General features: G+C 39.6%; 4 protein-coding genes across 8 annotated transcripts in view; 1 reads left to right on the top strand and 3 right to left on the bottom strand.

The window, feature by feature from the left end:
• LOC112043777 (sodium-independent sulfate anion transporter-like) overlaps positions 1-7,340 on the bottom strand; it is an 11,584-nt gene extending 4,244 nt beyond the window's left edge. Inside the window, exons 1-4 of the mRNA XM_024079352.2 lie at positions 6,561-7,340; positions 5,268-5,438; positions 2,946-3,166; positions 1,439-1,592 (exon numbers count right to left, since the gene is read on the bottom strand). Of these exons, the coding sequence (XP_023935120.2) occupies positions 1,439-1,592; positions 2,946-3,166; positions 5,268-5,438; positions 6,561-6,795 (781 nt within the window). The 5' untranslated portion in view covers positions 6,796-7,340. The remainder of the gene's footprint in view (positions 1-1,438; positions 1,593-2,945; positions 3,167-5,267; positions 5,439-6,560) is intronic.
• A 5,526-nt stretch (positions 7,341-12,866) lies between these two features.
• LOC112043776 (uncharacterized) lies at positions 12,867-44,079 on the bottom strand. The gene is made up of 13 exons (XM_024079350.2): positions 43,861-44,079; positions 42,449-42,559; positions 38,241-38,332; positions 35,317-35,426; positions 34,477-34,657; positions 33,904-33,983; positions 31,958-32,088; positions 27,806-27,957; positions 26,270-26,417; positions 25,462-25,652; positions 24,636-24,740; positions 23,686-23,781; positions 12,867-13,194 (listed from the first exon to the last, which is right to left on the bottom strand). The coding sequence occupies exons 1-13, from the start codon at positions 43,868-43,870 to the stop codon at positions 13,018-13,020; spliced, it is 1,584 nt and encodes a 527-aa protein (XP_023935118.2). The 5' UTR covers positions 43,871-44,079; the 3' UTR covers positions 12,867-13,017.
• A 590-nt stretch (positions 44,080-44,669) lies between these two features.
• On the top strand, positions 44,670-53,676 carry LOC112043775 (nuclear protein localization protein 4 homolog). Its single transcript, XM_024079342.2, has 11 exons — positions 44,670-44,766; positions 45,695-45,961; positions 46,345-46,502; positions 47,141-47,313; positions 47,664-47,879; positions 48,751-48,943; positions 49,150-49,283; positions 49,615-49,775; positions 51,042-51,245; positions 52,251-52,573; positions 53,092-53,676. Exons 1-11 carry the CDS (start codon positions 44,746-44,748, stop codon positions 53,102-53,104), a joined length of 1,863 nt encoding a protein of 620 aa, XP_023935110.2. The 5' UTR covers positions 44,670-44,745; the 3' UTR covers positions 53,105-53,676.
• Positions 53,677-63,508: 9,832 nt separating this feature from the next.
• Positions 63,509-72,089, bottom strand: part of LOC112043773 (WD repeat domain phosphoinositide-interacting protein 2) — a 10,042-nt gene continuing 1,461 nt past the window's right edge. Inside the window, exons 2-5 of one of the 5 annotated variants that reach the window (XM_024079338.2) lie at positions 71,640-71,801; positions 66,649-67,523; positions 65,671-65,730; positions 63,509-63,898 (exon numbers count right to left, since the gene is read on the bottom strand). In XM_024079338.2, the coding sequence (XP_023935106.1) occupies positions 63,732-63,898; positions 65,671-65,730; positions 66,649-67,523; positions 71,640-71,801 (1,264 nt within the window). In that variant the 3' untranslated portion in view covers positions 63,509-63,731. Of the gene's footprint in view, positions 63,899-65,367; positions 65,418-65,670; positions 65,731-66,648; positions 67,524-71,639; positions 71,802-72,089 lie in introns of all 5 variants that reach the window. The other 4 variants (XM_024079339.2, XM_052884386.1, XM_024079340.2 and 1 more) reach the window with 4 other exon arrangements.

Genomic DNA, 72,089 nt, shown 5'->3' with positions numbered 1-72,089 from the left:
TTTTTTATTCTTTACAAGTTAGCCCTTGACTACAATCTCACCTTATGGTAAGTGATGATGCAGTCTAAGATGGAAGTGGAAGGGATGTGGATTTTCATCCTCCTACCAAGTTAGGAGGATGAAAATCCACATCCCTTTCGGTTTCTACACGGCATCGTACCGGAACGCTAAATCGCTTGGCGGTACGTCTTTGCCGGTAGGGTGGTAACTAGCCACGGCCGAAGCCTCCCACCAGCCAGACCTGGAGAAATTAAGAAAATCTCAATCTGCCCAGCCGGGAATCGAACCCAGGACCTCCGTCTTGTATATCCACCGCGCATACCACTGCGCCACGGAGGCCGTAAAAGAATTTATAAAATTGGTTCAGTAGATCCAGATCCTCACAACATCCTTGAGGATCTGGATCTACTGAACCGATTTCTTAAATTCTTTTACTAGTAGAAAGCCATATTATTGAATGAATGAATGAAATATACTTTATTGTACACCAAAAATAATAATAACAGGCAAGAAATTTACTTAAAAACTAATGTACAATTGGCGGCCTTATCGCTAATGAGCTGTATTATTTGTCACTGTCATAGGCATATATAACATAAAGCCACGATCAATAGGATCGGAGAACTAATGAAAAGTGTAGCAGAAACGAGAAACTTTCCTTTTGAGAGTTTTTCGTTGCGTGCGCTGCGAAATCGGTTAAAGTTACGTTAAGCCGTCCAAGAATTATGAGGCATGTTTTCTAATAAAATAATTTTCATAAAAAGCTAAAGAAATAAAAGCCTCCGAAGATGTGCTAAGTATTTCGCTGTATATGTCAAGTGTAAAGATTCATGTTCTTGATATCTATAATCCATATTTTTCTCCTCCACAATACAACTTGTCCCCTAAAAAATAAATTGGAGTACTTGTTTGCTAGAAATTAAACACCAAGTGTCTCAAACGGTGAAGGAAACACATCGTGAGCAAATCTGCATACCAACCTGAGAATTGTCATAATTCTCTACGTCTGACAATCCAAATAGGGCTAGAGGAGTATAAACATAACCCCTCTCGTTCTGAGAGGAAACTCGTGTTCAACCGTGGACATGGGTTGTTAACTCAGACCAATTATAGAAGGACCAGTATCGTACCCAAAGTCACGAAGAAAATTGTCTGCCATTTTCTGAGGAAAACGATCTTACTTTTGGTATATATCATAAACTAAACTAGAAGTTTTTGCCCGCTTTTAACACCATTCTACTACAAAAAATGTGCTTTTACGGAGCTCTTTAACCGACGAACACGATAACAACTATGAAACATCGATACTACCTATATCGACAGTCTTTATAATCGCATTAGATTATTGATCATATACTTTGACAAAAAAGTAATGTCTAGCGAGGCATGTCCTATACTACAATTGGTCTGAGTTTGTTAATCATGAGGACTTGCGTACCGGAGAGTTTGAAGAGCGGTCGCAGCGGGTCGTACGTGCAGTAGGCAACCGCCGACGCCCCCAGCACCACCAGCGCGTTGCGCGAGATGGACACCAGCCACAGCAGCTTCTTGAGCCCCGCGCGCTTGTCGCTCACTGGCACGTCCTTCAGTTTCTGCACAGAGAAATACGCATATTCACCCACATCAAAGGTTCCCAAAATTTTTCTCATAGACCAGTTTATTATTTAACTGGTTCCGGTGGACCACCTGCTATTATATTCAAAGATCGACAAAAATGTGATTAGATTCACCTGTGGAAATTTTCGTTGCAGTTGAATGAACCCGCGAAATAACAGTTTTTTTAAATAGTGAGAATTGATTACTTTGTTAATTAATTGTTTGTGCTGTGAGTGAATGACAAAAAGTTAAATTGTCCAGGGAAAAGTTATTTCAGCTAACTTTAACTTTTGGTATCCACTCACAGCACATGGAAACAATCAATTCACAAATTATTTTATTTAGAAAATTAAAAGGAGAAGAGCAGACAATCTAATAAATATAATGCTGGAATGCAGTGAGAAATGGAATGTAGCTAAGAACTTTCTAGATATATAATGAAGATCAGGAGAATGATGAAAGACAGAATGGGACGTAAATAAGACTCGCGACGTTGATAGTAAGCTTTATGACAGGGACACCAGCGTTTAGAAGGTAGGAGGGGCTTTAGCCGAAAAAAGGGCTTGATTTACAAGTAACAATAAAGAAATCTAAATAGCTCACTACTCTAGAGGGGCAGACCTTACCTCCTTATAGGAGAGGAAATATTAGATCAATCATGCTTCAATGGTTACGGAAATAACCTAATAAATACCAGATGCTATTGATATCTGGCCATTGCCGGCAGTTTAATATCTGAGGCACAAAGTGTAAAACCATCAACTTCGCAACTTAGGACTGTTATTGAGAATTTCTGAGAAAAAAAGCTAAATATTTTATAGGTACACTAAACAGTGACACTGTGATAGAAGGATTAAATAATACATCAACAAACTACCCACGTGTTTTCCTGCTTCACACGTAACGACTAAACAAACATACTAACATTACGAGTAGGTACATTAGCTCACAGTTCTGAGACCTGCCGCGCAAACAAACACTTCATAAAACATCATCTTATCGCTGACTTTTTTGATTAATTTATTACTTTTGCCTTTTTAGGATTCCGTAATGAAACTAACTCGCCTGTATGACGTTTATAATACGTACTATTATCGTGAACCGGGGCAAACTTAACTGTCACCCTCACTATTCTACATGAAACGAATATTTTAAGGTGCATCTTAAATAATAACAACTAGCCCTTGTCTGAGGGCGGACGAAGTCGCGGGCATCCGTATTCCTTAAACTAGCCCTGTCTCAAAATCTGATTTTAGAGGACGTTTGCTAACTTTGAACTACCTCCCTGCCAAATTCCACCAACAAGGCGACTCCGCCACGCTGCTCAGCTCATCCAGGTGTATACTCACTCGCAGCGCCAGCAGCACGGTGCAGCAGACAGCGCCGAGCGCGCAGTCGGGCAGCCTCACGTCGGCCCAGTGCTGCGCGATGAGGCGCGCGTTGTCGAACGGCGACTCCGCCACGAAGCTCAGCCCCAGCAGCCCCTTGAGCTGCGCCACCACGATGATCACCGCCGTCGCCGACGTGAACCCGCTCGTCACCGCCGGCGACATGAGGTCCACCAGGAAACCTGCGACCGACCAACTTATTTAACAGGACATTAACAATGAAGTCATTTCCAACGGTTACAATATTAACATTGATTGCGAAACAGTAATATACCTACGTAAGACTTGAGTCTGCTTTTGGACGCGAGATCGATAAGCACCACTAATTCTAACTTAAACTACATCTCGGATTTATTTGCATTTTAAGTAATTATTTTGTCACATGTTGTAACGATAGAAACACTCTGAGGGAACCTGAAAGGTTACAAATCAATTGTTCTCAAAGGCTTGAATACTTTACGATTCCATTTATAGATTTACCTATGCACGGACAAGGGTTGCTAAGATTAGCGTGACAGACAAGGGTACCCATGAACTTGATAGTGGGTGAGAGAGTACCTAACTGAGAGCCTAAAGATGAACAGTGCAGACTAAAGCTGAGATGTTTAAAGTGTAACAGGAGGTATGATAATTAGTATTTGTAAAGATGAGTAGGTAAATCAGTACCTATTTGGGCTTCTACTTTCTACTTTCTACTTCTACTAGAACGCACCAATAGGTAGTGGATACGCCATTGTAGTCACCGTCCATTTAAATAGATAAGTAATTAGATAAGTAGGCAAATATGAATAGGGACCTTATTACGTGTAGACCTCGTGTCAACATGCTGTCAACTATCTCAAGGTTTGTGAGATGTGACGCGGTAAACTCATTAAAACTTTAATTAAACATCTCCCAAATTAAGCAGGCAAATATTATTAGATGCTTCTGTTACGGTTCTTATGTACTTATATGTTGAAATAATGATAAGCATATTTGTCACATTTTAAACAGTCCATAAGAATAAAATAAGGCAACAAAAACTAGTTTACCAAAATGTTTATAGAGGAATACAATTTAATTTATTACTCTCTTAGCTTAAATATAGAAATGAATAGGTATTATTCAGGCAAGGTGGTAAATGTCAAAGGTGAAACTGGATATTTACGCAGGAGATAATAAAGAGCACAATTGTGTCCCACAGTAACACAGGTGCAATATCTAATCCTTCACTCTGATTCTTAATCCGATGACGGATACGATCGGCGTGATCACCCTTACGACCTACGGTTTTCAACACAGGCCTTAGGTTGCCTGTCCACCAAAGCGGAGCGAGTGAGCGTAGCGGAGAAACGAATGAGTTGCGTACTGTCCACCGGAGCGAAGCGAGGCTTCGGAGTGAAGTGACTTCCCGAAGAAACTTCGTCGCTCCGCTTCCCCGCACGTGATTCCCTGCTCCGCTTACCGGTTTTATATAAATTTTTAAACTAGCTCGCAAGTCCCTGTCCACATATGAAGAGCGGAGATTTTGTGCAATCCTATTGGTTAATATTTCTCCGTTTCTCGGCTCCGCTGCCTCGCTCCGCTTCGTGGGACTGGCAGCCTTACAGAGGCACAGGGGTGTTAAAAACCCAAGTATACTAGACGATTTGTCTCGATAATTTTCATTAACACCTGTTGTGTTATTCTGTAATGATTTATAACTCGTCTCTACCTAACTCTATTTACAGGATCATGTTAGACAGAAAGTTATATAAAAGAATTCGAAGCTCATAATGTCGACTTATAAAAAAGTCTTTAGTCTTTACAGAATGCAGCGACTGGTAGTGTTGTTTCAGAGCCAAAGATTATCACCCTAAGCCCGGCAGCGTAAGTAGTGCGTCTCCGTTAGATCTCCTCTCCTGTAACGAGGGCGGCCTGTAAGCCTAACATGTGACCCACAACATAAAGTAAAAAAAAAAGATACAGTCGACCAATGACGGCCAATCCGGAAATATTATTCTCTGTTTCATCCTATAGCAACTAAAGGGATAGGTAGGTATTACCGGTTCGCATTTATTGGTAAAAATTATGTCATTTTGTTTTCACGAGGTATGTCGTTAATCGCGTGTTAGGGCTACTGGCTCTATAGTGAGCTGATGATGAAGGTAATATATTAATAAACGGTAGATTGTGATTTGTGACTCACCAACTTGAAGCAAGCCCACTGGTTCTACGTTCCATATTAAGTGATGCTCCATATCTCCTCTCCTATAAGGAGGGCCTGGTCCTGTAGTGGGCTGATAATGAAGGTGTATTGCTCACCAAGCCGCAGCAGGCCCATGAGCAGCACGAGGCAGCCGGAGAGGAAGGTGAGCAGCACCACGAAGTCGACGGGCAGGTCGCGGCACGTGTGCAGCGTGAGCAGCGCCATCAGACTGGTGGGCCCGATCGACACCTCCTTCACCGTGCCCAGCACCACGTACAGCATGGTGCCTGGTCATACACGCAACGTTAACTCCTGGTCTAAGACCCTGTGATAGCCAGAACTTAGCCATAAAGTTTGTCGGCCTATGCTCCAACAACAGGTCCTATATAAGATCATCATCATTATTAATAGTCGATGGACGTTCACTGATGGACGATTGAACTTCCTAACACCACGATCTTGAGCCGCGATAAGTATGATAGGTAGGTACCTAACTATAATGTTTGGAGCTTGTTGGTTTTCGGAGGCAGCAGTTGTTCCCAGTTGCTAGACACTATTAGCTTCACCAGAAGGGCAACGTGCACCAGAAGTGTGACAGACAAGGGTACCCATGAACTTGAGAGTAGGTAAGAGAGTGAGTAAAGGCCTAAAGAAAATGAAGAGTGAAGACTAAAGGTGAAAAGTTTGAAGTATAACACGAGGTATGATAAGTATTTGTAAAGATGAGTAGGTAAATCAGTACCTATTTGGGCTTCTACTTTCTACTTCTTCTAGAACGTACCATTAGGTAGTGGATACGCCATTGTAGTCACCGTCCATTTAAATATTAGCTTCACCAGAAGGGCAACCCTTCGCCATAGACACTATCCCGAAGAAAATTCATAAAGTAGGCTGTATATCCACTTTATTTGAGGCTTTAGACTTTAGACCCTTGTAACCTGCTACGTCTCAAGTCCACCATTAATATCTTTTTAGTTCTACTTATTGTAACTATGAGTAGATAAGCCTACTTACATATACCTAGTCGTAGTTATAATAAGAAGAAGAATGGGATGACCAATCTTGATGTTCAGCTTTTATCCCTTAATTTATTCTCGCTATGACAACGTCAGTTGATAGAACAGAAAAAAAAGATTAATTTATTTCTTCTCTTTTTCTAATAACGACACAGTTCTACTTTCGACTATAAATAATTAAATAAATAACAAAATGCTGTGAACAGTGGTCTGTTTGAATGCTAACTAGAGTTTATGCAGTGACAGCTATAGGAAGGATTACCCTGCTGGAGCTCCGATTTGTATAATTTAAGCAGTTTCCGAGCAAAAGTGAATAAGCGTATCTTAGACGTTCGAGTATAATCACGTCCATCCGATGTTCTATATTAAGTGTTAACATCTCGAAAAACTCACCTACAAACGCAGAGTATAATCCATACTGCACTGGCAAATTGGCGAGCGATGCGTACGCTATGCTCTGCGGCACCAGCGTCAGGCCGAGTGTGACTCCAGCCACAGCATCTGCCACGGCAGTCTCGCGGTCGTACTGCGGCGCCCAGCGCAGGATGGGCAGCCGTCTGGTCAATACACCCCGCCACCCTCGCTGCTCCAAAGACTTTGGAAAAGGAACCTCTTCCTCTGACTCCATTCTTTACATCCGCGGATCTTTATCAAGTGCAAACTATCCACTAAATCTCAGTAATTTAATTTGGGAAACTGTTCAGAGATTCTGCCCCAATACGAAGACGGAATGAAGCCAGCCAGAGTTTTCGACACAGAGAAAACCCAGTGGACAAAATAGGTTAGAAACAGCAGTCTACTTTTCTCTATTCCGAATTATGATAATCTCAGTGTAAACTCCTCCGAAAGACAATCAAGTCGGATATCCAAAGACATTTAGTATCGAACACTACTGTTGTTGACAGTGTTTGCTTCAACCGAATGTGTGCTGAGCGTTCGCGCGGAGTGCCGATCGGCTCAGGACTACGGAGATGCGAGTCGCTCATTATCTTTATGTCGGAGGAAACCCGTCTTCAGCCGTTAAGTAAACTAAACGACTGATAGGATTCTGATAAAGTCGTCTTGGCGTAACCTTTAATCCTGTTTGCAAATCCAAGTTAACTATAGTAGCGGAGCCGAAGAGGGAATTTTTGGATTTACTCGAGCGCGGCAGTATACCTTGCACGTTGATGAGTACCTCCACCAAGTATAAGCACTTAATGGATACGTTCAGGGCAACCAAAAAAAAAAACTAACTTCAGAAATACTCAACCAGCACGTAAGATAAGGATAAAGTAGGTTAGTTATTGGCTAAAAGGTGTGCATTTTGAAAATCTAATAAGGGAATGGAAGAGTTCCAAAGTTACAAAATAAAACCCATAATATGTATGTTTATATTGTGTAAAAAAGATTTATGTAGGTATCTCATCCATACAAAACGAAAGCGTCTCTTCCATTAGTGTTTTATTTGCGTTTTTTTTTATTTTGTTGAACATAGGTACCGTACGATCTAGAAAATTACACAAAACTGGAAAACAGGCGCCATATAATTGGTCTGAGCATATAAGGATATTTTATTTTATGTTTTATCGATTACGATACCTATTATGTAAATTAAATGATTATATCCTCCAAGGTTCATTTTATTTAGTGCATAGATATACAATATAGAATTATACCAATGATTTAGTGAGTGTCGTGATCTATGTTATCAACACCATATCATGTAAGTAAATCAGAACCAGTTTTAGTGACACAAAATTATTTGTTTTACATGTATGTATTTAAACAACACGTTCCTATATTTACTATTAATTTATGATAATTTTTAATGGTTTTATAGATATCCACATAATATATTATACTAGCGGATTTATATGATTTTCCTTGAGTGGAAATTAATTTTCGGATATCCTACCTAATTTGGCTATAATCATAGAGACCAATAGGTACATATTATGACGAAGAGAATTAACGCGTGTCTTATAAGGGCTTCATAAAGATTCGCTTAAGTCACAAGTCTCGTGTTATGCTCAGAGTTATTCTACCATCCGCTCCGTAGAATTTTATATTTTGTAGAAACCGAAAGGGAATGTGGAATTTTCACCCTTCTAACAAGTTAGGCCGCTTCTATCTTAGATTGCATCATACCATCAGATCAGATGATATTGTAGTCAAGGGCTAACTTGTAAGGAATAAAAAAAAATATTCGTCTCTTTCTAATCTTAAAGCTCCAAGCGTATAGGCATGTCACATAGCAGAGTCTTCTTCTGCGAGGTACAGCAATGTGGGGATTGTCGACAGGGAGTGGGAGAGACGAGAAGGCAGTAGGCGTCTTTACTTTTCTTCATTCTACAATTGAAGCGTCTAGTCGCGTTGCTGTTATTAATTCATTGTAAATTATACAAACTGGAATTTTTCTTTTTTTTTTTAATTTTCTTGCAATGTATTTTTGCATGTATGAAGTGCACACAACTTTTACCTAGTTTATTTTGCCTACGAAAACCGCTATATATTGCTCCATTACTTTAGGAGTCTTCTCGAGCTGATGGACGTTGGGATCCCAAGGTGCAGGAATGGAGACTCCGCACTAGAAAGCACAGTGTTGGTCGATCCCCCACCAGGTGGACTGACGACATCAAGCGAAAAGCCAAGTGGCACGTCGATTCTCTTTCTACGATTGCAAACGCTTCGAAAACTAAAAAAATGTATGCCATTCCCATAGTCTAGTTTTCGAAGAGTTAGCGATCGTAGAAAGAGAATCGACGTGCTACTTGGCTACAGGGGCAGAATAGTGATGTTTGAAAGTCCTTCCAAAAGGCCGACGTTCTGCAGTGGACGTCCATTAGCTGACATGATGATGGTGAATGTTTGATTATAACTATAATCCATGTTTTGATCGATCACAATTAATCCAGTCAATTTAAATATATATTTCTTGCCTTTAAAGATTATCATTATAATTTCAAAATTAAAATTCATCAAAAATTAGACATGCTTGGGATGACGAAATAAAAACATAAATAATGTAAACATTTACAGATTTATTCATACCCAATAATACTTTCTACAGTGTCCGATAAATTATACATATATCACGTTAAATGCGCCGCCGCGGCCGGTACGAGTCGTGTTTAAGTATACAATTACATATATAATTATATATACATATATCTAGTAGATATATAGTGTATAAATGTTGTATATAACAAATAATATATACTAAGTATATTACATACTTCATACGCGATACGCAGTCATGATATACTCGTATACCTAGTTTGTGACAATTTTAAGGCAACATCATAAACTAGCACTTAGTTTTTAAATACTTGATTTTAAGAAATATTATCACCATTACCATCGCAGTGTGTATTTACACGAAGTATGTACGAACTTTTTTAAAGGTGCCCTACGAAATAATCTTAGTATATTATTGCTATTTTCCACAAAAATCATGCCCAAAAATAGTTAGTAAGATTATCGCAGAAAATGGCAAAATAAATTAACACATTGTGTTCATTTCTTATAATATAAATCTACAATATTCCGTTTTTTGTGTAGGTAGGTACAATACAGTGTTTTTAATTCAGGATAATATTATTTCTTAATGTAGCGTGGTTATAAAAATGATGAGATGATAAAAAAAAGAATTTTAATAAGCAAATTACTAATACTAATATTTAGTGTAAGCAGTGCTTTTATGCTGCGCACACCACGGGCATGACACTTATACAACTTTTGACTTTGACTTCGATAGTTTTCAACCTTTATAAGCTCAGGTACATACAACTACACAATATGCTACATTTTTTATCCTGCGTGGGTTTCAGTCACCATAAAGAATTATATAGTCTAAAATAAATGAATGACTTTTTCGTTTTATTCATATTTCTATCTTTATCGAGTTTTAGAGAATGATTAATGCAACTAAAACTTTGTTAAACAAACTAATTTCAGTCATGTTTTATACGTCATTTAATTATGACATCAATCACTAGTTATCCTAAATATGAAGCTGATTTAAAAAAAAATAGCTTTATACAATTTCGTATATCAAGACATTGAAATAGGCATCCAGGTGAACAAATACAAAGCCATGGTTATTATTTACACAAACAAAAATTTCATGTCAATTCTATATAATATGATAGTAGTATTATAATGATTTTATATAATAATTATTATCTAATAATTAGTTAACGTCCAACGAATTACTCGCAGTTCAAACTGACCTCCCAACACGCGAATTTACCAAGTAACATGAGCAAACCATTTTCCTAAACCGAGAAATATAAAACTGTTGATGAAAAATACGAATAAAATTACAAAACATATAGATCTAAGCAAGAAGAAAGAGAATATTACACGTATGCTGAGTCATAAAGCACAGAGCAATTACAGATTTACGCACAGATACAAATTTTGCTCTACTTCCCTTAGAAAAGAAAATCTGTGCCCGCACTTTACCGCGTCACCGGATAGAAATTGCGTGCGCGACCGTACAGTACTAAGTTAAGTACGCATAAGTGCGTACTAAATTTGACATGACGATGAGAATGTGATTATAATGCGACCAATTGCAAACATATCAATTAAATACAGGAATATATACTCGTACTCTTTATTTTTGTCGTCTATTACTAATAAAATAATAAGTTTAGAAATTAATGCATTTTTGAGTTCTTTCAAAAGCAATCTTGAGGGTACAACCAAACCATGTTTGAACAAAGAAATACGAGTATGCATTTTATTAGTCAATTAAGGCAGAAAGCTTAAAACCTAACATCTATTTTTCTATATTTTGAAATAGTTTATCGGTAACCAGAATATTCTCAGCATACGCTTAACTAATTAAATGGTATTTTATTATACATTTCACCGTTCAATGCCATCTGGTTCCTTAACATCTATTCGCACGGAGAGTGGAAAGTTTGCAGACATATTTTAGCATAATTTATTTAATTCATTAAATATGTTTAATTTATTTAATTCAATGATTTACATATATGCACCGACTTGCATCTGTAAACGCAATAGTGACTAGGACACAGGTTGGAGAGACGACATCGTAAAGTATTCCTCCCAGTGGCGAAGGAATTTTGAGGAAGGTAATTCCATCCCAAAGAAAAGGAAATTCATACACTTTATACAAACTCTGGTTTCTCATACACCCATTCATCATTACAATAATGAATATGACGTATGTATAGATTTTTAATAGGTAACCCGTCGGGAATCGGCCTATGGGGCTCTTACCCGGTGATCCCTCCCAGTGTTAAATCCCAACAAAATTACATCAGAATATCAGAAGATAAAATAAATTAACGTTTTAAGTATAGCTGCTGTCATTACTATTAAATATTTATTGCCTCTTCACCAGCGATACTATTTTAATTTATTGTAAATTTAAATACTATCGTCATTTCGTCTCTCCACTGCGAATAGGGTTTTAGTAAGACCTTTATATTATAAAGTTAACGTAAATATATTAACAATAATAAAGTAACAAATAATAAACGAAACATTCTCGTGAACAGTGAATAATTAAATTACTTTGCTGCTATCTGCGAAACCCGATGAAACTATGCGACAATTGCACCCTGACAAAAAATCCCCTAGAGCAGTGTTTCTCAAGTTCGTTTGACGGGAGAGGTATGCTGCAAGATAAATATCCTTTGATGAATCTCTTTTTTTTCTGATTTTTGGGCAGTGAGATCCGGAATGTCTCGAATCCTCACACATTTTCTTTTTACCCTCTGTCACAACATACTTAAGTTAGAGTGGGGTTTTACACCTATAGGGTTGTGATTAGTACGCTTATGGATTCACTGTCATCTGAAAACTTTAATGGGGGTAGGTACGCGAAGCCATAAGTTTGAGAAACCCTTCCCTGGAGAATAGGATCATCCTACCGGAGGATGCTCCGGTTTCGGAGCGAAATGTATGTAAAGAATTTTATCGGATTTCCTCTGAAAATAGATAAATTATTCACTGTTCACGATAAACTTGCGCGAAATAACGCCAGCTTGTATTCACCAGTCTCGTGTCACGCTCTAGCTCGGCGCGGCGCTCTTCACCTTGCTCATGATGAGGTCTATCTGCTCGTCCACACGCGCGCTCGTGCCTCTGCAACAAGCCGCCGAGTTACACCACCATACAACACATCATACATTTAACCTATCGCCTTTGCAGTCTGTCAAAATTTTCGGCACACGCCGTGCTGACGACAACGATCCTCAGTCTTAAGGGATCGACTGAAGAGAATGATGTTGTTTATTGATAAAAATTAAACCTACTTGAATGCAGCTTTTTTCTCAAGACTACTAGTTTTCTGGTTATAGCTGAAACTGCACTAAAGAGCGCCTCCTCGTCCAACTCAGATGGTGAGGATTTCTAGTTAAAGGTGAAACTGCAACGATTTTCAGCCACAGCGTCTCCTCACACGTCTCTAACAGCGAGGACACCTCGTCACTCACCTGAAGGCGGACGGGTCGGGGCCCACCATCGCCACGAGCTGCGGCACCTCGGCGGAGTGCGCGCCGAGACGCGCCAGCGCGGCCAGCGCGCGCCACAGCGTCTCCTCGCCCGGCGCCCACGCCACCAGCTGCAGCACGGCCATGCACAGCTCCACGCACACCTCGTCGAGCACCAGCAAGTGGTCGCTCGTCACTCACCTGAAGGCGGACGGGTCGGGGTCCACCATCGCCACGAGCTGCGGCACCTCGGCGGAGTGCGCGCCGAGACGCGCCAGCGCAGCCAGCGCGCGCCACAGCGTCTCCTCGCCCGGCGCCCACGCCATCAGCTGCAGCACGGCCATGCACAGCTCCACGCACACCTCGTCGAGCACCAGCAAGTGGTCGCTCGTCACTCACCTGAAGGCGGACGGGTCGGGGCCCACCATCGCCACGAGCTGCGGCACCTCGGCGGAGTGCGCACCGAGACGCGCCAGCGCGGCCAGCGCGCGCCACAGCGTCTCCTCGCCCGGCGCCCACGCCACCAGCTGCAGCACGGCCATGCACAGCTCCACGCACACCTCGTCGAACACCTGCGCACCACGCCACCCCTAGACTAACCGCACCACCGCACGTCGGCCCGAAAGACGTCATATGACGGTGCGATCGAGATTCATTGGGGATGGGATTTCGTTTTATTATATATGATAGTTTCAACTGTGAATTCACTCAAACCATTTACCTAATTGACTGAACAGACCCACTGTTCTCAAAACAATGTCGATGTTAAATGGTCCCTAATGTCTTGCTTCAGAGCCAAGCCAAGAAATCGTAGCGCGTCGTAGACGTACATACACGTTATTGTAATCCATTTCCATAGTCCAAAGTCCGAACACATAATAAATGTGGTTGGTGGTTGGTTTGGAATAATTATTATTTTTTAATCTTTATAACTATGCTTATAAAATTAAAATACGAGACCTACCATAATATTATAATTAGTACCTATTTAAATTACTTAAATCTGCAACAAACTCGATTTTGAACCGAAATAATCGAACGTGTAACTATAACAGCAGAGTCGTTCTCGACTCGAGTCGCAAGCGATCACGTGGTCAAAATACAGTTCAATAATATGCATCGCTAAATTCTTTGGAATTTACAGTTTTTAAAATATTCGAACTTCTGGGGAAATTATTTTTACAATCAGGGGCAATAATATCATAATTTGGAAACCATTTATTTCCTGAACACTGACGAAAACTAAAAGGTTGATGCATAATTATCCGGTGTTTATAACCGCACGTTTTTCACCAGTGAAAGTAGTGTTTTGATTATTATTTTTGTATAAAAATAACCTTCTCTGTTCTATTGTTTTGGAAAAATGCGTATCGAAAATCATAGGCATATTATGCTCTACCACGTCGAGAAAAGATTAAAAGCAGGATAGTCATTTCGCGATCTCGACGAACTTTTGGCAAAGGAACAATCAGTAAAAGACAGTTTTGAGATTGGTTTGCCAGTTTCAAATCAGGTTATACTAGCTTGGAGGATAAGCCAGGAAGAGGTGGGCTCTCGGAATTCAAATTTTGCAAATTAATGAGATTTACGACAATTTAGATTTAATGGCCGATATCGTGGATCGTCTTTGAGAATCTTGTCTTCCTAGCTCATTGAATCGACCGTCTACCGAGCAAATGGGAAAGTAGACGGTGATTACGCTCTAGAATAATCGTTTAAACATGTTTTTGTCAAATATTGTAATTGATTTTGTTAAACATAATTTGTTGAAAAAACACCAGATCACTTTATGCATCAATTTAATACATATTGTTTTTATTTCAAACAACTTGAGTGGTCCCTTAAGCCATTATTGTCGTAATTATTGAAAATGATCATTACAGTTTTATGTTACTGGAGATTGATATTAGGTATATGGTGATTATAAACCTTGTGATAATCTATCTATTCTAGTAACAGTAATTGTATTGTAAATAGTAATAGTATTGTAGTAATAATATGTAGATGAGATAAGAACATCTTGCGTGAACGAATCTATACTAATATTTAATTTTATACCTATTACATTATATTTGATATTTAATAGCTATAGCTCCAAAGTTGAAGAGTCAGACTCTCATTCAATGTTTAAGGTTCGATCTCCATCACCACCACCACCATCGCTGTAATATATGGCCATTATAGAGAAAAACCACCATAGAGAAAAAGTATATAAGACAATTAGTTATCTATACTAATCTATACTAATATTATAAAGAGGTAAAGTTTGTAAGTTTGTAAGTTTGTCACATTTTTTAAATGGGGTAATCTTCGGAACTACTGGTCCGATTTTAAAAATTCTTTCACCAGTAGAATGCTACATTATCGGGGAGTGCTATAGGCTATATATTTTATATTGGTATCATATATATTCGCCGAGTTATCACAGTTTTTGTCATACAGGTCGGACTGAACTCCTCTTAAACAGACTTATTCGCATGCGCTGCCTTAACTATTGTGTAAAATTGAAATTAATGTATGGAGGCTTTATGTATCTTTAAAAGTTCTACAAAAAAGTCCGCGACACCATATATCTATCTCCTATATATTAGCAGATATAGTACCAGTTGTGTTTTAAAAATTATTAATTTTATATACTTAGGTTTACGTCATTATTTATACAACTAAACTTTAATCCTTATTAAAATAAATTATTTAATAATCACAAGGATATTATGGAGATAAGATTTGCCCTTTACAGTATGTTAATTACTTAAATAGTTTCGGAAATAATAGAAAATTTCTAAAAGACGACGAAATTCCGCTATATGACGCCCGGCGCTTTCATTATCGTAGTTCCCGTTCCCGTGTGAATATGGGGATCAAACATAGCCTATGACACTCGCAAATAACGTAGCTTTCTATTGGTAAAACAATTTTCCAAATCGGTCCAGTAGATCCAGAGATTACCTCCTACAACCACACGAACTTTACCTCTTTATATTATTAGCATAGAAGTCTCTATTTCTCTTGGTCATACCATCACTCTCGAATGACTGGACCGATTTTGCTAAGGGTAAGAGTAAGATAGAGAAGTTACAGGGTAGGGTAGGGTACGGGTAGGGAAGCGTAGGAGTAGTGTAGGGGTAGGGTAGGTTTAGGGCCGGGTTTATGGTAGTGGTAGGGTAGGGGTAGAGGTAGGGTAGTGGTAGGGTAGAGGTACGGGTAGGATAGGGAAGTGGTAGGGTAGGGGTAGGATAGGCGTGAGATAGGGGTACGGGTTGGATAGGGGTAGGAAAGGGATAGGGTACGGGGAGGGTAGGGGTAGGATGGGGGTAGGGTGTAGGTAAGGTAGGTGTAGGGTAGGGGTAGGTTTGGGGTAGGGTAGGGGTAGGGTGGGCTTAGGGTAGGGTAGGGTAGGGTAGGGGTAGGGGTAGGGTAGATGTAGGGGTTGGGTAGGGTAGGGTTGGGGTAGTGGTAGGGTAGGGGTAGGGTAGGGTAGGGGTAGCAGTAAAGTTGACATCGAAATTTACGCGGACGAAGTCGCGGGCGTCCGCTAGTGTTTTAATAAATTAACAAATCTCGATCATTTTGTTTATTTGATAGCACTAATCTCTGGAACTACAAACTCGGTGGAAAAGAATGAAGATCATTATTAATTTGTCAGTGTATAGGAGAAGGGCTATTTAAAACATTTTTTGTAGCAGTCGAAAACGTTTGGCAAAACCATTAAAATATAAATATGCCAAAGACAGAAGATCAAGTACTGGTACCTATATGAATTCCAAATGCCGGTTCCGCTGGTTATGCAAAATATTCTAATTATATATATGTAGTTTAAATACATGATAGGTATTTCTGTATGGAATCCATTACTATTCCGCCATAATCAAGTGTTTTACCATTTAAAATACCATTTTTAGGGAAATACATTAAGCAGTAAATATGATTTACATATTATATCATTATGAAACTTGTTACCAAACCATTTGCACGACCGACCAGTTTGCAATGTAAATAACAACAAATCCTCAAACCAGTTTGAATTCAATGACCGGTGTGAGAATACGGTATTCATATAAAATTAAACTAAAAAGAATGTACGTACTGATGTACGCATTGTATACAAGTATGCGTACACAGATAAAAACTCGTAAGTATAAAGTAAAAAAAGAAATCGGGTATATTTTTTCACCGGACAGCTGAAGGAGTGTTATTCCGATGTATGTTTGTCTCTTTTTACCACAATGTACAAAATAAAGCGTCTTATTAAAGCGCGGAAGCCTTTTCGTATTATAGGCTAATTCTATGTGAAAGCCTCCGATAGTCCAGCTGCACGTAATTTTCATTTATATTTTGGACGGCTACTTCCAGAGATTGGTGCGTTTAAACATACCAACAAACAAACTCTTCCGCTTTATAAATTTGGTATTTAGTATAGCTGACGCCGCGCGGTTTCACCCGCGTGGTTCCCGTTCCCGTAGGGATATGGGGATAATATTTAGCCTATAGTTTTCCTCGATAAATGGGCTATCTAACACTGAAAGAATTTTTCAAATCAGATCAGTAGTTCCTGAGATTAGCGCGTTCAATCAAACAAACTCTTCAGCTTTATAATATTTATAGTATAGATAATGTGATATAAGGACTAATTCACTTATATTTTTTTTTCTTAAAACTTGACTTTCGTCATTACTGATTGTGCATCTAAATGTTTGCATATAATTTTATCATAAACTAAAGAGGAGCTCGTAAATTCAAACGTCGTCTGGCGCCATTGCTGACTTCAACAGTGTAGTGAACTTTTCAATATTGTAACTTATAAGGCAACGGGTCAATTCCCCGGACAGCATGCGCAAACGTTATAAACGCAAAAGTTTGTATGGATGTATGTTTGGATGTTTGTTACTCTTTTACGCCGCAACTATTGAACCGATTTGGGATGGAAATAGATTTTACTCTCGATTAACACATAGGCTACTTTTTATTCCGAATAAATCCATGGATCCCGAGAGATTTGTGAAAAAGTAAATTCCACGCGGACTAAGTCGCGGGCGTCTACTAGTAATCAATAATTTGATAAATCAAATTCTTACTCAGTTTTTAATTATTGAAAATCTTGTACGATGTGAATCAGGACCGTTGAATAAAATATTATAGCGAAATTTGGAGTAGTGTGTGGAGGTGGGCGCCGGAAGTTTGCCCACACATACACATCTCGTGAATGAAATAGACAAAATGACGACCAATGGCGGCGAAGCTGTTCCATCTCTTTCGTCCCAACGCAATGAAAGAGATAGCGCTACTTCCGGTTCCGGTCCGATTCTCTTCACGAAATGTGTCATTGGTGGCATATTAGGCTTACAGTGAAGGGTTGCTGCTTAGTAACATACCCATGACATCACGCTATATAGTGAAATTAAGGCCCATGAGGCGCTAATGTCTCAGAATCCAGTTTAAGCCGGAATGCGCATTGCAAAGTTACGATTTTATGTAAGTGATGATTTTTATTTCAAAGCAGGTGTGCTATCTGCTACTATTCCGATAACTATTAATATTAATATAAAACTTTGAACTGGAAAAGTAGTTTATTATTACAAGATTGTGTCAGTTTTGCTATTATTTTTAAATATTAGTCATTCACTACGAATACCATTACAACAGAAACCTCTTTTCGTCCGTAACCAATGAGGTAAAATAATTATTATCTATCAGGTATTCAAATTACAAACTTATCTATATAATTATGTTAAGGATGAAGTAATTGTTAAATGCAAACACAGTGAACGTGTCAAGTTATTAATAGAAGTTAATTTATCTGACTACAAGAGTAGATTAGGAACACAATAGTTACCTAATTGCTTTAGTAGTTAACATGTTCAACTATTATCATAAGGGACCTAAGGTTGAGTCCTAAATCAAGCTTTGATAATATTGGGGTTGTCTTTTGCCAAGAAATTCTCAAAAGCAATGCAGGGTTGGAACGTTTGTGATGTTATTCAGCATACACTGAGTAAAATAAGCTACTTATATAAGCTACGATGAGTGTGTAAGGAGCTTGCAATTTACTAATTACAACGGGTGCAGCACAAGTAATAGATGCCGTATACGTCTTAGATAGATAGATAGATATACTTAATTAGCACACTACAAAGACAAATACAAGTGAAATAAAAACGTCTTAGTAATGGTGTAGCTTACTGTGCCGTTTAAAAACAACAGTGTGTTACATAAGGAGCTTGTATACAACATTTTACGGTCACAAGCGTTAGTGTCTGGTTTGCTACGTATTTTAAGCATGGCGGTCCAGGATTTCTTTCTGGCCTTTTTATTTATGCCTTATCTGTCTTCGGGTGTCAGAGTGCCTTTATATGTTAGTCTCGAGAGTGCACCTGTTTCATTTTTATCATAATTTTTAGCTTTTGTCGATTTGTTGTGATGTCGATTGCTGAACCTTTTGTAAGGACTACGTGTTTTTTCGCATATATTTTTGCAGTAAAGCAGTAGAAGGCCAGTGTTTATTATATAAGATTAGTCATCATAATATCAAGGTTTAAAAGGCAGATGCTCTTTTAAAATATAATTTAGGCGAGCTGATCCAAATACCTCCAGGCATCCTTGTCATAGACAAAATCATCAATGGTATTATTATTTAAAGCAAGCCTGACTTAATAAAAGCATTGGCAGATCTAAAACTTTCCGAGAATCGTCTTAAAGAAGATTATACCCGATCATACAAAGGAATTCTGTCCTTTTTAGGAAACTGTAAGCTGATGTCACCACCTCATGTCTACGGAGGCGATTATTTACATTCTTATTTGGTTTTGTCGTGACCTAAATTTGATCAAAAGGATGTTATTATTGTAACAGAAAACGATTAAATACTATCATAATCAGAAAGTGCGTAACAGAATAGTCGAAGCGGGTCTCTGCGCAAGCGCTGTGTACACAATCAAACGAACACTGCGCATCGAGGTGGAACAAATATTGATATCTTTTTACTGAGAAATTAGATCGTCACAACTCCAATGTAAGTTTTCCTGGATTTGTTTTTGATTTGTTGTTTTGGCTCAATCATCTACTTCATAACGCGCAATATGGTTATCTAGGTCATTATTTATTTAATATATCTCGTGACAAAAGTTTGTTTTCAACAAAAGCAGCAAAATTGAAAATACCGCGCACTTTCACACGGTGGTACGAATGAAGTAACGATAAGACAAACGTAGACAATTATCTAGAACGGGTTCCCCTCAGTTTATAGTATTGAAAGAAAAATGTAAGTTTTGTTCAGTTAATCACGTTGTCACAAACATGCATACATACAGTTTCTTTCAATCACTGTAGCGTTGAACATCAGGGATAAAGGAACTAGTGTGGAATGGCAGAGAATCCGTATGTGAAGCAGGTAACTAGGAAAAGCGATAAGGAATTTTAAGGAGTGGCAGGAGCTTAGAAAAACAGCAGGAACTCTAAGAAACAGCTTCTAGGAATGACAGTGAGCTTATAGAAACGGGCGGAACTTCTGATAAATGATGGAGAGCTCGTAAGAACGGCAGGGACTTGAAAAAACAGCCGAAAGTTTTCAGGAGTGGCGTAGAGTTCTGAGAAGTAACGGGAAGTTTTGAAAAGTGGCGGGAACTCGGTATAAGGGAGCGGAGCTCGTTGGAGCGGCGGCGGTGGTGGAGTGACGCCGCGCACCTTGAACTTGGCTGTGGAGGGAAGCGGCCGACGCAGCGCAGCCCCGAGCCCGAGGCGCTGCAACAACCATACTGCACAATACCCTGTCCCGACATCTTCCGAGATGTGTCCTTATCATCATCACATTGTATATCTACTGCTGGACTTGTATAGACTTCCACGGTCTTGAGCCTACATCCAGAGAATCCTTGCGACTTGCTTCGATGCTCGAGCTTCGAACTGCGATTTCAACAAAATTACTTGCTCGAATTGTGATTTTCAATCAAAGATGAATCACAGAATAGATGGAGCCGAATGGTTTAATCTGAGTTCGCAAAGCTTCTCTGAAGTATTTTTTTCGTTTTGTTAGTCAGATTATTCGGATTCTTAGAATCATGAAGTCTTGGGAGTAAGTCTCAGTTGAGTCAAGTAAAAAACGTTGTCGTGTTTTCTTCCTATTTGAGAAATTGTCGGGCGCAGGGCAACGATGGCAGTTAAGCGGCATGTGCTTGTAATTTAACCGACAACCATTACCCTTATAGACCGAACCACAGCAATGCATAATTAAACAGTACTTCACCGGAATAGCTCTGTCACTAAGAGCTTTTGTTACGAAGAAAACGTATTTTTTTCGAATGTAATTTGAAAATCAACGCTTGTATTTGACTAAGTATTACAGGTGTAGCAAGATAGCAAACAAGTATATTAGCATAATCGTTTATGAATGAGCACAGATAAGGCGTGAGGCGATCACACAACAGTTGCTGTTTGAACAAGTCTTGAGCGTTGTTCGCCGCGGAGTCAATGTCAAGGGATATGAATTTTTCCACTTCATTCAGAGCAAGGGTATTTGATTAGCACAGCTACTTAATTTGATGTTGTTAGTCAACAATGCAGATAAAAAATAGGTAAAGAGCGAGATGGTTAAAAAAAATGTTATGTACAGCTTTTGAGAGAGAAAATGATAATTATTTTTAAAACATGGCCAAATATCCGCTTTCCCCATAGCGCAACGCAACGAAACAAAGCGCAAAGCCTAGGATTGGGTACGTTTATATTTCAACGAGTGAGGACCGTATACTAGGACCCTAAACAGTTTTCTATCTATCTGTTAGGATATAGACAATCATATCGTATTTTTTTAGCAACCAGAAAAAGCTTATGTCCCTTCCAATGGGTAACCTTTGTCTATAGCAGAGCATCTCATCACTATACTCCACGAATACTCGGTTGAAAAGTAGGAAGACTTATCTTTCCAATTCATTTATAAATGACAAAGATGCTTAGAGGCAATTGGATTGGCTCACTTAGGTTTCATGGTTAATAACATTTAGTGTTATTTGTAGTTTCATTTCGAAAATACGGAGATAAATTCCAACGTTTACAACTGCTTGCTGATAGAAATAAACATGTCTGTTACATCCGCGGAAATTCCTAAAGCATTTCTGTGTCTATTGTACAAGGCAGTAATTGATATTTGTGTTATAAATCTGTATTTCATCATAATATGTTGATTATGTGTGTGCATTAATTTTATTTATCTGTCTAAATAAATAAAATTAAAAATAATTCTTAAACACTAAACAATGACATAATAATATGTAAGAGTATATGGTACCCTTTCTTTCGGTATTCTTTCTTGTAGTTGTTTTAAACTAAAATTTTGGGATATTTTATAAGTCAAAGTGTAAACTTTGTCTAGCAACGTCAAGTAATGTTATCAAATATTGGTGATAATTATTCGATAACTCAAAATTAAAGGTACAGAGGGTTCCAAACGCGCCTTGGTCCGCGAAGAACCCATAACAAATTCAGCCAGGATTTTTAATACGCAACACATTTCTGCGAAGTTTTATTAATACGTCAAGTAAACACGTTAGCAAAACAGATTCAATTTATTTTGGTGCGCATTCAACTCGGTTTGTAAAGTAAACAATCCACAGGAAGACATCAACCTTTGAGATGAGTAACTGATTGTAAATCGTATATCTTGTTATTTTAACCGAGACGTTATTGCTTGACTGCGATTTCACGTGACGATGTCTTAACAGCCGCATCAGTTCAGTCTTAAGTCTATGTTGCTTCGAATCCTAAGGTCGTGGGTTTAATTATAGGATGGAGCTTTAGTATATCGAGTTTTTATATTATAAAAAAAATCATCAGAATCTCAGTTACAACTTAGAGTTGTAATGTTGGTGGAGCTACACCAACATGCTGTTAGGTTTCCGAATTTCTAGAATTCTCCAAAAAATTTTAACTAATGAGTGTTATGTAAAAAGTGTTTTTGTTTCTCGTAAATTTTATGAATATAAGTTTAGGGACAACGGATATATAGAGATGAATACAATAACGCACTCAATTACAGATAAAAACTTGACAACAAATATTTGAGGTAGAGTAGCCACTAGACGCAAGACAAGATCTGAGTAAATAGAACATTTTCTTGTATATAGGCGGCTAGATTCTGTTTGTCGCCGATAGTTTGAACCTTATTGGTTGCTTGCATAAATGTACCCAATGGAATGAAATTGTCAAGTTGAATTGTCAAAGCGAAGCTTGACTGGGTCCTATAGTGAATTCATAATGGGCTAAGCGGTCGTCAATTTTTATTTAAACAAGACATTCTGTATTACATCAAAAAGGTTGAAAACATTGATAAATTAAACATGAAGATTCAATGGCGGATTCATATCGTTCTCGCACTATTATAGCGTAATTTTTTTTAGAGAGTCTCCGTTAATATGTGTGTGTACGTTCCCCAAAATTCAACAAGACCAAACGTTTGGAAAATAAACAAGGATCTTGAATCCGCCATTTTGTAACTCAGCAGCGACTGAGTAGGTAATGAGGACAGTGGCAGCGATAGACCAATAGTAGACGTCGGCAACGTTACAAGGAACCTTTAAGGAACACATTTCACCAATCGCCTTGGACATGGGTCGCCTACGTAACGCTTCACCGGCGACGAAGCCCTTACGACTAGCCGGCCGCTCGCTTTCGTCACTACCTATTGTTCGAGAGCGGTCATTTTTAGATAGGTATTTGAGTCAAGTTGATAATTCACCACTTCTATGTTACCCTAACACAGAACCTGGAGGCAGAAAACAGGAATCTGGCTGGGGAGTAGTAGTACTTTTTTTTTTTGCAAAAAATATCCTTCGCCTCTTGGCGACGTGAGCGCTCGCCGTAAGCTTGTTCGGAGGAGTTTCATTTGCGTATCCTATTAGTGTACACTAAAGTATGGAGTTTCATATAAAGAATACTCCATAGTCCGTATTCGAGGCGTTATAATGAGTTTTAAGCTTCGGTAAGAAATCGCATACGTCACCGTCGACTACTGCCACTGAGGGAAGAGATAGAGAGTGAGGGGAGTGAGTAAGAGTAATGCAAAGCACGATACCGACCACAGTCTTTACCTCCTTGGTGGCCACATTGTACAGCAGCGCCGTGCCCGCGTCGCGCAGCTCGCCCGCCTCGCTCAGCACGCAGTGCACGCACACCTGTCGGGACCGACACCATCATCATCATCATCATCATCATCATCCATCATCATCATCATCATCATTATCAACAACCCATATACGGCTCACTGTTGATAACGAGACTTCTCTCAGAATGAGACCGGTAAGGCCTAGGTCAAGGTCCACCACACGGTCCCAATGCGGATTGACAGACTTCACACACGCAGAGAATTAAGATAATTTTCAGGTATGCGGGTTTCCTCACGATGTTTCTACTTCACCGTTTGAGACACGTGATATTTAATTTTTTAACACCTATATATTAAAGTCAAACTCGATGTGGAATTAACAAAAAAAAAGTTCAAAGCTTATTATTCTAATTTATTTTCATTAAATTAAGAACAAGATAATTATAATTAGGTGTCAAATGACTAGAAATTTATATCCTCATTTGTTTCATCAATTTTTCTCAAATTTCCTCATTCAAATGTACATCGAGTATGGCTTAAGTATATGAGTAGTTCCATCTTTATATTTTACTAGCCGCTAGCTAGGATTCCGCCGTGATAAACTGAATTCCACACAGATGATACTGTGTGTATTCAGTTTATCACAACACCCTGTATTTTTCCGGAAACAATAGACTACGAGTATATGTTGCTCTATGACCTTCTCTATATTTCTGTGAAACTCCTATTAAAGTCGGAGGAGGAGAAGGAGGAGAAGGAGGAGGAGGGGTATAAACAATCAGTTCCCACAGGAGGAGGGGTATAAACAATCAGTTCCCACATTCTGTAAGACACCTTCTTGACACACTCATATGTGTGGAAAAGATATCATTATGTGAGGAAAGGCACAAAGAATCAGTTTCCCCATAGTGCCGCAGTGCTCACCTTAGTGGTGACGCGGATGTTGGAGAGCGTCTGCCCGTTGGCCTCCCACTCGCTGATGTACAGCAGCCACTCCGATGACGACGTGTTCTCGAATAGGTTGCAGATCTGTTACATGAACAACGAATTGTATAAGGACTCTTAGTAAAGGAATTCGTCCGAAGAAAAGTGACTTGAGAATGGAGTAATGCACGAGATGGTCATGCACATTCACAGAATCAAGAGCAAGGAATCCTAGAGGGGAGTAATTTTACCATCGAACATCTATTTAGTCTACGTGAGTGAGAATCTATGGATATGAACTATGAGCTAATCTCAGGAACTACTGGTCCGATTTAAAAAATTCTTATAGTGTTAGCTAGCCCATTTATCGTGGAAGGCTATAGGCTAAATATTATCCCCGTATTCCTACGGTTACTTGTACGTACGTGTCAACTAGAGATGATATAACAAAGAGTGAGACTATATGTGCAACGTTTTGACGGCCTCCGTGGCGCAGTGGTAGGTACGCGCGGTGGATTTATAAGACGGAGGTCCTGGGTTAGATCCCCGGCTGGGCCGATTGAGCATTTCTTAATTAGTCCAGGTCTGGCTGGTGGCAGACTTCGGCCGTGGCTAGTTACCACCCTACCGGCAAAGACGTTCCGCCAAGCGATTTGATGAGATGCCGTGTATAAACCGAAAGGAATGTGGATTTTCATGCTCCTCCTAACAAGTTAGCCCGCTTCCATCTTAGATTGCATCATCACTTATCAGGTGAGATTGTAGTCAAGGGCTAACTTGTAAAGAATAAAAAAAAAAAAACAAAGCGGCAAGGTCGACGACTCACAAAGACGGCGAGCGCGAGCTGCTCCGGCGGCGGGTGCGCGTCGACGCGGTGCGCGTAGGCGAGCAGCGCGTGGTGGCGCCGGTCCTGGTGCAGCAGCAGCGACACGTCGTCGCGCAGCGCCGCCGCCGCCAGGCAGCGCAGCGCGCCCACGCGGCACTCCGACTTTAGCCCGTCATCTGACAGCACACGACCTGGGACAATGCCATGTATTTTAATCTTAGACTAAAAAGAAAAAAAAAGCAAAAAAGGAAAAAAAAAACTTAGACTAATAAAAGATGAGAAGATCATTCACAAGATAATGCTCCGATTGTTTAAGATGCCATAAAATTAATTCAAACCAATATGAGATAGCACTAGTGTGGTCACGTTGTTTTATATTTTACGACATTCAATACAGCAGAATGGTAAGCCAGGTTTACCAGGTGACCAGGTGGACTGACGACATCAAGCGAATCGCAGGGATTCGCTGGATGCAGGTGACTCAAGATCGTGATGTTTGGAAGTCCCTACAAAAGGGCTATGTCCTGCAGTGGACTCCATCGGCTGATATGGTGACGACGATGAATACAGCAGAAGGGTTTATATAGAGATGAAATACGCCAATCATATCTGTAATTTAAATTTTCATAGTTTTATGATCCGTAGTACCTAATGGGTCTAAAAGTGCTGTGGGATTTTCACCGACTTCCTTCAGAAGCAAAAGCTTTTGGCTTTGTAACTCCAATTCCTATTTTGGTTTCTGAGAACTGCTTTCTGGGTTTAGTTTTAGATCAGCTCCACGCCCCCATTACCACATAGCCCAGCTCACCGATGAAGCTCAGGAACTCGTCGCCCAGCACCCAGCTGCCCTCGCCCTGCACCAGGTACTGCTGCAGCTCGTCCAGGCTCTGCTGCTCGTCGGCATTCAACTCCGCGCCCTCCAACGCCTTTGAGAACGCCTCGAATTCTTGCGCGCCCTGTACCAACAATACATTAATATTATGAAATCGAAAGATCGTGTGAGTGTTTGTTACTCCTTCACATTCCCTTTCTTTTATGATTTATTCTACATACATTCATCATTTGACAGGAGACGCTAAATGTAGATGCCTCAATAGTCCAACATTTGGAGATCGAACCAAAAACTTGTTGAATTCGAGACCGGACCCTTAACGATGCAACTAAAGAGGCTTAGAAGATTAGCAATCTAAAATCACAGCTCAAATCGTCAGGCTTTACTTTATTTATTTAGGTAGCTAAATATTTTTTTTGATTGTGTAAGTGCCTTAAACCTATTAATGGGACCCCAGCGGCAGCGACAAACGACATCGGTTTGGCAGTAGCAGAAGATGTGGGCGGGACGACCAAAACGCCCTTCCAGAACGTCCCTTAAGCCAAGATGAGGCGCCCTTTACCTCCTATGAGATTAGGTTAGGCCATTATTGGACGGATGCAGGTCTTATAGAGAGTGTTCTTGGAACGGAGGGAGCTAAATTTTGGTAAATAACAATCGTGAGTTTCAAATGAATTATTTATACTTCCTTATTCACACTACATGAGTCACACTCTCAAGTAAACTCATTACCCGAACTAGTATTTGGTTCTTGAAATGTTTCCGCCCTCGCCTGGCGTGCTACCAAACACACACAAACACACACAACACGTGTCGCCTGGACACTTCTGGAAGTGACCCTTGCACTCGACAATAACACGCTGTGAACGCATATGGGTGATGCTGCCATTTGTTGCACCACATGTTGTGTCATAAATATGTTTAAAATAGAACATTACGATAATTTCACGACACATACATTGTAACATGTTTGTACTGCGAAGTTTTATCTTAAATATTAAGTGTTAAACATAACTTTTAATTTCCTTCTAATTACTTAGTACTAAGAAAGGAAGATAGTGTGTTTATTCCGTCTTTCGAAAATCAAGTTATATAAGCGATGTTACAAATGCTTTGAATTCAAAACTAGCGGGGAGTTGTAAGGACATATGTGGGATTAATGCAAACAATTCTTCTGAACACCTAACACGTTTTAGTCTTAGATGTTTTCTGTGTCTTAGATAACATCCAAAAGGAGCTGTCGTTCTTTCGTCACTTTCTAGATGTAGAGACTCCAAGTTACAACTTAATTGGGGATTATCAACAAGACAAAGGTAAGTAGTTTTTGTAAATGAATGACTTTTTATTTTCTTGTGTTAAATGCAACTCCTGTTTTTCTTTTCTTTCTTCGAGCCTATATAAACATAGGCTCGCGCTTGACTAAATTAAGCCTAATGTTAAACATTAATGCGGTCTAAGTCGGAGCACGCTTACTTAGAAGATGCCTATTCACAGCAAAAATTATATACTCACATCGATGTCCCGGTAGATGATGGGCGGGTCGCGCGCGCGGCGCCGCTGCTCCTCGGCGAGGCGCTCGTCCGCCTCGGCGTCGAGGTCGCGCGAGCTGGGCCCGGCCAGTGCTGCCCGCTGCTCTGTCACCACCTCTACTGCCTCCGCCATGTCTGACCATGAAATACAGTAAATCCTTTATTTTTTAAAAAAACTGCTTGTGATTTATGTGGAACAACCCTCATTATTGCGTGTAGTCAGGTGACTCGAACTAGTCCTCGTGATGAACCAAACCACCCGAGATTCCCATAGTGTAGGGACACTACACTATGGATCTGATAAATGCATGCTGTGAGTTTTGAATTGAAAACAATGCAAAATTCACAGCTTTACAATTATTGATATCAAAGTAGACGAAACAAGCTGATAGACCACCAGCACTTGAGTGTAAAACCGTAGCCATTAAGAGAACATCTCTCGCATCATGCAAAACAAAGTTATATTCATCATCATCGAAGCAGAAGTAGTATTTGATATTTCTACTTTTCACTTCAGAAAGATTGTTGGCTTTTGGATGTGTATAATGTATATTATGTACTATTATGATGTAGACAAGCGTTTGACAAATGCGCTGGTGAAGAGCATCACTAATGCAAAACATACTACGAGTACTACTAAAACATCATCTGCCTGTAAATAATTTGCTAAGCAAATAAGTATTTTGATACACAGTTTTCGATGTCATAATATATCTCGTCTTTATGTCCCTCTGAATCATCTAAAAAATTAACGAATGTCTGCTGTGTTAACGCTTCATTTTACATACAAAAGCGTTAGTGAAATTTACTACTACATCTTATTACAAATCAACTTCCAGGAATTCATCAAGAACTGATAGGTGTGCGAGTAGGTATGTTAATCAAGTATGTTTCGGTATTTAACCTAACTCCCGAATTTAGTTAGTTACTAGATGTGTTGATGTTGATGAATGTTACTAGAGATATTATGAACATACACATTTCGATGTGTCTGATCGAAGGTGCCAGTATTTTATGGTTGCACAGTCAATATGGAAAATACCCCAATTTATAATATGTTATATATTTACCAATTTTTAATTGTGTTGTACACAACTACTATTTACCTTTCTCCTTCAACTAAACGTAAAAACAGTAAACATCAAATAAATACGAGGATTTAAAGTGATTAAATTATTAGATAAGATAAAGTATATTTACTCAGTTAACAGAATGATATCATAAAAGTTACGGAATCTATCGGTTTCTTAATATTTGGTTCACAATATCATTGAAAATTATAAAATATGTTTTTCTATTCATCCGATTATTAAGAAAAACTTTCGTGTGAATTGTTGTGATTTTGATGATTTTTTTTAAATGTTGTCTTTGCACTTTTAGATTGTAGATTTTTTGTCTAGAAAAACTTGGTTATTAAATAACGAAGTTATGAGGTAACAAACATGAAGAATAAAAAAACATACGCATCGAAATAAGAACGCAGAAAACAAACTTTTTGAACAAAACACTTTTTGCATCACTGAATTGGCACAGCCTTCAAAGTGATCAAAAGGTAGCACATACGATGTTATTTTTCGCTTTTTAGTTTATTTTTGTGATTTTGAAGTCGGTTATATTTTTTTTGTTAACAATATTTTGTTTTGTACGGGAAATTTTGTAATTTTCATTTTAACACAAAAGTACTGAACCGATTTTCATGAAAATTAAATGGGACCAATCTGGAAGTATACTCTTTCAAACTAAAAAGAATTTAAAAAATTGCTTAAGAAACGACAAACATTAAAAAATAAATAAATAAAAAAAAATGTAAGTTCGCTGTAAGCTTTCATAAAAATAGAAAATAAGTTCTCTAATCTCCTGTGAACAACTTTTTCAATGAACCGTAAATTTAACGAACTATAAAAATATTTGCCGCGTTACAGTCGCCGACAGGATCTTTTAATACACATGCTCCACACTCCAGTAGCAGAGCGCGATCATCGCTCGATAGCGCCGGCCGCGTTTATTTTCAGATACTTCGTAGGGTCACAGTTCTAGGGACACCATAATTTTAAACTGCGAGTTTTCATTCACACAAAACACCACACAACTGCCAGAAATACAGTATAAATTTCAAGATTGAATCGAAAAAAATTAAAACACATACCTAACAAATCACAGATTATTTATAACGAACTATTTCCAGAGGCTGCCGAGAAAACACCGGCGCGTAAACAAACGGGCAACGATCACAAGGCACAGACGAAGTTACTGTCGCGATGGACTTGAAGATCACGAGCAGTTCAGACGTTAAGTGTCCACGTTCAGCTGCTGGGAAAGCGAGCGGCATAGAGCGTTCCTGAAGCAAGAACAGTTCGCACTGACCAACGCCGCCGCAGCCTGGCAGCGAGCCAGCGCCCGCGCGCCCCGACCATGCCTCATCACAGACGCTATTAAACTCCATAACCACCGTATCTTTCCCCAACCATCAAATTGTGGACTAACCTGTGACTTTCGTAGTTGTAACTACAATATAATTGTTCAAATAACCATTGTTTTTCGAAGGTTGCATATAACCACGTGGAATGGGCTGCGCGGGAGAGCGACCTATTTGAGGATCGTTCAACCGACGGGAATAAATAGACGATAGGTCGATCACACTGTCTAGTGTTACAAAAGTTCGCTAGCTATTTGCACCTTGTTAAACACGCGATTCGAACAAATATATACTTATTTCGTATATACGATAATTGTTTATATATAATGAATTGTTTTCTAACTTCCTTTGCTTTAACGTCAAAATTGGAGACTTTCTAAGCAACAAGTTTAGAAGGCTAAACGTTATTAGTGTTTGTGGAACTCATAACAACTCCATCTTTCACCTCTCGCCTGTACTATTAGTTGCGGGTTATTCGTTTTGCTTTTAAAAAATATACATACGACCTGAAACTAGGAAGTAATGTTGATCTGCTTATGAATTTCAGCAGTTTTTAAAATCTTTTATCTTGAAAACTGCATTTTTTATCCCTAGGTACTATGCAACTGTCAGCAGACATTTGACCTCATGCTGAAAACAAAGGTAAAAAAACTATCTGAACATAATGTTCAGATTTTAACGACACAGCATCTACAATACGGTTTCTTTGTATTTTTAAATCATCTTTTACCTAACCCAGTATTAATAAAACTGATCATCAAAAATTCTCAAATCGGTCGAATCGTTTTGAGTTGTAACTAATCAAAGAACAGCAATTATGATATCCATAATATTGAAGTGTGAGTACTATTCTGCAAGAACGAAGGCTCGAGCTCACAGTGGGCCGTTAAAATATGCTGATAGTGATAATGTTTCAGATTCTGTCAGGTCACAGAGGAATCGCCAAACATTCACTCATCATTTGCTCCAAAATATGAGGGTTTGTAATACATTACACTAGCGCAAAGTAACGCCTCCCGTTTTAAAATGTTTAAGACGTTCGCGTCAATTACTTGTACAAATGAAAGTGTAGAGCAATAACCGTAATTTATAAGTATACAATAATTGCTCTTAATAGTTTCAAAGGCGTTCTAAAATTTCAACTCCATTTACAATATTTTACTCTAACCGTTTCTGAATGAAATCATGTTAAATAGGATTGTTTTTTAGAGTAATTCTCGACTTCGCCACTTTTGTCTACTGCACTCTCGTATATCTCTCTCGTCTTGATGCCCTACGCGATATTCTACTGTGCGCCGCCCTATCCTTAAATTAACATCAATAATAAAAAAAAAATACCTACGTACCGTAGAATATGTTTTATCTAAATCGATGTCAATTTAAAACGTGCGGATTTTGAAATTCGATATGACAAAAATTTTATTTGGTGTTAACGTAAAAGAAAAAGTGAGTGATATTCGTACTTCACATAGTAGGTACATAGTTTTCTAGCAACAAGTTTAAACTGATTTTTAAGTTTCGATGTGAACACAGACACAGACAAACAGCGTAAAATAGTTAGGCCGGGATCCGCTGACACTTTCAACAGGAAGTTTGTAACACTATGAAGCATTCGACGACCTGAGCGGCCTATAAAGCTTCTGGAGCGACCCCAGCCAGGACCAGCATCGGAGGACTCATCAAAGGCCCAAGAAAAAGATCAAGCACTGCGTGACTCACCATCGTCAAGGTCTGCCACGTCACCGTCCTGCCCGCGCTGCTTCTTCCTCTTCTTCTCCTTGCGGCGCTCCTTGCGCGCCAGCTTCTCCGCCAGCGTGCTGCGGCGCGCGCCCAGCTCCTGCGACGCCACCCTGCGGACAGCCGCACACCACGACTACGTTACGCTAAACTACGGTATCATGCCTATTTTCATTAGCCCACCGCAGATATACCTGAGAATTTGCCCAATTCTCTACGTGTGTGAAGTATACCAATCCGCATTGGTCCAGCGTGGTGGACTAACCTAACCCCTCTCTTTCTGAGAAATCTCGTGCTCAGCAATGAGCCGAATATGGGTTGATAATTATGTCAAATAAAAAAAATACAAGTTTTTACAAATTTCATTGTTGAAACCTTCTTTTGGGCATGATGGTGCCTGTGACAGAAGGTCTCTGGCATTTTTAATATTCATATCACGTTACGAGCGTATTTAGATATTCACAAATTAAATAATTAAGGGCCGTATTCACCACCTTCTGATAAGCATCGGATAGTCTAACAGAAATATAGCAGAAATAGTCTAGAAGAGAAGAAAATGAGAAAACTTACCCAAGCTACAGATCTGCAGTTTTAACTGAACAGTTGACGAACTGTTCATAAGACTGACATGTCTAATATTTACACACATCGAGATTTTTAATTGCGATATCTTTTTGTTTGAAGTAAAACGACTAAGGTCACGTAAACGCTCGGGAACGGATCGGCACCGTAACACCTCGAGCCGTCCGTTATTTCAATATTCTTTGTATGAGACCTTATACTGCAAAGCACACTAATAGGAAACGTAACGTAATTGCCTCGCCTCAGGACAAGCTTACAGTTGAACCTCACCGTCGCCACGATTACTACTGCTGCATTACGTTTATACTATCGGACACTTATCATAAGGTGGTGAAACCGGATTTGAGTTTCAAAAATTTAATAATTTTCACATCTTTATAATTTTAACAAGTTTTCGACAGCAATATGATAACATTTTGATTTAGAATAGAATCAAACCTTAAACACTATCATGCAAACCTAAAGACGAAAAAAATAATCTTAAAAAAATACAATTTAATCGAAATAAGTTCATAACTTAATAGTTTTACCATTTTTATTTGAATTTTTAAGTCAATAAAAGAAATACAAATGTATACAAATATATTGATGCGATTTGTCGTGTCGTGATCGTGTCGTGTCTAAAAAGGCCGCTGTAGTGGCGAGTAGCAGATCGCGCGGCACATCGACGCGGCACGCTGCAGCGTGCGCAGCACGGCGGCACACACGCGCCCGGCGTGCCCGCGCGATGCATCCTCGTCGACTCTGCGTACCAGATCACGTGCCAGCGCATACCACTCCGCACTACACTAGACACTACACGCAGTACACTAGACACTACGCACAATACACTAGACACTACACACAATACACTAGACACTACGCACAATACACTAGACACTGCACACAATGGCCTACACATTAACGCACTCACCTAATGCTACTGCTACGGCTACTGTTCTGCTAAGGTTTAAAGTACAAGAGGAATTTAAGGAGATTTAATGGGGTAATTAAATTTTCAAGGCATGGGAGAACAGAAATGTTCGAAGTGGAAGGCCAAGGCGATCGTTCTTTGATCTAGGATATTCGTTTTGAGTTGAATGTGGATATTATTTTGGGCTTGATGGATGTATATTCAACTGTTGAAACGCTCTACAGGCTAAACGGTTTATCTTGATAGAGCGCGATTGTCCAGACTTAACCACAGTTTAGATCAATTCTTGCGAATCATTTGAATCAATAGTTGATTTAATAAATCTTGTTTAACATTAATTCAATAACTGGGACAAGTTTTAAATATAACTGAATGAATAAAGAGGACTAAACCGATTGGTTAGCAGAATAAAACAAGTACATGCAGGACTCACCTCGCCTCTTCGATTTGGTTGTTGAGCGTGAGGAAGTCGGGGCTGTCCCGGCGGCTGTGGCGCACTCCATTGGCGTATACCTGCGCAGACCATATAGGTAAATAAATAGATAGTCGTGGAAACCACTACACGCACTGGGCCAGCGTGGTGGACTATTGGCCTAACCCCTCTGCCAAGTTTTGAGAGCCGTGAGCTGAATATGGGTTGATAATGATGGACACCACTAGAACTATCCCAAACAAATATTTTGGATGTCCATACGCGTGTTATAGACTCCGCACAACAAAATGGGCTTGGTGGGGAAAACAATCTTTGAGGTTTTTTTGTCTGATGCAGTTCTAAAATCAGGATTGTTTCTTGTCACACTGTAGAATCGTTATATTTGCATTTGAAGTTTAGAAGGGACGGTTATTATTGATGGATTGACAGACACACAAGGCTTGACATCCAATAAGCTTTTGGTTTATTCATAAAGCGAATGCTTTCTTTAACGTTCTGCCACTTTATTATTTCGATCAGTTGATGCTTTGATGTTTAGATGCTCATCGCTGAACTGTGAGCCGTCGAGCTGACCTGGTCTCCGTCGGGCACCAGCTTGTACAGCACGGCCTCGAGCGCCAGGCGCAGCGCGGGCGGCAGGTCGCGCTCGGGCTGCGCCACGATGTGCTTGGGCACGCGCGCGCCGCACAAGAACTGCGCCACCTCGTCGCTGAAGTGGTTGCAGTTGTGCTCCAGCAGCCGGTACGCCGAGCCGCTGTACACACAACATTCATTACATTAATGGCTAAATTATATAGATATGATCTTGTCTATCACAGAATAACGAAATACGATCAACGATAAACTCAGACTAATTACATAGGGACCTGACTTGCTAGACGTTACCCCTGTGTCAAAGTATAAGATTAACGATCTAACGCGTTTATAAAAGTCTCTATAGAATCTATGTTTCATAGTTCTAATCGTTTTCATTGATTAAAGAGCTCCGTAATTAAAATTTTAATAAAAAAAATACAACCGACTTCAAAACCTAAAAACGTACCCACTAAACTAAAAAGCGAAAAATAACATCATAATATGTTCTACCTGCTGATCAGTATGAAGGCGATGCTAAGCCGGTGATGTATTAATTCAAGCCATGTGAGCATATCTTATAGATTTAGATTTTGCAGACAATGTTGTTTCATGTGGTCCTGTCAGAAATGGCTTAAATTAAGACCACACCGGCTAAGCACCGACTTCATACTGATCAGCAGGTAGAACATACTGATCAGCAGGTAGAATATATATACAACGTATCGACCCAATATGTACAAAAAAGTTACACCGTCAAAAAGATGCCCATTTTGGGCAAATTGTTTATGGCAAAAGATGCAAGCACAACATGGCAATGTAAACTAGTGATGTACTGACGTGTAGGTAGTGGTGGCGAGCCCCTGTATGTACTCGTTGAAGACGGGGAAGGGCACGAACGTGGTGCCGAGCCGCTCCACCTTGTACGGCGCGCCCAGCTGCGTGCCACCCTGCAACAATGACGCACATTCGTAATGGACTTGTTTAAAATTAAAAAAAAATATTTAAATAGTTTGTGTTTCAAGGGGAACTTAAGTATTGTATACGTTACGCGTTCCTGCGATGCTAGGTAAAATTCTGTTATAGGATAAAGTTTTTGTCTTACAATTATAAATTAATTCAAATTATAGGTGTTGAGCCTCTCTTTCAATTATTAATTTTAGGTGGAGTTTGTAACTTCACTAACAACCTTCTTACCTACTTTATACTTAAAGGTCCCTTCGCTACATATCGCTGCTGGTCGACAGTAGGAAAAGCATGAGGCTGGTAATTTCCGGATGAGTTATAATAAAGGTTCCAATACCATTTATTAACACGTGATTCAAACATACATACATCAACAACTCAAGCTAGACTCTCTAGCTCTAGACCTCAGAATTAGATACTTCCTATGATAAAACTAAATTAATAAATCGCCCGGTATTTCTATCCGCTGGAATAGTTCTGCATAAAAATAAAGGTACGCCCACGGCAGCTTTCTATGATACGGTAGTGACGGCAAAAAACAAGATGAAGTCACCTCAACGATTTGAGAGCATTCCTGTTGGAAATTATCGTTTTAGCGGCCGGTAACTGCGAGTGGGTCGCGGCGCGGGGGAGGGAGACGGCGAGACGCAAGCGGCCACTGGAGCGAGGGAGACTACGAGCGATCTATTCCCGGAGGATATTGGGGACGCCAAGGAAGACACGGCTGCACTGATGCACTTTCATAGTAATTATAGCTTTTAAGTAAACTCCAGCGCATTGCTTCCGTAATTGTCTGTCACCCAGGATATTTCTTTAATTACCATCCCACGACATTCTGTTGCATAGATTGGGATTATTATTTTATTTAGAGACTATCTTAGCATTCCATGGATTCGCCATGCGGGTGTAACATAGAGAAAGCTCCGAGCAGAACTCGGGTGTAAGGCTATAGTTCCTTCATGAAATGCCAACAAATACAATACATCAGTTTAAGAAAAGCGCGTTTTCCATACAAAATTTTTCGTTTTAAGCTTTAATTTTGTACGTAATAGATAAAAGTTATTAGAATTTTTGGAATAAATTTGGGAGTTCTACGTGAATTTACAGGAAAGCTAGACTTGCAGTGTCTGTCAGGTCCAATTAAGTTTGGGTTAAATTTGGGTTGGAATTTTTGAAAAATCTCTCTTCCTGCATCGCTGTATTATAATAAGTATTAGCGTACCAGACTTCAACCTAGTCCATCAAAAGGATAAACCTGTATGTTGACAAATCAGTAGGTTGCCTTATTATATACCCTTTTATGTACATGTACAATGGACACGCCTTTTTAAGTACTTGGAATTTTATGTACAGAATATTAATACGCAACTTGTGACGTGCGATGTTTGCATGCGAATAGCGCGGGAGACGTCCTCACGCTGCGACTGATATGATTTATATGATCACGACTGCGGATATAAGCAAAACTGCGCGGGAAGGAGCTATTTATTACTCGTAATGTGCAGAGAATCGCGGGTTCACGCGTACAGAGTTTGCGACAGGTGGATGCAATTGATTACTTTTGTAAGCTACTCTACATGACTTTGTAATTTGCTAGTTACTTATTGTACGTCCTAATTTAGCATTTGCTTACTATGTTTTTGTATACTAAAAAACACGTTGTTGAATATAAACAAAAATCTTGATAGGTGTTTTTTTAGTAAATCATTCATTTCATTCAATCATTTCTATTTTAATATTTTGTAACAACATATCGCAGAGTTTAGAGCCTATTACTTATTATTCATATTGCGTGAAATTCTGATTTCAGAAATCCCACATAAGCCCTGGATTTGTTTCTATGTACCGAAATTCATTTGAATCGGTTCAGCGATTTAACTGTGAAATGTAACAGAAAAATGGACTTTCGCATTTATTATGCACTGTGGAATCAAAATCATGAGTTACGAGATAGTAACTTTGTATTGGAACTTGTCCTATTATAAAGTTCACTAGTTTAGTTCGGATTAAATAATAATAAAGTTCTAAGAATAAGTAAGTAATATGGCATTTCTGGAATGGCGACTATGCACTAGAACGCGCAGTGTTGGTCGACCCCCCACCAGGTAGACTGACGACGTCAAACTAGTCGCAGGGATTCGTTGGATGCTGCCGGCTCAGGATCGTGATGTTTGGAAGTCCCTATGTCCTGCAGTGGACGTCCATCGGCTGATATGACGATGATGATGAATGTTCTAAGAAGACCAATCAGATCGCTTCAAGATAACGTGATAATTTTAGTATGTCGTACATTCGTATTTCCGTCTATGCGCTCATAACGTGCATCTACGTGTTTAGGATGTTATTATTGTTTGAGACAAATGCCTTGCGGTGTCCACCGGCAGATATAAATAGTACATTCCGTCCATCGCGGTGAAAGTTCGCCTTGGATTGCGGTTTATGGGAGCCTGGATATATGGGAGGAGTACCGGGATAGTTGCCCCATCGTGATTTATTGGAACGAAGTTCTTTTACAGTAGCAACTAGCAAAAATCGTCACGTAACGCTGCATCGAACAAAGTACCAGGCTAGAGGTTATGAGGCGTTAACATTGTTGTGAGAGCCATGATAGCCCAGTGGATATGACCTCTGCCGATTCTGGAGGGTGTAGGTTCCAATCTGGTTCAGAACTAAAATTATTAGAACGCCCTCCGAATCGAAGGTAGAGGTCATAGCCACTAGGACATCATAACTCTCAATATATTGGTAATATTTAAAAGATATTCTATTTTTAGAAAGAAATAAATCTTGTCACATACCGGCGCGCAGCTCGAGACGCCGGTGCCGCCGTAGAAGTACTCCCGCTCGTACACCACCACTCCCGTGTGCCACACGCCCTCCACATGCCTTCCTGCAATAGATTATCACCATTTCATTTGCCAAAAATCGAGACGAACAATAATATTCGTATAATCGACATCGTCCGTTATCAACCCATATTCGGCTCACTGCTGAGCTCTCAGAATGAGAGGGGTTAGGTCAATAGTCCACCACGCTGGCCCAATGCGGATTGGCAGACTTCACACACGCAGAGAATTAAGAAAATTCTCTGGTGAAGGATAAACATCGTGAGGAAACCTGCATAAGGTTTCAGGCACACAACTGAAACCAGAATCAAGAATTTTCGTAAATAAAAAAGTTGATCGTCACATCGAGATGAAGCTACTCACGAAAAATTAACTTGATAGTAATCAGTTGTAAAAAATGTTCTACGGATCCCTAACTATGACCGTTATTTTGACAGTACATCCATCTTACGTCATAGACTCGTATAATATCATGGACTCCGTACTGAAAGTTTCAATGCCCTTCTAAGGAAACTGAAATGAACGTCATGTACTAATCAACACCTATTAATAACACATAAAACATGTTTAATAATATTCGAGTATAGACACCTACTCATTCTGAATACATTAATATCGCTTGTCTATTTTTAAACCGCAGTTCGTTGCACAGCGTGATCGATGACAACAAAATATGATTGGATTCTGTGCACATGGTTGTTACGTATTAGCGAACCACTGCCAGCCTTTGTCCGATACCTAACGTCATCACGAGATGTTTTAGGGTTCCGAACGTCAGAGTACTAAACAGGAACCCTTATAGGATTACTAGTGTATATGAGCATATGTATATTCTCTGGTATAAGTGTATGTTTGTCTGTCTGTAACAGTCAATTTTCTCTGGATCTTACTGGATCGAGTTAAGAACTAGTCTCCTCTCAGAATGAGAGGGGTTAGGCCAATAGTGCACCGCGCTGGCCCAATGGGGATTGACAGACTTAACACATATAGTGTATTAAGACAATTCTCAGGTATGCAGGTATCCTCACGACGTTTTTCCTTTACCGTTTGAGAAAAGTGATATTTAATTTCTTAAAATGCACATAACGTAAAGTTGGAGGTCTGCATTCGCATTGGGCCAGCGTGGTCGACTGAGAGGAGACTCGAGCACAGCAGTGACCCAAATGTGAGTTGATAAGGATGTTTTCTCAAGTGCATATAGTTATTTACGCAATGCTAAAACACAATCAAGCTTTTCGTGTCTTTCCTGTCTGTCGGTTTGTCCGGCCTAATCTCTAGAACGGCTGAACCGATTTGAATAGGACGTTCACTGGTTGATAGAGGAGGTTATATAGGCTATTTTTTATCAGGGAAAAATCCATCGTGCCGCAGGACTTGTGAGAAACTGAATTTTACGCGTACGAAATTGCGGGCGTCCGCTAGTGATCCTATATCCGACTATTCTACGACATACGAGTACAAAACACGTAACATCTCACTCGACTACAAATCCAACGCGCTTGTTTGTTGACAATGGGAATGAACACACGCGTACATTGTTGGATGTCTGCCCACTTTCTCACCACATTAAGATTACGCTGGCCGTTTAAAATGCTGTTCCATACCGTGTTGAGACTGCACGACTGTTCTACTGTCTACTTAATTTGGCTGGTGGGAGGCTCTGGCCGTGGCTAGTTATCATCCTACTGACAAAGACGTACCTCCTAGCGATTTAGCGTTCCGATACGGTGTAGAAACCGAAAGGGGTGTGGACTTTCATCCTCCTCCTATCAAGTTAGCCCGCTTCCATCTTAGACTGCATCGTCACTTACCCTCAGGTGAGATTGTAATCAAGGGCTATCTTGTAAAGAATTAAAAAAAAACAAAAATAATAATCATCATCACATCATCTGGCATCCATTTATCGATCTAGGCATAAATCTAGATTCTAGTGGCTTCATTCAACACCTTTTATGTATATTTATTATTTGTATATCTTGTAGTTTTTACAAAGAATATGAAATAGTTTTATTATAAAAATGTTATAAAATTGGATTGTTTATTCGAACGAGCTACGAGTAATGTTTGGAAATCTATACCTACTAATATTATAAAGCTGAAGATATTTGTTATTTGTTTGCATGAACGCGCTAATCTCAAAAAATTACTGGTCCGATTTGAAAAAATCTTTCAGTGTTATACCATGCCCATATTTATCGAGGAAGGCTTTATCGGGGATATATATTATCCCCGTATTCTAACGGGGACCGGAACCACGCGGGAGAATCCGCGCGGCGTCAGTTAATACAATTATAATTTGAAAAATTTCTAAGCAACCAATGCGCGAAATTTAGCCAGATATGCGACGGTCCTCGGAAGTGAGGAGTGAATGTTAGGACTCGACAAATAATACAATAAATCGTCGTCAGACGTAACCGTGATCAAAGTGGGTTTGTGGCGACAGAGATCTTTGCCGATTTAGTGATCGATACTGATGTCAAAAATGCAATCAGTAAAATTTTTGTCTGTATGCCTGTCTGTATGTAGTAACAATAACTATTTGACGGATTTCAACAAAAATTGGTACAATTATTCTTCATACTCCTGGGCAGATATAGTATATTTTTCATCATGCATCAATAGGAGCAGAGCATTGAAGGGAAATGTGGGAAAACAGAAGAAGTTTATCCATTTTTACAGCGATACTACTATATAGGCTGGATTAAAAAGTTCTAAAGGCTGACGAAGTCGCAGGCGTCCGCTAGACCAGAATAAAAATATATCTATTCCATAGATAAAATTTAAGCTACAGGGTCATTGGATGGGTAAAATAATAAGAATGTACATGAAAGTTACATTTAAAAAGCCTCAATAGCTCAACGGTAAGAGCGGTCGGACTTATCACCGAGGGGTGGTGGTTCAATCCTCACTTCGTTGGTCTATTGTCGTACCCACTCCTAGCAATCTTTCCCGAATAGTTGGAGGGGAATGAGAACATTGGTCATATTATTTATTATAAAAAATATGACAAATATTCTTTTTTAATAAAAAATAAAAAACAAAAAAAAAAGGTAGATAGTGTGACATGTCCTTGAGACATATAGAAACCACATAGAAACAACAGCACAAGTAGGAATGGGCAATATGTCATGTCACTAGCGCCCTACTAACATACAACAAAGTAGGTCACCCCTTTTGAACTACATAATACACAAAATAGATTTTGATTTAATTTAAATGTAAATATATTTGCAATTGCATAATAATAATTACCATTAAATTTAAAATGAATTGAAATTTCATAATGTTTATATTATTCAATACAATAAATCTGCATACAATAAAATTAATAAACTATACAAAATATGTTAATTGTACAAGACCTTGATGTGTCTGCAATGAATTTAGTTTTCCACAAAAATTTGTAAAATCAGTTTCACACTCCATTAGGATCAAATAAACAGCTCTTAATGCATTTTTTATTGGAACATCACTAATATAGATAAGGAGATATATGTCATTAACAATTCCCAAAAAACTTTACTGCAAATCAACATAATATAGAATATATTTTATCCCCATGTTCCCATAGAAACAGGAAGTATGTCACTAGAATCTCTGGGCATTATTTGCAAATGTGAAATAAACAGAATTGAATATTCAAAATGAACATTGATGTTTTATTTTAATGAAAGTAATTAGTTTGGAAAATTTCAGAATAAGTTTTCGCACATTAAGAACATCTGAAAAATAACTTATGTGCGTTGTTAACTTTTTAGGATTCCATAATGCATTTTATTTCAATTTTTAATTTTTTTTACCTATTACTAATATTAAATAGAGAATAATTGGGAAGAAAAAGGCCCCTATAGTCAGTAGGACTTAGTTTAAAGGGCCAGGATACCATTGTTATCAAGCAATTTAAGTTTTTAAAATTAATATTTCGTTTTCTTCTTATTTTATGAGGAGATCTGCAAAAGAACCAAAATCACTGACATAGCTCATCATCTCAACTCTCCACAAGGTGGACTGAAGAAATCAAGTGAGTCGCTGGTATTCGCTGGATTGCAGGTGGCTCAGTATTGTGATGTTTGGAAGTTCCTACAAAAGGCCTATGTCCTGCAGTGGGAGTCCATCGGCTGATATGATAATGATGATAATGATTCCTTTAATTTGCATACCTATTATAGATGGAGCCAGCAGTGCAGCCATTCCATTGGAGAGGTCATATATGTAGAGGTCCACCGGCACTCCTTCCTCACTGGCCATGGTGTTCGGCTCAGCAATGCTTCCTGCACCACACAGTTGCAAATTTCACTCCAGTTATAAAGAACACAAGAACACACAGTTGGGTGCATACTACATGTAGGTTCAGTGAAACACACAAATCCCAGAGCACTATAGGTTATATTTTATCCCTACAGAAACAGGAACCACGCAGGTGAATCCGCGCGGCATCTTCTAGTAAAAAATATACAGAAACAAAGGTACATTTGAAAAAATATGTTGATAGAATTGAAAAACTATTCAGTTGAAACTCTTTAGGTTTTATAGGGCATTCTCCTAAATTTGATCAAACCACTAGTTGTTGTGTTGTATGTAAATTATATTTCCAAAAATTTCATATATTAGAATCTGTTACTCAAAGTATTTTTTAAATTGTTACTTTAATAACAAACAACCCAAAATTTACAAACTACCTGCACCCTGTATATTATGTAGAACCACTACATAATATGCAGGCTGCTGTGGAGTATTTTCCATAACATCAAGGTGTAGACGAGGACGAGGTCTACTTATAGTTTGGCTACAACATTAATTATTAGGTTGCATTTATGGGACACACTTTAGGTTCTATTTACAAAAGACATATTATTTCATCATCATCATCATGTCAGCCAATGGACGTCCACTGCAGGACATATTATTTACTCCAAAAATATTAATTTTAGAACACATGTTCTTTAAACATTTTTAATTAATTTTCAGTGAAGAATATAACCCCAGAGTTATAGGAAATACTCCCCAGAACCCTGTATATATGGAAACCTTTAAATAGATGTGTAAAACTTAAATTGTTTATAAAAAAAATATATTTACGAATTATTGTAACACTTTCTAATAATATAGTAATATCTAAAACTCACTTAATCACAAAATAAAGCAAAAATGCACAGTTTATTTTATCACTTTTGTTGTAATTTCAATTTATTTATTGATGAGAGACAAGTGTACAGGAAAAAAAATATTGCACTGTAATGAGTTAGACGTTTATCAAAGTAAATATTCAAAATATAATTTGATAGGTAAGACAATCGTCAAAAGGTCGCGCCGCACACCTGCGCAGGCGCCTCGGCCCGCGGTATCACACGTCTGTGAGCCGCCCACTAACTCTGAATACACATTTAACTATTTTTAAGCCACATCCCGCGAGAAATTTATCTGTACCAAACTACTACCCATTTGTGCTACCTGTCGCGCGTCTAACTCGCGACAAACTTTTGTGAAATTCAAATTGTGTGTAACACTGTCATGAGTTTTGAATTTTATCTATTGATTTAATTATAAGAATTTGAAACTGAAGTAATTTTACCTGAACTCATATGTATGGAACTGTAATTATTTAGCGTAATTCATATATAAATGCCGAAAAATTAATGAAACAATGCAAGTGCTACATCGCTTAAAAACTGCTCTTCATGTGCTCTATTTTGGAAAATATTAATACACTTTTATTTGTAAAATATTAACCATTTTCAACAATTTTACAAAAAACTATCTTTTATTTTCGAATTGTCAACACAGTTGACATTTGACAAATGACATGTGACAGCTCTCTCAAAAGAATAGTCAAGTCACTGATTTTGACAGCTGACATTTTTGGTTCTGAGTTCTAGTCTCCACAGATTAATAATGGTTGTTTTACTTTTAGACACTGAATAAATGACTGTACGGTGTAATACTTTTGCCTGTTCCCTGCAGAAAATGAAAAATCAAATGCACCATTGCCAACATGTGGAATGCCCCAAATTTTGGGGAGTTTGAACTCAATAGCGGACCATTCCTAACTGGTTAATATGCTTTTTAATATGCTGGTTAAATTCCTAACTGGTTTATTTAGTGTCGTTGCCCCGACACTAAATAACATATAAAAGTTAAAAATATGCAAGAAATTCGGGTGATATTCAGAATAAAAAAGTAAAGTTATGAGGACCATATAAAATTAAGTATATAATATAATAAAGTCCAAAGGAAAACATAGTCCTAAAGTATATAATATAAGCTGGATTCATTTTATTTATTTCATTCTACATGGGATTGGGATATTTAAAATTCCCAACTTGGGGAAATTTTCTTCAATTTGTAAGGAATCAGAAAAATGGACTTTGACAACACTGGTCAAATAATTGTCAATTTCTAAAATTGTCATGTCAGTGTTTAGTGCTGTGTAGTTATTTTGTAAAATTTTATAAATAAAATGTCTGGATCTAAGAAAATGGTAAATATATCGATACAAAATAAAAGTTCAATGCCCACTTTTTTGAATACATTACTTTAACTGGAAGAATATTAAAAGAGAAGATAATAAAATGCATGAAAATTCCCTTTGCCACTCTTGTCAACTTTTTGAATTTAGCTACCTACTTTTCTATACTGTTTAACGGGGTTTTGTTGATGTTTAAATCATTACTGCACTTACCTGCATATTGAAAAATTGTCAAGCAGCGTTTGACCTTATCGCGAAGTAAGAGTCACTGCATATTAAATGCGTGTTACGGTTATCGTTGGCACGGTGCTCGGTAGCGTGTGACGTGTTGGTCTAAGGGCCTGCGATGGTCAGACCTTTGTTTTATAAAAGCTGAAAGGCAACTGTGTACTTTGAATGATGCCTTTAGTTTTTATTCTATGACAAAGGTTTTTTTTATATAATGATGTAAGCGCTTATTTAACTCGTGCTCTGTATCATTGTTTAATACAAAATACAGTCTATGGTGAAACGTAAGTGGTATGGAAAACGGAAGCTGGAAGTGTATTTTCTTAATTAGTCCAGGTCTGGCTGGTGGGAGGCTTTGGCCGTAGCTAGTTACCACCCTACCGACAAAGACGTATCGCCAAGCATTTTAGTGTTCCGGTACTATGTCATGTAGAAACCGAAAGGGGTGTGGATTCCTCCTCCTAACAAGTTAGCCCGCTTCCATTTAAATTGCATCATCACTTACCATCAGGTGAGATTGTAATCCAGGACTAACTTGTAAAGAATAAAAAAAAAAAATCTGTGTCTGTGCAGAAAGGTATTAGGTACCAAGCCACTTAGTGTGTGTCCTGGGAATATCCACAACCTACAGGCGTAGAGTACTTTGATGTATAAAACAGGAGGAGGAATTAAAGAGGAAGTAGACCAAATGTTATTGCTTATGTGTCGACAGATGCTGCGGGTGCAGTCGGCGGAGGGCACGGTGCGCATTGAGCTGCTGGACACAGACGTGACAGCACGGCTCTACGAGCGAGTGTACGAGTCGCTCAACCTGAACACGTTTGGCTTCTGTCTACACAAGGACCGTGCTCGCAAGGAAGAGATCACATCCAGCAAGTCACGCCAGCTCCGCACGTGTGGGCTACAACACGGGGACATGCTGTATTTGAGCCCTGTGAATGGTGCTGTCCTGTTTGACCAGCCTTCCACAAGTGTACAGGTGTTTGTTGGGTTTTTACTTCATTATTAAAAAAAACTAGCTACTGGGCTTGCCAGTCAGGATTGTTTCAAAAGCAAAGCAGGTCAGGTTGCCAAATGCCACACATGGAGTGATGCTGGAGAGCCACTATAGGTTGTGAATTCTTGTGATACTCTGCATTAAAGCATAACTTATAGCTGACTTCTTCCATGCATACTCTGCACGGCTTTGTATTATCTCCAATTTTAATCATTTTAATCAATATCCATTAAATTAAAAAAACAATTATAAATATTTCCCTGAATTTGCCACCAAAGACAATTAAAAAATCACAGTTTAAAAAAAAGATAAAATAAGGGTTAGAATTATGTGATAACAAACATAAGTTTTTATTTACTTTACAGTCAAACAATAAACCATTTGGTGAGCCGGTAGAGGCAGGGCCATCCTCAGCACCGGTCTCCCTTCCCACCACAAAGTCCAACACCCCGGCAGAGGATGAGGTGGATCTGCAGCTCTACCGCCTCTCAGGGAACATACAGAGGCAACGAGATGACAAGTTGTAAGATTCAATATAATTTGTATTGCTGTAGGTTAAGTAAACATTGAAAAAATCTAAGGGGAATATCATATTCAAATAATTATATTAAAATACCACACAAACAACGCGATCGCGTCAGTTTTTGACAAATTCCATGGGAATTTTTAACTTTTTCAGGATAAAAGTATGCCTATGTTTTGCTTCAAAGTCCAATTTAGCTCTATACCTAATTTCATCCCAATCTGTTCAGTGGTTTACCATTGTTAAGGTAACAGCCAGAATTACTTTTATATCTTTTATTATCTATATTATATTAAAACATACATACAGCCGAACGTAGAACCTCCTCCTTTTTGAAAGTTGGTTAAAAATAAATTGCTGTTCATCTCGCTAAAACTCGAGAATGGCTGAACAGATTTATCTTATTTTGGTCTTGAAAACAATCATAAAAACAACCCTTTTCTATTTCCCATACAAATGTTAAAGAGTCAATTATAGATCTCAAGGGTAGGGGTAGGGTAGGAATAGGGGTAGGGTTGGGGTAGGGTAGGAATAGGGAAGAACACACATAAGTCAAAGCGAAGCTTGACCAGGTCTGCTAGTTTATAATATTAAGTATGGAAGTATGGATTACTAATGTTATATTTTGGCAATTGTAGATGCAGACACAACTCCAAAGGCTGTTGTGTGCACTGCTCTCCCCTAGAGCCGTGGGACGAGGGCTACCTTAAGGAACACAACATCAAACATCTGTCCTTCCATTCATACTTGAGAAAGATGACTTCTGGCAAGTTCATCACACTGGATGAACTCTCGTGCAAAATAAAACCTGGTAATGTGTTTCTTTATTATCAGCTACAAACATAAAAATAATAACAATGTCTTGTTTTCAGTAATTTTTCTTTTACTGTTTCTATTTTATTATAAAAATATTATACAGATTGTATAATTTTTTATGATGAAATATACTAATTACTAATTTAATTTATTTATTACATTTATTACATTGGCTGCATTATGGGAACACTCCACTATGGATGATTGTGATGCTATCTTGACTAAATCGGTGCAATGGGACACAAGATCAGTTCACAATCACTAACAGAATTTAAATGCTAATATAAGTAGTTTAAGGAAAAGTTTATATAAAACCATTTAAATTTCAATATTGTCTGTTGTCAGGATGTAAGGAGCACCCGCCGTGGCCGCGCGGCATCTGCTCCACGTGCCAGCCCGGCGCCGTGACGCTCAACCGCCAGCCGTACCGGCACGTCGACAACGTGCTGCTGGAGCACGCAGCTCCGGTGGACCGCTTCCTCGCGTACTGGCGCGCCACGGGCCACCAGCGCATCGGCTTCCTCTATGGCCAGTACGAACAGCATCCCGATGTGCCTTTAGGTAAGGCTGCAGAAATCGATAGTAGATCATTGCAAGATCTTCATGCGTTTAGAACACCTCAATGCAAAACGCTATTTAAAGAAATCCAAACCAAAGCCTCTCTCATATGTCTACCACTAGAAAAACAGTGGACAGCTATCAACCAACCAGATTTTCCTAACAAAGGTTGGTTATACTAGTCACATCTGGGCACACTCCAAACAACGAAGCCTAATTGTGGCCATTGATATACATGTCATAGGACATCAAACTGCTGGCATAATTAATATTGTACTTTTTTTTTTTTTTTAATTTAATTTCTATTGTGCAATCAGCTGCATCAGCTATAAGCAAATTGCTTGAGAGTACTAATAATATTGTACTTGATTCAAAATACAGTGTGTTAACTATAACTGTTAATACAGTGTGTTAACTATAACTGTTAATACAGTATATTATCTAAGAAAACTTTTACCTTCAATGGCTTTATCGTCACTTCACAAAACTCCCACTAAAACTTAATTAACCTTGGTAATGCTGCTCTTGGTGTCTTGCTAGGCTGCCTTCTTACAATTTGTTTCCTGTTGCTCTTTCTCATTTATCTCGCTTCTCTTACACTTTGCACCAGTGGTTCGCGAAATTGCTGAAGGTTCCACTGAACTCATATCAAGCTCATCATCAACAACTCATATTCGGATCAATGTTGAGCAAGAGTCTCCTGTCAGGATGAGAGGAATTAGGCCTTAGTCCACCATGCTGGCCAAATGCGGATTGGCATACTTTAAAAATATTCTCAGGTATGCAGGTTTTCTCGCGATGTTTTTTTCTATACCGTTTGAGGCACGTGATATTTAATTACACAATATATATCAAGCTTTCATATTATTTGCAGGTATCCGCGCCCGCGTGGCTGCCATCTACGAGCCGCCGCAGGAGTGCTCGCGCGACAGCGTGCGGCTGGCCGACGACGACAACGAGCAGCTCGTGGAGGAGCTGGCGCGGCGGCTGGGCCTGCGCCGCGTGGGTTGGCTCTTCACCGACCTGCTGCCGCGGGACCGCACCGCCGCCACCGTGCAGTGCTTGCGGTGAGTACGCAAAGCTCCGTACAATCCGGCTCGAAGGACCATAACGTTAAGTGCTAGACATTAATCTAAAACCAATTTGTACGAGTATATAAAGCGCAGGTACATTCATGCACCGTTGTTGCACCATTAAAAGTTCTTTTACAACAGATAAACCATATTTTTTCAATAAAGGCACTTGTTTTAATTCAATGGCAATGATTCGACAGCGGCATGGACACGCACTTCCTGTCGGCGCAGGAGTGCATCATGGCGGGCCACTACCAGAACCTGCACCCCAACGTGTGCCGCCACGCCTCCTCCGGCACCTTCGGCTCCAAGTTCGTCACCGTCTGTGTCACAGGTAATATTTGAAAACAACTGTAGAGTTTCTTATTGATATGGGTCTGTAAAGTCGCCCCGGCAAAATTCTGGCGCCCGTAACAAAGTTGAGGGAGAAGCGATCCTTTGGGCTGTGGACATCAGTACTCGCTACAAATTGTTGTTTGTCTTATATCAAAATCAAACAGGTGCCTTTTTTAAGATACTTGCTCTCTCAAACGTCTTCTTATTGTTAACCATTCCATCAGAATGCAGAACATTACACAAAGAAAATAGCTTACAAGACCATAAACTTTGGTTCACTTTGGAGTGGTTTATTAGGTCTCTCACACTGGGCATTTCGCATTTCTCAGGTGACAGCAACAACCAGATCCACCTGGAGGGCTACCAGGTGTCGGGGCAGTGCCAGGCGCTGGTGCGGGACGGCATCCTGCTGCCGACGCGAGACGCGCCCGACCTGGGCTACATACGCGACTGCACGCCGCAGCAGTACGTGCCGGACGTCTATTACAAGGTGACAGCAACTGTCAGGTTCTAGGTGTCGGGGCAGTGCCAAGCGCTGGTGCGACATCTTGCTGACGAAGCGCAACGCGTCCAATCTTGACAACATCGTCATCACATAAGGAATTCGACTAATTTGTGGAGTTTTGTGTAAGGACTGTGGAGGGAAATCAATGCTCTTCCAGGTTTGGTCCATCACCTAACCAGCTTGTTGGGTAGTTTATCCACCATCAAGCTGATCAGTTTTCTGGGTGTTTGCACTAGTAGATTTGATTTCTAGCTACGAGTAACATACTTGATAGATTGTCAATCAACAAGGGAATGCACAGAACGGCCTCTGCCTCCTAGAACTTAGTATAACATTTATTCTCTTTGGAAAGAGTGAAGCTCTTTCAAGTTTGTTTTTCATTTGGAATTCTCAGGCAGAGTTGCATCAAACTGCCAATGTGCGTCGGTTACGACTAACCAATACACATGTTGTTCAACATTTGCGCTTTCCAGCCAGGGGTTAGGAAGTTTTCTGGATCCCATTTGCTCTCCTAAGTAACATGCCTGTCCTAATGGTTGGTTACGACAATAGTGCAACAGTGGTAGTGGAGATTGCCTGCGATCTGCGCGGTCGTGGAAAATTACAATCGTTGCGCAGAACGAACTCAGAATGCTTAGATGATTTTTATCGGCTCTGACCTTAGACCATTAAAAAGAATGGTCCTGTTTCGCACCAACAAAAAAGTCTGTCGTTTTTTGAGGGGGACGAGGTAAACTCACACATCGAAAACGTTTAACACCATTAAGAATATTCTGTGTCCATACACTACACACAACTATGTAATTGACTCGCATTATACACACGCGTAATTTTTACACAGACTAACCAACACATCGCTTAGACTATCAACAGAATATATATATAGAATGTTCGAATTGATCGATTTTTTGCTGTTCCGTCAAAAAAATCAATTCTTTTTAGAAATCGTTTTTTATTACAAATTTGATATAATTATGGTAGAAATTTTTGGCCGTTTTTTATGCCATTAAACTAGACAAACCGACATTTTTAGGGAGCTCTTTACACGACAAAACCGATTACAACAATGAAACATCGATTCTATAGCAACAGTTTATAAAACGCGTTAGATCATTGATTCTTGATCTTTGACAGAGGGGTAACGGTTTACGAGGCAAGTCCTTTATTTTTAATGGTCTAAGGCTCTGGTCCTTGCACTTGCGCCCAACTTCAAACTTGCACCACAAGTCAAAGTGTTTCGTTTGCGTACAGGAGAAAGACGCGTACGGCAACGAGGTGGGCGTGTCGGCCAAGCGGCTGCCCGTGGCGTACCTGCTGGTGGACGTGCCGTGCGGCGTGGCGCCGGCCGCGTCCGCGCCGCCGCTGTTCAGCCCCAGCGCCAGCTTCCCGCCCGCGCACCGCCCGCTGCAGCGCCACGTGCAGACCATGCACGCGCTGCACCAGCAGCTGCAGGAGGTGAGGCAGCATGAAAGTGTCCACAGCTGGGATGCCGGCTAAAGAAATAGGGCTTCCGGCTGGAATTGAACTTGTTTTTATTTTAGACTAGCGGACCCGGTCAAGCTTCGCTTTGACTTATGTGCACTTCTTCCCTATCCCTACTCTATATTACTCTACCCTAACTAACTCAAACGTTTATATGGGAAATAGAAAAGGGTTGATTTTATGATTTTCCCAGCTATTATTCTAATTTTTCTCACCTTTTTAACCTTCCCTATACCTCCACGAACATTTCAAGACCAAGATGAGATAAATCCGTTCAGCCGTTCTCGAGTTTTAGCGGGACTAACGAACAGCAATTCATTTTTATATATTTTAGATATAAATAATTGTACGAAGACATTTGGTCTTTGTATAATTAAATCTTGCCCATTACGAATATTATTTATTTAAACGGGTACATACCACGATAAGACGAGATTTTTAATGTCGATTTTTCGACCCTGTTGCATTGATCGTGGTCACGACGGGACTGAAGTTTGCGAGTTGCGAAGTTGACAGCTGTTAGAGGCAGAACCGATCTACCGTCTTTCTTGCTATTTTTTTTCTTTAACCAACTTCTTCAAGGGTTCCGAACATACGTAGTACAAAAACGGAACCCTTATAATATCACTCACACATAAAATGTGCGCCATTTTAATGCCTGTCTGTTTTCTCCGAATATACGAAACCAATCCAGTTGAAATTTGGTTTACCTTTTACCTTTCTAGTAATTCTAATTCTATTCTAATAATAGTTATTTAAACAATTTTTTTATATGTTTTTTTATGTAATTTTCAAAAATATGAAATTTTGAATATGGAGGTCACTTCTGGGGAGCATATTTAACATATTTAAAAACTAAAATTTACATGTTATCACATCTCAAAAAAATATGAAAAACAAATTTCAATCTAGTAGAACGATAGTGAACTATTTAAGGCCATTTAAAAAGTGTAAACTAACCTATTGTGTTCACCTCAGGCGAGCTCGTTCCTCGAGGCGGTATCAGACTTTCACGTCCTCCTGTACCTGGCGAGCAACGAGGCGCTGCCGCTGCCGATGGACCAACTAGCGCCGCTCATCGACGCAGTGCGCACGCGCGACGCGGACGCGGCGGACGCGTGGCGACAGTCGCCGCACGCCGCCACGCTGCTGCGACTGGCGCGCGCCGCGCACGAGACCGCGCCCGCCGCGACGTCCGCGCCCGCGCCCGCCGGCAGCGAGCCCGGCGTGTGGACGTGCCCGCTGTGCACCTTCCACAACGCGGCGCCGCTCGACGCGTGCGAGATGTGCGCCATGCCACGGTGAGTCTCCACCACACTACGCTGAAGCCGGGTCCACACGTGTGTAACGCGCTATGTAAGATTACATTTAACTTAGTGTCAACAGTAGAACGACATACGAACTCAAAGCGAATTTCTTTTTTATTTTGAATAAGCAAGCGCTTAGCTGCAATCATGCCTGATGATAAGCGATGATGCAGCCTATGGTGCAACGCGCTTGCCTAGAAGATGCCATCTGTGTCAATAAAAAATAATAAGTAGTTGTAAAGAATAAACAACTTTCATCTTTAAATTAAAGCAATTAAGTTTCTCATTTTCAGTCGACATCATAAGTTCCAATTATGTAAGAAGTTTATTAGTGTGCTGTTTAGGTATTGTTATTAGATAATCGTGATAATTAAAATCGAAAACTTAAAATTAAAGTTACGAGGGTTCCAACCGCGAACAAAATCCATTCCAAAAAGACAAAATGAAATTGTTACTCTAACTTGTAACTGTTTGCGATATTAAGTAGTCTAAATGAATAATTCCTATTCCAGGAACGCGATGTAAATAGAAGATTGTAGCAGATTACCTTTTATACTGAAGCGGAGACGCGGCCGGCCGCGCCCGCATACGTGACGTCACCGCTCAGCGCCGCGCACGTGACGTCATTGCCGGCGCCGCGCACGTGACGTCACTAACCGTCGCCGCACAGAACACGGTCGAAGTAAACGCTATTTATTGCAAATATATTCTTTTACGAGAACCCGCCAAGCGATCAGGCTCAAAAGGACTAGAACTCAGAGCTTACTGCTCTTTTTGAGCCAGTTAAAAAAACTGCCAAGCGATGGTGCAATTCGAGCTGTTTGTAATGTGCGTGACGTCACCAACGCCTTGAAGTCACCGCAATCCGTCGACGAAGTGCCGAGGACCCGTCAGAAATTTTGCAACTAGAAGAGAAATCTGTGAAAAGCGATTGTAGCACTGCCAATGTTATGTTTAGATTGTGTTCACGCTTTATGGTCGCGTCTTAAAATGAGAAAGTAAGACGATAATTTAATAAAGTGTGCGCAAGATAAGTCTGCGCGACTGGCAGTGCAAGTTTGTTGCCAGCGTTAGTGGTCTCTTTTACCCACCAAGAGATAGATCGAGATAGACAACAAGATGGCGTCACTTTCTTTTAGTTCCAATATTGGCCACGCGCAAAATTGTCGTGTCGCGCACTCTACTTATATTCGCTTTACACAGACAAGCTAAATAAATACAGTAAATGCAGCGAAATCTCGAGAAAGACAAAATATTTCAACCAATAACGCCACAACTGAAAATATCTCTCCCGTTCATTGCGGTGCGTGGGACAAAAGAGAGATCGATATACCATCTCCGCCTGCAACAGCAATGTGTTGCTCTTCACGAGATATATCGACGCAAATGCTTCATGAAGCCCGTATGGGCTGGTGGGGGGGGGGGGGGGGGGAGGTGGGGGAGTCGCAGTCTATAGCAATAGTACTTTTAAGTTCATCTGTGTATATGTTCCTTAAGCGGTTACTTGATCTGGATCTCCCTTGCCCACATCTAACGACCGTTTTCTATAACCTACCCAAGATTACGGATAAACAGCTATCCTCGATTATCAGTAACAGTCAAACTATCTGTCAGTAGGTTATTGAAAAGCAGATAAGAACAGAAAGATAGATTTTCTTAACTTTAGTAAGCGAAATGGCGGATAAAGAAAGAAAATAAATTTATTCAGATTTATTATAGATAGATACTTAGATATAGATAGGTTATTGAAAACGGCCGTAAGACGCGGCCAATAAGTTGAAGGCAGTCAGTCAACAGTTGCTCAGGGATCTGTTCGTAATAATGTTTTGGAGGGCAAAAGTAAAGAGAAAGAAAATCTCTTTATGAAAAATTTAGGAAGGCACTGCTATAGCAAGACTTTATTTTATGCTACATAATTAAAAATTAGAACTCTGCTCAATTCAGAAGATGCAATTGTCAAGAGTGAAGCATTCACTCTCTTTATAATTGCAGCTCCTATTATAATCATTATCATGATAATCAATCTATTCCTTTGGTAAGATGGCAGATCTTTCGTCAAAGAATGTTTCCTCAGTTTCTTTCAACTACATTTATCTATTTGCAAGCGGAGGTTTTGGTAAATCCCCACATTAGATTGTTCTCCTAACTTTTACTCTCCATTTTCATTATTAGACTACAAGCCCACGGACAAAATTTACCTGTGAAATGAACCAACGTGAATAGCGCTTAGAAGGCTGTTACTATATCAAAAAAATTTTAATAAAAAAAATTCAACCGACTTCCAACTCATAAACTAACTTTAACTAAAAAGCAAAAAATAACATCTTACCTATGTGCTACCTTCTGATCAGTTTGAAGCCGGTGCTAAGCCAGTGATGTTTTAATTAAATACGTTTAAACTACAAAATTTCTGTGGTTATTCCAGAAACAGCTTTAATTAAAACACGACACTGACTTGGCACCGCCTTCAAACTGATCAGAAGGTAGCACATAGGTAAGATGTTATTTTTTGCTTTTTAGTTAAAGTTAGTTTTTGAGTTGGAAGTTGGTTGAATTTTTTTTATTAAAATTTTTATTTTTTTATTTTTAGTGTTAGCATTCCCACTGCGTGTGTACAGTCACAACCTATCTAAGTGGAAAGTTCTTATCAATACAAAATTATCAAGTCCAAACACAAGGTAGCTACTGTGAGCCGTCGAGGAGTTCTCTTCACTGTGCTTCGTCATCATCACCAGACCCTTAATACAGTCGCAATCCATCTAGGTGGACAGTTCTCATCAATACAAATTTATCAAGTCCAAATACAAGCTAGTGTGAACCGTAGCTACTGTGAACCGTAGAGGAGTTCTCTTCACTGTCCCTCGTCTTCATCATCAGACCCTTAATACAGTCACAATCCATCTAGGTGGAAAGTTTTCATCAATACAAATTTATCAAGTCCAAACACAAGGTAGCTACTGTGAACCGTCGAGGAGTTCTCTTCACTGTCCCTCGTCTTCATCACCAGACCCTTAATACAGTCACAACCTATATAGGTGGAAGTACTCATCAATACAAATTAATCAAGCCCAAACAAAGGTGCTGTAAATCCTTGACGAGTTCCATCGTCTGTGTTTCGGCTCCATCATCAGACCAACTCCAAACCTTCATAAAGTTGTAGTGGTTTAAAATACCTTATGGAAACACTAATAAACGTACTAGCCCGTTCTACAACTTTCCAAAGTTCCCCTCAATATCTCCAGGATGCCATCATCAGATCCTGACATGAAAAAAATGGGACCACCCTGGAAGTAAACCCTACAAAACAAAAAAAGAATTTTTAAAATCGGTCCATAATTGACGGAATTATCGCTGGACATACATAAAAAAAAAAAAAAAAAGAAAAAAAAAAAAAAAAATTTGGGAAGTCGGTTAAAAATAACTCTGAGCACTTCTGAGCAGTACATTTCGATAATTATTTATTTAAACAAATATTAACTATTATTTTTGGGCGGCATAATTAATAAACATTATTGTCAGTTAAACAATATTTTGTACATGATGCCGTACATTTTACAATGACCTTATATCATATGGGTGTATGGATACAGTTGAGTCTGTTCGCTTTCGACCCGCGCGCTGGAAATATGTACGGCGTTTACGGGTATAGTATCTGTTTATGTGTGCAAAAGGAATTAAACAAAAATGCCATACAGTAATAACTGACCTATATTGCTTCTGCAATTATCGGCAAATTAAAAATTTGCACTGACTTCTTATTCCGGAACCACTTTTGTACGACACTAGGTTTATCGACATTTATTTTTAATCATCTATACATTATAAGAAAGCCGTACATTAATAATTAGTCGTAATTAATAATTAGTCGTAATTCCTCATTTGTTCCTGAGATATTCCATTCACTCACGTACTCACCTGTACGTGTACTGCTCAGTAATGACGGCATAGTGCTCGAAAGTTATTTTCTGATACAGTAACAAGCCTTCTATTCAAATTCAAAATCAAGCGTTATTTACGTTTGTTCATTTCATAGAATATTTTTTTCCATGGGCTTGTAGCCTATATGTATAAAGCGACTGCTCGCTTTGGGATTGGCGATTTGTTGATGTAAGTTTGTAGCTGACGGGTCAATAAATCTGTGTACATGTCGCGTCTTATAGTTTAGTTTATTTTTATTATGTAAGTTGGTTGCGAAACGCGGCGTGTTTAATTTAGTTATATATCGTAGCGAGCGTAGATATCTGTGATAGTACGACTAACACAAAAAAAAATTAATTAAATATTATTTTTATCTCCCAATTCTATAATCTTCAATTACCATTACTTACCGTCTAGTGTTAGTTCAACGTCGCAGCACGAGATGGTCGTAAGCGGCGATAGTTTTCGAATATGACTGTGTCAGGGAAAATCCAACCTAAAGGTAAATGTTTTAATGTTAAAGTTCCTTTGTACAACGTCTCTTTTTTAATGTAATATTAGCCAATGTGCTGATGGCCGGCAGGGTTGGATGAGCATCTAGGAGGAGTATACTAGTCGATACCGTACACCATATATAATTTATAAGTGCTACGAGGTTACTCGTGAAGGCATTGTCGAACAACAGTGGCAGCATCGAAAATATTTCTCGCCTATTCGTCGCATCGCAACGCAAGAGAAAGGCTCAGTCCAGAAGAGGCGAATTCGTACTGTGATTCTCTCACGCGTATTACGCGCGACCGTTGCGTCCACAAGGCGCGTATTACGCGCGAGCATTTGACTTTAAATTCAATTCAGTATGAAACATGGAGTTGAACGCGCTCTCGCTCTAGAGTTCGCGCGTTAACTGGACGCAACAAGGCGTCCCTAGTATTCGCGCGATGCTTGTGGACGCGATGTATTGATGTCTAGTACTTCGACAACGCGCGTATGAAACGCCACGAATTCGCCCCTTCTGGACAAGGTCAAAGCGATCAATTCCGCTGTTTTACAACATACCTATCTCGTATAATATGTCTTAGATCACTGACGTATCTTATAGCGTCAGGAACGTTTGTAATAACATTCGCCGGGGTTTTCATTATTAGCGGCACGCAGTCGAAAAAAACTTTTGAAAAACGCTCATACTTCACACATAGGCACATATTATATATATTATATCCAATTTATAAATTTACATCCCATCCGGTCTGCGCCGGTCAATGTATGCTGTTATATGCATTTGAGAAGAATATAAAAAATATATTTTGCTACAGAAATGAGGGTGACTGATGATAGAGAGGTATAGTCCTCGCCAAACATCTAGTCCTCTCTGAAGTTCTCGAATGGCGCAGGTATTGAGATAAATGTTTTTGTACACAGCATGTTCATATACCACAAGTGTTCACGGTCTAGAAGTTTCACATGATTTATACGTATCCGTGTATCGCTCTGTAAAAATGCACTCCGCGCCACAAAACAAGTCCCGTAGATGCGGCGCTCGTTGCCATTTGGTAATGGCGGTCTTATTGTCATTTGTGGAAGGCGCTGTCAATTTTAGTTGAGGTTTTAGTCGCAGGATTTCTTTCGTGGCGCGGAGTCTTGAACTTGAATTAAGATGGAATTGTAACAGCGCCATCTACTGACGAATTGTGTTTTCATAAATCAAGTTGACTTTTACGCCATCTAGTTATAGGACGACAAAATACAATCCCCTAGTAGATGGCGCTGTTTCAATGGGAATAATTCTAATTTACTTTTACGTGTTCGAATACGTACAGAAACTCGTACTTACCACTCTTGCGAAACAAAACGTTTGTGAAATTTCAATGACACCAGTGTTTCTAGTGGGAGTTTTCAATATTTTCATACTGTTACTATCGTGTTGACGTAAACGCGAATTTATATGGAATTGAAATGGTTGTTCAGTAGTGCCACTAGATGGCGCTGTTTCAATTCCTTAGAAATATGCGTTTACCTTATCGCGATAGTAACAGTGTGAAAATATTGAAAACTCCCACTAGGCACACAGAATCCTACTATTGCCTTTTAATTTTATTTAACACGCCACACACATAAATTAAACTTTATCTTTAGGTAATTGTCTCGACAATCCCAATATGATTTGTTCAATTCATTCCAGCAGTCACGTTACGTGTTCGTTTTGAATGTAAAATTCATTTTGAATGTATGTCCGTGTGAACGCTGGTGCAGTCTCCGTCGTCGGAGTTCGGAACAATTTGTATAAAGAACTGATAAATGCAGTTAGTTCTGTACATGAGTGTTTTTTTTAACCTTTCTCCTCATTGACATACAAATTATACAGGATAACCTTTAGCTGTCACCTCATGATCAATGGCGTAGCTTCCCAGGGGCTAGGTGGTGCAATGGGCAAAATACCCGGGGCCCTCAAGTTCAGGGGCCCTTTTTTCTTACCAGAAAATTGCGATCGAACTGAATTTGGAAAATTTCGAAAACGGAAAACAGCTGATGAATATTTTTACTTGATAAAACCTAACCAGTTTAGATGGTAGTGGGCCCCATTTTTTTATTTGCACCACGACCCTTGGTAAACTAGCTACGCCACTGATTAGGATGATACTGATAAATTATTTTGAGATCTACATCAGATGCTGAACATGATAAAGACCGAGGCAGACAGCTTAAGTGGGCTCTTTGAGCCACGGGAGTGTAACGCCACTAACTACTCCACTCTGAACTGACCATTTCTACTGAAAAATACCCAGGACTAATCAGGGTCTTGTGATACCAATCCACATAGGCTATGGCTAGGACCAACAAGGGAATCGAGATTTACAAGTAAATATGTTTTATCCTTGCCCTCATGGCCCATGACGGCTCTGACAAAATCTTCAATTTAAAAGAAAGAGGCGCGAGTCCTAAACGTATTACCGTGCGTTCTAAGACATGGAGATGTAGGCACTAGAACCGAGATGTAGGCACTAGAACCGCGGACTTCCCAGCTTCAGGCAGCTATAGAGATTTTCTAGAAGAAAAAACTAAACTTTATATAATTGTTGACTTTATCCGGGACTCTAATCCTTAACTTCATGATCAGGAGATGAACTAGCTAACCACTGGTTCTACGAGTCAAGGGACATCGCCTACACCCGGCGATGCCTGTATGTATGTATGTAATGTCGTTATCGTTTCGTCACATAGATCGCAATGAAAAAGCGATAGTTTTAATAACGACAAAGCCTTCTTTTCTATGAGATATGTCGTTTCTTACAAACTTGCTAGAAAGTATTAGCATGCATCCCAAATGATCTTGATGTGTTGTCAAATGAAAGTCAAGTTAGGTTTTATAAAATATTTATTTAATATGTACATTTTTGTTTTTTACGCGGCAGACAAAAGCGACAATTTACAGAATCATAATCCAAACCAAATAGAGCTGCTATTGGCTTGCACCGGCTCACGGCTACTCCGTACGTCCCTTTCTGATGTACCAAAAATACTATTGATGAATGTATATTTACATACTGACTAACTAAACCTGATTTCACGATTGGTATTGAACAAGTTAGACTATGTACTCCGCTGGTGGGTCCTCTACGTGACAGGTGACGTTACTTTATTGAAAAGCTTTTGCTTCAGATAACATTAAATTTCATTGAATATTTTATTACTTAAGTTAAAATAAAATTTAATCCTTTATACACACTTGAAATATCTGCATGTGGTTAACTTTAAGGCCACAAAAATTACAGTTTCCACAAGTGACATTGGGCCAGCGTGGTGTAATAGTAGCCCAACCCCACTCATTCTGAATGGAGACTCATACTCAACAATGAGCCGAATATGGGTTGCCAATAATGATGATGATACCACAAGTAGATCCAGCTACGAATTAGCTAAATTTTACGTAATTATGAATTATTTTGGCCAATAATGAGAATTTCAATAGGTATCTAATCAGGGGCGTAGCTACCACCGGATCAGCCGTATCAATGATACAGGGCCCCCGAACTACAGGGGCCCCTTACGTGTGAAAGCAAAAATGAGTAAAATGTATAGGTAATCCAGAATCTGTATTTTCTATAGGTTAAGTCACTATCATAGTTATTTCACATTTTCGTTTATTTTGTCATAAATCTTTACCCTTTATTTGGGCCCCCAATCAATTTTGATACAGGGCCCCTCCAAGGTACGCTACGCCACTGTATCTATTATTAAAGTTCAAAAACTGGCCGATGCAAGGATAAAATCTATAAATGTATATAAATAAATAAAAAAGAAAACTTGATAGTATGGTGGTCGGGAGTAACACAACAAATTTTAACAGCTATCTTCGATTGAATAGCGTAAAAATTTAATTGATTTTTTTTTATTCGATTAAAAATATTTATTAAACGTGTACGGAATAGTGAGCATAATTTCGTATAAAAACAACAGAATGTCTCTTGGTGTCGGGCATCGAAGACTGTGTACTTTGGTTGAATAATTATTAATAATTATAATTAACTAAAAAATAATTACGGTCTTGATATGTAAAGCCACGTGAGCGTGTCATTTGCTAATATTTGTTGTCTACTCACACATAACCAGTTGAGCCTTGAGCATGAGTTTTATGACAACCTGACGTTAAAATGTAGCTACGTTCGGTAAAATCTAAGCACGCTTTTATAGAAGAAAATATATTTATTTAAGGATGCGGTATAGGATAAAATATGCGTTAACTTAACTGTCACCAAACAATTTACAACTACCCACGTCCATCTTGTTTAATTTTTCATTATTAAAATTCATATTTCATTATTAAATGAATTATATCAAATACAAAATATATTATGCCACACTCATAACAAAAATAAATGCCGAAATTATATCAAGAAATGAGTTACATGTGACTTCTGAACTTATTCCCAAAGTTTATTATGAGTCATATCTGACTCATTGGGCAGTTAAGTCGTTAAGTTAACAATTTTCGTGTATCTGTACTGTGCAGTCTCAAATTATTGTATAGACTCACTCGTGATTTTTCTAATTCTTATCTAACTTTATTTTACATTTTATTATTTAACATAACCTACCAACATATGGTAGGTTTTGTTGAATTTTAAGCAGTGTCCACTAAAAATGTACTTTTTTATTCTTATGGAATTAACTAAAATATAATATGTTTTCAATACTACTTGAATGGAAACACGGTTAAAACTCACGTAATTTTGTCAAAAAATGCCCCAAGAAAGGTCTAAATGTATGGGGTTGAAACTATTTGGGCATATTCCGACAAAATATTTCATGAAAATAAATATCTTTAAATTTAAAAATAGCGTCAGTTTTAGACCTTTCTATTATTACAGCATCACAAAAATTTCGTTTATATTAATGATAAAACGTCCCTGACCATTCCTAAAGGCTCTAACACTGGCATGTGTGAGTAGATCACATTTAAAAATATCGCGATTGCCGCAATTTTATATTTAATTTTCACACTTTTTTTGTCAATTTTTTATCAATGCGGCAGACACATTCCATTCATTCATTCATTCACACACTCGCACAACCCCACTCCGGTCATTCAACGCTATCACAATGTAAATCTAACTAATACATGTACGTCACAATAATTATATTACAGGGCCTCATATAGTTACAGTATGTACAGGCGCTCTCGGGCGCGGCTCCCACGGACAATCGAATATAGTCCTTATCAGATTGTGATACAGCTGTAATTAGTATGCAAGGAACGTACGAACAATTGATTGACTCTTTTGTCTTGCATGCTGATTACAACTACCACGCGTTTTCAAGGTCAGCCATCGTGCTTCGCGTTTTCAGTACTGAAAATCCAAATTTAACATTCTTAAATTGGTGTAAGTATTATAACAATATTGTCGGAATCTAATTTCAACTTTTGGTGCGTTCAATACTCTGACAATATTGTTGAATATACATATATTGCAGCCCTACTCTACATATACTGTTTACCAACAAACAAATTAGAAATTAAGGTACAAAAACAAGTCATTTCATAACTTATTTACATTTTAAATTATGTATTGTTTGTTTATAAAATGTTATTCAAAATATATTAACAATATGTAATTGTTGTAAGCTTATCAATCGAATTTATTTTTGTTAATTTAAGAACAAGTTAATTATAATTATTATTAGGTGTGAAATGACTAGCGATTTATACCCTCATTTTTAATTTGTTTGTTAGTAAACAGTACACATCGAGCATGGCTGTAGTATAGATAAAGTAGCGATTATGTTGTGTATTTTGTTACAGTATTACCACTTTTATAAGTTACGTCGATGTCTTTTTCTATAAGACGCAATTGATTCGTCACGTACGCGCCATGTTTAAAGATACGCACAAGTTTCATATCGTTCTTGTGTTGAGAACCTTAACTTAAAGCAATAAAGTCTATATTTAATTGTCAATTATTTAGTCAGTTATAGTTGGCGATAGGTTGGCGACGCAACTTATAAAAATGGTGGTAGAGTGGAGACTCGATTAAGCAGACTAATAAATTGTTGAACTGTTTAGTAGGTAGGCCTAACGTGCGACCCACGATATAAGGCCAAACGACATCAATGACATCATAGATCAATAGCGATACGACGAAAGGGAGAGCGATATTGCTTGGCTTGACTGCCATTAGTCGATAATGATTTTTTCTCTTAACGAGATTTATGTCGTAGGTCGCATGTTAGTCTTAAATACAACCATAAGTTATTAAAAACCAAAATATAGTTGATTTTCGATACGGTATATACACTTGCCTTAATCGGTATATATATTGGCAATGCCTATTCCTCTACACGGATATCTTGACGATATCCAGCGGTGATGGGTAGTTTTAGTTTTAGTTTGTTATTTCGCGGCACGAATGTGTGTAAAATAAACATTTACCTAATTTGTAGCCTAATAATATTTTGATTGACCCGTATATTGTTAACGCGATGTGTGTGTCTAAAAGGTCCGAATAATCAAGTCTCCACATTTGAACGTTCAGTGTGCCTAGTGGCAGTTTTCAATGTTTTCACACTGTGACTATCGCGTAACCATAAACGCGAATTTCTAAGGAATTGAAACAGCGCCATCTAGTGGCACTACTGCACAACTGTTTCAATTCCTTACAAATTCACGTCACAGTATGAAAACATTGAAGACTCCCACTAGGCACTCAGTACTGTGTTGTCAGTGCCGGCGGGTGGGGGCCTACTCGGCGGGGGGCTCGGCTGCGGTCCGCATGGGCGGGAAGTGGCGATGGTCGCGCAGGTCGAAGGCGCCGCGCGGGGGGGAGCCCGCCAGCGCCGCGCCCAGCTCGCTCGCGCGCTCCGACTCTGCCGACACAGCATCCGTACACTCGCAACGCCCCCAACACTCTATGTAACATGTGGCAGTTATAGCCTGGCAAGTTCGTCGATGACACTCCCATGATATGCGGGCGACGGGGCGAAAGTAGTGGATTTTTCATTCTACGCCCCCCGGCCCGCGCGGACCATCGAGAGTGTTACGAACGAACTTGCCAAGCTATAGACAAGTCACACACGTCAAGTACACCATCGAGTCTGTAGTGCGCTTAGAGATGTGGGTGAAAAAAAACTAGTGTTTTAGACCACACGGCTGATTTAAAACTTATTTCAAAAATAAAAAAGAAAGTGCCATCTATGGGCCTCGGGCATACTGCATCAAGGTTTCTGAAGTGTAACGCCATCTATTGGTACTTTAAAATAACAGACTGTTTCGCAATATCTGTAGATGGCAGCACACACCTTAAAAGCCTGGCCCTGTTAGAATTTTGTTCACTGCCTTGACTTGACTTGACCGTGTGTGACTGGTGTTACGGATAGCTATGATAGCTAGACATTCCAAATTTTGTAAAAAAACTGAAGTTTGTCTACATATCCTTCTATCAAGTTTCAAGGGTCCAGACCTTCATTTGTTTGAGTAAAATGTAATTTAAAGCTTAGTGACTGGCGATAGGGTACGTGATAGATTGAGTATTATACCGGGGAAAATATAAAAAAAAATACGCTTTATACCTTTATTTATTACCTACTAAAATAAGTTATCCAAATTTCAGTTTTAATAAAATGAAGAAGGTTTAGCTATCGTAGGCTCTCGCTCTACACAATATCATTTTGAATAGTCAACAAATGAAGTTTACCTATAATGAATAATGGAGCTATGTAATAATTTAACTCATAAAAAATTAAAGGTATGATGGGTTCCAAACGAACCTTCTTTGAGAAGGCCACAACAAACCCTTTTTTTATGATTTTTATATGTGAAAGCGTTGAAATCAGAAAAATCAGAATAATTATGCTTTTTGAGTTTAGTTGATCGAGAACTATATAACAGATTGTTTGCACACATTCGAATTAAACAATACATAAAAGCGGACATAATACAGCAAAACAAAGATACACTCGCAACGAAACGAGTAACGATTTTGAACTATAAAATATAATAAATAATAATTTTGATTGCACTCTATAACACTATGCCCTGGTCACACACATCAGGCACAGATCACTTGTATATAAGAAAAAAAAAATGTGAATGTTCCGTCACCGCAACTCACCAATTTTTGTGGTTAATAGTAATGTGACGATCGACATGCATTGAGACAAATATAATGTTGGTGATGATAGTCGAGAGTGGAGACAGATTTCTCTGCGATCTGAGCTCGCGTCGGCGACTGAACGAGTGATGGGATCGTGGAAGTGAACGGTTAGTGATTATAAACAAGTCTGTAAGCAAAAATCCGGCAAAATAAATGCGTGTCGTCGACGGACAGTGAGCGGGCGGCGCTGACGTCACAGGTGCACAGAGGATCGGTCGGACTCACCTTGCGCAGGCGGCCGGCGGCGGCTCAGTCGTGCGGCGCGGCCGGAGCGTCTGCCGCCGCGGAAACGAGCGTTAGTATCACACGTGATGCACAAGCGTCGACCGATCCTCCGCCGGCGTCGGCGGGTACTCACTCTGTCGGACGCGAGCCGTCGGCGCTCGCCGGCAGGGGGCCGACGAGCGTGTCGGGCGGCAGTGGGCGGACGGGGCGGGGAGCGGGAAAGCGAGCGAATAAAATAAAGGTGGGCGAACGAGAGTGCGGGGGGGCGCTGGTGGGGCGGTGCGTGCGGCGGCGGGTGGCTACCTGTCATGGCGTCCGGCTGGCGGCCGCGCAGCGCGCCCGCGTAGCTGCAGCCCGACGCGGCTGCGGGGAACAACTCGTGAGCGGTGCGCCCCCGCGCCCCCGCACGAGCGGCGCCGGGGCGCACCGCGCACACACGCACACTACAGATCGTGGACCTACTACTACTTATACTGTAAACAATATACATAATTATATATGTAATAATCTCTCGGATGTCTCGGAAGATGGGGGGTGAGTACCGAATTTATAGAATATATGATACAATAAAAATAGATATAGTATTTAAAAATAAATATAACGGGGAGGCTGAGGCGGGCGGGTGTGCGGGGAGGTGCGGGAGGCGGGAGGGGTTGTGGGGCGGGCGGGGGGGCCCGCCCGTTACTGGCACTGCAGCGTCGCATCGGGTGGTCGTATCGTTACACTAAACTTACATTTAACAATACAATATGAGACATGTACGAAACGATCTAGTTTGTAAAATTAATATTTTTAGATAGTTAAACTGTAATCATTAAAACTTTAATGATTGCGTATAATTAATGAAGCGTTTACTTTAATTAAACCTACAAAGGTTTCGACAGAAGATCGCACGTGTAGCGATCGGTGCGGACACATCTCTCGAGGGTGATCAAATATCGTCCTTATATTTTTGTGCTAATAATTCAGAGTAAATTGCTTTAATCTTTAGCTTTACTTAAACTACATAAGTACTTTGTTGAAATCCTGCACAAATGTTTTTTTCTTTGTCAAATAAATAATTTAAACTCGAATTTATGAGCCAATGTAATGATAGTCCAAAAAAATTCAGGACTCCGATAAATCTATCCACATGAGTTTCTATATCATAGCTTTTGCTTTGAATAAAAATAAAATTGATAAAACAATTCGTTATATATAAGAAAATTAGCAAAATATCGGGCGAACTACAATAGGATAAGTACGATCTGCAATAGCCCTTGCGGCGGGTGGGGTGCGTACCTTCCTGCGCGCGGTGCGGCGGCGGCGCGTCCAGCAGGCGGTGCGTGCGCAGCAGCGCGCAGTCGCCGCCCTCGGCCGCGTCCAGCGCGAACACGTGCACCGCGCCCGCGTCCGTGGCCACCACCAGCCGCGGCGCGCGCGCCACGTTGGTGACGGCGGCCACGGCGCGCTTGGCGGCGCGCGGCAGGCGCGCGGCGGCGAACGCGCGGCCCTGCGCCAGCACGTCGGCCACCTGCGCCGGCAGGTAGCCCGCGCCCGCCGACACGGCCGACGACAGCCACTCCATCCAGCCGTCGGCGGGCGGCGCGGCGCCCGCGGCCGCCGCCGGCTCGGCCAGGCGGAACACGTGCACGGTCTCCGTGTTGGACGTGGCGGCCAGGTAGGCGCCGCACGCGCTGAAGGCTAGGCACGCGATGGCCACGCAGCGCTTGACGCCGCGCCGGAACTCGTAGAGGCGCGTGCGCTCGGGCACCAGGAAAACGCGGATGACGGTGCCGCGCTCGGACGCCGTGGCCAGGCGGCGGCCGCACGCCGACCACGCCAGCGCCGCCAGCGGGCTGTCGTGCGCGCTGAGCACGCACTTGGCGTGCAGGTGCACGCAGTCGAAGATCTGCACCTCGCCCACGGCGCTGCTGCCGGGGTAGGCCACGTGGCACAGCTCGGCGCTGGGCGCCAGCGCGCACAGGCCGCGCGGGTTGGGCGGCGTGTCGCGAATGGTGTGCAGGATCTTCATGTCGCGGATGTTGTGGATGTGCAGCGACTCCTCCAGGCACACGACGAGGCGCGAGCGGTTCAGCTTCACGGCGAGGATGGTGTTGCTGTAGCTGTAGTTGCAGATCTCCGTGCCCTTCTTGTAGTGGCACACGATCAGCTTCCTGCAACGCGCCGAGCGGAGCGTCATTCTTTTTTTTTTATAAATCCCCTCCCATTCCGGCGTTTATCCCCTTCCACTAGTTGGAAAAGATTATGTAAGGGGTGGGTACGAGCGGATAGACCTCGAACTATGACCTCTTTGTGATAAGTCCGGGCGATTTACCGTTGAACTACTAAGGCTTATACTAGATTACGCAATACTCTGATGTGTAGGTACCATAATCATCTATTGCCTTGTAATTAAAAAATGTAAAGTTGTAATAATACAGCAAAACTACGGCTGTAAATAATATATCTTCTTTTCGAAGGAATTATTTTGTAATTAATATGCATTCAGGTCATTATAAATGATATCTAATTAAATTTCGGCTCTATCGGATGCATTAGATGTTTTCACACCGCTACTAATAATACCCGCTAATAATAACTGCTAATAATACCGAAGTCCCAAAGATGGTGGGGCAATTTAACTACCAATATAGCTAGCTTAGAAATAATTTAGAACAGTTAAAAAATAATTGACTTTGTTTTTTAATGATATTTTTATCGTTTGTTATCATACCAACCATACAAACGTAATGACGAGAAAAATTGGGTCTCTCAGAAGTAATAAGTATCGTAATTCGTAAGTTCGTATGCCAGACATCTGAGCCTAACCACGCGTGATCGCGCCACAAGCGAATCACGCACACACGCATACAATCTCTCACGTAGGTACACGAGTAGGTATTGTAACATACACATGATATCAATACAAAACACTTGTTACAAGAAACCGTTGGTGATTTGTTTACATTCGTTAAAATGGTTGTTCAAAAAATGTTTCTTCGAAGTCATTCAACAAGAGGAAAACAAAACCGCATACCTAATATTTTCCGGCATGCATTTATTTATTCGTTTGTTTGATACGATTTCACACATTACTAAACCGATAGCCATGGACCATGGTCATATACGTTGCCAGGTGTCCTTATAGAAAAGAATATACTCGTAAAGTATCTTTTAAAGGAAACAATTACTGTAATCGAGAAATAGAATAATAAAAAAAAGTTTCCACGCGAGTTAAGCCGCGGTTAGTAGCTTGTAGATAGCTGATGCATATAGTAAAATAGTCGATAAATAATAATAATCGTAACAGTAGTGAACGCTGAGTAAGGTGAGCTGACAGCTCACACAGCACAGCTGTGCGACGCGTCACGGACAAGTTCACACGCCCATCCAACCACGCGAACATACAACTACGCACTTGTATTTAGCTAGACGCCGCGACTAGTCAATACTAGCTGAACCCCCGCGGTTTAAGACTCTAAAACAAATAACGTGGCTATTGGTTAAAGAATTTTCAAAATCGTTTCAGCAGATAAAGAGATTAATTACCCTCTACAACATTACAAACTTTACATGTAATATTAGTATAGACCATCAGAATACCCGCAGTCGCAACTGCGTTAGTTCTCGGATCCGAGATAATACGGGGTAAAAATATTATGGATGGATAATATAGGATTATAATGGTGAAAGAATTTTTCAAGACAGTCCAGTAGTTTCGTAGTCTATTCAACTCAAATCAACAAACAAACAAAACAATGAAATCTTTCCTCTTTATAATATTAGAATAAATTACCAGGTATATAATATTTAATAGTAATACCGAGAATTATTTAATAGTAATATATTTTTTGCGTTGTATTATTTACAATTACCTTCATCAAGTAACGCTCTGGAGTCAGTTTTCCAAATCTTTGCCAACCGTATATGGTCATTAATGTCTATTTTAACCAACTTGCAAAAATAATCTATATTCGGTTGTATGTTTTTGGTTTATTTTGATCACTGGTCATAACTCATACTCATTTGCCTTTTGCACCAACATTATAGCGGCAGAGTTACTTGATGCGATGTGTAGATAAATATATGTCCATGCACATGATTGTGGCAGTGGCTCAGACCAATTATAGAAGGACCTGTATCGCACTCATAGTCACGAACAAAATTGTCTGTCATTTTCTGAAGAAAACGAGCTTAGATTCGGAGTATATCTTATACTAAACTAGAAGTTTTTGCCCGTTTTTTACACAATTTAATTATACAAAAAGATATTTTTACGGAGCTCTTTAACCGACGAACGCGATTACAACTATTTAACATCGATACTATAGAGACAGTTTTTATAATCGCATTAGATCGTTGATCATATACTTTGACAGAAAAGTAACGTTTAGCGAGGCAGGTCCTATACAATAATTGGTCTGAGGGCAGTGGGCACGTCCCACATAAACACATTAGCACCTCGCCGCTCGCACGCATCGTACAGCAGTCCAACAAGCGTAATGAGTTAATGACTCTGATAAAACAATATTAGGACGCATCGCAGACCTTTCGAAAAACATTGACTCCTCTTCCTATCTGATAACAGAATTGTTATTGTTTATACTATAGACGTATAACTGTACTAGCGGACGTCCGCGATTTCGCCCGCGTGGAAATCAATGTAAACTTTCAACCCCAGTGAAATTGGGGTTGAAAACGCTCTTTATTTATGAGTTGAATTTTATGATTTATGAACAAATTTTTAAAACTGTAACCCTATTTCACCAACTTTTATTTTTATTTTAGGGTCAAAAAGTACCCTTTGTTTTGTTTCAAGGTCCCATTTACCATTACACCAAAATTCATCTTGATCGGTTCAGCCGTTTAGCCGTGAAAAGGTAAAAGATAGACAGACAGACAGACTTACTTTCGCATTTATAATATTAGTATAGATAATAATTATCTTTATTGACGTCAAATCATCTGATATTTTCTTTATTGGCATGTTAGCAAATGCCTGTGATTTCGTCTGCGTGAAGTTAAAGCCACACAATCAAGTTTAGAGTCAGTCAAGTCTGCTGCGTGCTTACGATGTGGACAGTGCAACAATAACCACTAGGCCTAGCATGCGACTAACGACATATCTCGTGAAGAGAAATAGACAAAATGTCGACCAATGGAGGAGGTGGAGGTGTGCCAGTCACATCTCTTTCGTCCCAATACAAGGAAAAAGCTAGCGGTTACCGATTGCGCCACTATTGGTTGACATTTTGTCGAAATTAACTACACTCAATTTTTTCCATGACTTCTAAAATAGTTGTCGATAGAACTTGTGAATCAATGACTACCAAGAGAGAAAGATGTGTCCCATATCCCAATCAAAGAGGCTTGGTTCACTTTATCGTTTGAAATACACAGAGTTAGCGAATAACTAACTCAGCTGATCTGATATCAGAAAGACTAAAAATGCTAATCTTTTAATCAAAAATCGCATAACGAAAATATTGCACAATTCAATGAAATGTCTTGTTAAATAGGTAGTTACAAGTATGACCTAATCATTATTCTAGAATAACAACTGTTTGAATTGAACAATAAAAACTATATGTGAGAAATAAATGATTTATCAGACTTAATCAATAATAGACACAATCATGTTTATCTAGTGTTTAATTGGTTGTTATGCAATTTAAGATGCACATGTGAAAGATTAAAGTTTAACCATATTTCGACGGCCTCCGTGGCGCAGTGGTATGCACAGTGGATTTACAAGATGGAGGTCCTGGGTTCGATCCCCGACTGGCCGATTGAGGTTTTCTTTTTTTGGTCCAGGTCTGGCTGGTGGGAGGCTTCGGCCTTGGCTAATTACCACCCTAGCGACAAAGACGTACGGCCAAGCGAAAGGGGTGTGGATTGTCATCCTACTCCTAACAAGTTCATCTTAGATTGCATCATCACTAACCATGAGGTGAGATTGTAGTCAAGGGCTAACTTGTAAAAAATAAAAAATATATACTATACATAACTAGCGGATGCCCTACAGTTTTACCTGCATAGTTCCCGTTCCTTGTGAAGATGGGGATGAAATATAACTTTTGTTACTCCTCGATTATGTAGCGTTATATTGGTGTAAGAATTTTTCAAATTGGTGCAGTAGTTTCTGAGTTTATGAGTCGGAGCTAGGAGGGTGAATATACTTTATGAACTATTTTCATACCTACCAAATATAGTTAAAGCTGCCAAATCTTGCCAAATAATGGGAAACTGTTATTTCTTAGTCATTCGAGTTGATTACGAGTGTTGAATACCTGGGAGCTGCAACAGTGACAATAGCCACCAGGGAACTGCTGAAGAGTCTGTCCACCAGGCAGGTGTCCTGTCCTGACCGGCTCGCGTAGATTTCCTCAATTCCATCATCAGGAGTTAGCGCAAAAAGGTGGTACCCACTGCTGCTGCCCGCTACCAGGGACCTGATGATGAGAGGTATTACAGTCAATACAATGTTTATATTATTTAGAACCACATATTAGTTACCTACTAGAAGATGTCCAAGTTTTTTACAAATCATATTCCAAAAATTAAAAAGCAACCTTCTGCTACAAGGTGCAATTTATCCCTATTATCAAATTTCATCCAAAGCAGATCAGCAATATAGCCCTCAAAAGGTAAAACATATTTTTGCATCTATAATATTAGTATGGATATTAACCAGCTCACTGTTATTTATAATACTGTTTAGTTGTTTTACTTAGACATTT

Source organism: Bicyclus anynana, chromosome 11 (assembly GCF_947172395.1).
Source record: "Bicyclus anynana chromosome 11, ilBicAnyn1.1, whole genome shotgun sequence".
Lineage (NCBI taxonomy): Eukaryota > Metazoa > Arthropoda > Insecta > Lepidoptera > Nymphalidae > Bicyclus > Bicyclus anynana.
This window is presented reverse-complemented; position numbering and strand designations above follow the sequence as displayed.

Excerpts from the sequence above, each read along its gene's own strand:
- LOC112043776 (XM_024079350.2), bottom strand. Across the intron at positions 32,089-33,903 it reads AACCAAATCGAAGAGGCGAG|GGTGGCGTCGCAGGAGCTGG; the intron begins GTGAGTCCTGCA and ends GGCTGTCCGCAG. Across the intron at positions 13,195-23,685 it reads CCAAGGAGGTAAAGACTGTG|GTGTTCGACGAGGTGTGCGT; the intron begins GTCGGTATCGTG and ends CGTGGTGCGCAG.
- LOC112043775 (XM_024079342.2), top strand. The coding sequence starts at position 44,746 with ATGTCTGGATCTAAGAAAATG. Across the intron at positions 48,944-49,149 it reads GCCACCGTGCAGTGCTTGCG|CGGCATGGACACGCACTTCC; the intron begins GTGAGTACGCAA and ends ATGATTCGACAG. Across the intron at positions 49,776-51,041 it reads TGCCGGACGTCTATTACAAG|GAGAAAGACGCGTACGGCAA; the intron begins GTGACAGCAACT and ends GTTTGCGTACAG.